The sequence below is a fragment of the Gossypium arboreum genome, chromosome 4, assembly GCF_025698485.1.
Source record: "Gossypium arboreum isolate Shixiya-1 chromosome 4, ASM2569848v2, whole genome shotgun sequence".
NCBI lineage: Eukaryota > Viridiplantae > Streptophyta > Magnoliopsida > Malvales > Malvaceae > Gossypium > Gossypium arboreum.
This window is the reverse complement of record NC_069073.1, coordinates 100,552,782-100,624,870: the sequence shown is the minus strand read 5'-3', so window position 1 is coordinate 100,624,870 and position 72,089 is coordinate 100,552,782. Positions and strand designations below refer to the sequence as shown.

At 32.8% G+C, this 72,089-nt stretch overlaps 4 protein-coding genes, 1 long non-coding RNA gene and 2 other non-coding genes across 9 annotated transcripts; 2 read left to right on the top strand and 5 right to left on the bottom strand.

Moving 5' to 3' along the window:
* Window positions 1-85: 85 nt before the first annotated feature.
* LOC128292366 (small nucleolar RNA R71) lies at window positions 86-191 on the bottom strand. The gene has a single exon (XR_008282350.1). It is a non-coding gene; the product is annotated as a small nucleolar RNA R71 (small nucleolar RNA).
* A 25,405-nt stretch (window positions 192-25,596) lies between these two features.
* Window positions 25,597-27,900, bottom strand: LOC108459930 (peroxidase 21-like). Of its 2 annotated transcripts, none has more exons than XM_017759328.2 (5): window positions 27,753-27,900; window positions 27,404-27,552; window positions 27,101-27,289; window positions 26,843-27,008; window positions 25,597-26,078 (listed from the first exon to the last, which is right to left on the bottom strand). In XM_017759328.2, exons 1-5 carry the CDS (start codon window positions 27,826-27,828, stop codon window positions 25,672-25,674), a joined length of 987 nt encoding a protein of 328 aa, XP_017614817.1. In that variant the 5' UTR covers window positions 27,829-27,900; the 3' UTR covers window positions 25,597-25,671. The 2 variants fall into 2 exon arrangements, with proteins under 2 accessions (XP_017614817.1, XP_052883175.1); XM_053027215.1 differs by having other exon boundaries at window positions 27,404-27,519.
* Window positions 27,901-31,279: 3,379 nt separating this feature from the next.
* Window positions 31,280-33,145, bottom strand: LOC128291663 (uncharacterized). 2 transcript variants are annotated; one of them, XR_008281480.1, is made up of 2 exons: window positions 33,054-33,145; window positions 31,280-32,787 (listed from the first exon to the last, which is right to left on the bottom strand). XR_008281480.1 is itself a non-coding variant. In XM_053026866.1 (2 exons), exons 1-2 carry the CDS (start codon window positions 33,089-33,091, stop codon window positions 32,113-32,115), a joined length of 303 nt encoding a protein of 100 aa, XP_052882826.1. In that variant the 5' UTR covers window positions 33,092-33,139; the 3' UTR covers window positions 31,280-32,112. The 2 variants fall into 2 exon arrangements, 1 of the variants encoding a protein (XP_052882826.1); XM_053026866.1 differs by having other exon boundaries at window positions 31,280-32,377; window positions 33,054-33,139.
* LOC128291664 (uncharacterized) lies at window positions 32,103-32,674 on the top strand. The gene is made up of 2 exons (XR_008281481.1): window positions 32,103-32,237; window positions 32,489-32,674. It is a non-coding gene; the product is annotated as an uncharacterized LOC128291664 (long non-coding RNA).
* Window positions 33,146-53,059: 19,914 nt separating the features above from the next.
* On the bottom strand, window positions 53,060-54,320 carry LOC108460424 (uncharacterized). The gene is made up of 2 exons (XM_017759916.2): window positions 53,913-54,320; window positions 53,060-53,780 (listed from the first exon to the last, which is right to left on the bottom strand). The coding sequence occupies exons 1-2, from the start codon at window positions 54,282-54,284 to the stop codon at window positions 53,265-53,267; spliced, it is 888 nt and encodes a 295-aa protein (XP_017615405.1). The 5' UTR covers window positions 54,285-54,320; the 3' UTR covers window positions 53,060-53,264.
* A 615-nt stretch (window positions 54,321-54,935) lies between these two features.
* Window positions 54,936-55,007, top strand: TRNAP-AGG (transfer RNA proline (anticodon AGG)). The gene has a single exon. It is a non-coding gene; the product is annotated as a tRNA-Pro (tRNA).
* Window positions 55,008-55,954: 947 nt separating this feature from the next.
* On the bottom strand, window positions 55,955-57,797 carry LOC108460423 (polyubiquitin-like). Its single transcript, XM_017759915.2, has one exon. It carries the CDS (start codon window positions 57,495-57,497, stop codon window positions 56,124-56,126), a length of 1,374 nt encoding a protein of 457 aa, XP_017615404.1. The 5' UTR covers window positions 57,498-57,797; the 3' UTR covers window positions 55,955-56,123.
* Window positions 57,798-72,089: the final 14,292 nt, after the last annotated feature.

Sequence of the window (72,089 nt, the reverse complement as noted above, 5' to 3'; positions counted from 1 at the left end):
TCGTTACCATGAGGGTCAATCAGTACTTGGGAACAAATGATCGAAAAGATTTTATTAAAATATTTTCTATCGGCTAAAACAACCAAATTACATAATGATATCTCTTCTTTTGTGCACATGGATTTAGAAACACTCTACGATGCATGGGAGAGATACAAGGACCTTTTGCGAAGATGCCCTCACCATGGGTTACCACTCTGGCTACAGGTTCGAACATTTCACAACGGCCTGAATCCTTCGACTTGGCAGATGATTGACACAGCCACTGGTGGAACTATCAATAATAAGACACCTGAGGTGACTGACAAATTTATTGAGGAGATGTCACTAGATAACTATCAGTGGCAAGTTATGAGGACAAAGCTGACGAAGGAAGCCGGTGTTTTCAATCTCGATGGAGTTACTATGCTATCTAACCAAGTAGAACTCTTAAATAAAAAGATTGACAATTTGTGTGGTTCTACTCAGCTACCTCCAGTGATGAGGTCCGATTCAAATGGAGGAGGAGTATGCACAGAATATCAACTCTTCAACCCTAGTATCAAGGAGGAACAAGTCCAATATATGGGTAACAATAACTCTAGACCCCAAAATAACCCGTATAATAACACTTATAATACAGGTTGGAGGAACCATCCCAATTTCCCATGAGGTGGTCAAGGAAATCAAAGGCCACAACATCCTCCGGGTTTTCAACAACCACCTTACCAGCAAGAAAAGAAGCCGAAACTTGAGGAGATGTTAACAAAATTCATCTCAGTGTCAGAAACTCGTTTCCAGAATACCGAGATAGCCTTTAAGAATCAATAAGCGTCAATCCAAGGGCTCGAAACTTAGATAGGCCAACTCACCAAACTGATTTCTGAACGACCATAAGGTAGTTTGTCGAGTAACACTGAATCTAACACAAGGGAGCAAATCAATGCAATTACCATTCAATATGCGAAAGGATTAGTTGCACCAAAACCAGAATCGAAGCAAGAAACTGTGGTAAGTAAAGGTAAGGGTGAGGTAGACCACAATGACCAGAAACTAGTAAGTAAAGAATACAAACCTCGTGTGCCATACTCCAATACGACAAGGAAAGACCGATCAGACGAACAATTTGGTAAATTCCTTAAACTTTTAAAGAAACTACATATTAACTTACCGTTTATTGAAGCCCTTTCGTAGATGCCAAACGTAGTCAAATTCTTAAAGGAGCTTTTAACAAATAAAAGAAAGACGGATGAGGCGTCGCATGTGGAATTGAATACAGTTTGCTCAACCATATTATAGAATAAGCTACCCAACAAATTGAAAGATCTAGAGAGTTTTACGATTCCTTGTTTAATTGGTAGTTTAGATGTTCATAATGCATTGGCTGACTTAGGGGCAAGCATTAATGTTATGCCTTATAAAATGTTTAAACAGCTAGGTCTTGGGAAACCCAAACAAACTAGGATGAGCATTCAATTGGCTAACAAAACCATTAGATTTCCTAGGGGTATCATTGAAGATGTTCTTGTTAAGATCGATAAATTTATATACCCAGTAGACTTTGTTGTTCTAGACATGGAAGAGGATAGTAACGCACCTTTAATTTTAGGACGACCTTTTTTAGCGACTGCTAGAACCGTTATTGATGTTGGCATAGGTGAACTCACACTTCGTTTGAGAGACGAAACAATCGCCCTTCAAGCTCGTAATTGGAGTAATACATCGAAAATTGAATATGGTTGTATAAATCACTCTACTAGTATTGATCATGTGGTGAAACCTTCTGTGCAGGAAACAGTTACGAAGAACGCATATGAGCCATGGACAACAACAAATGACCTATCTATGAAGAACGAAGGCTACAAATTGGGGAGCTAGATGAATGGCGGACACAAAAATCGAGAACACCTAATAAACCTAAACTAAGCCAAGACGAGCTCAATACCTCACCAAATCAACTTAAGGTTGGAGACAAAGTACTACTAGATGCAGCAGATCCTCGCATTGCTACTCCTGAACCTAATGAAGAAATTCTTCTTATGGTACTCAGTATTTTCCCATATGGTACAGTCGAGGTAATTCATCCCAAAGTCGGCACATTTAAGGTAAACAACACCCATATTAAACCTTATGTTGATAAAGTTGATAGCAGGGATGGGGAGTGTAAACTTCTCGCACCACTTTAACCATGCAGAAGAGAGGTAAGTCTAGCTTAGACTATAAATAAGTGCTTCTCGAGAAGCAACCCAAGCACTAACAATGTTAAATTCTTTAAATTTTTGTTTTTAACATCTATCATACTAACCAAATCATGGAACGCATGCTTACTAAAGCCCACACGGCTAGGCACACAGGCGTGCATTAGGCCATGTGAAAATAAGGCAATATTTTACCCTAACACGGGGTGCGATAAGTTGCCATGGTCGTGCGATATGGCCGTGGGCAAAATTTCCAAAACAACACGGGCGTGAGACACTCCCGTGCCTTGAAACCGTGGTTGAAACTGAGGATGTAACATGGGCGTGCGACATGCCCGTGCCATACATCCGTGCCATACACCCATGGACTATACTGTCAAAACCAACACGGCCGTGGACCTATGTACACGGGCGTGGGAGAAGCGAACGAAGCAAGACACGAACGTGCCACACAACTGTGTGCACCTACATGCCCAAAGAACACGGGCGTGGGCCAAATGTCAGACGTGCCCAAATTCAAAATTCGCGAAACATACGGGCAAAAATTAAGCCAGACGGGCGTGTCCCACGACTGTGTGCCCCAAAATCTATATAAACCCCTCACTATTCATCATCTCCCTCCCCAAAAAAACCCTAACCCTAGCCGCTGCAACTTCACACACCCTACCCCTCACGCCTGTGCGCCGCCTACAACACCGATTCTGACCCCCAAGCTCATTCCTTTTGCGTTTATTTACTCTTTTCTCTCTATTTTCTTTAAATATGTTGCTTATTTCATGATTTCTCTGCTATTGAACTATTTTGAATGAATATTCATAGTTAGAATATCAAAATACTCATGCTTGTTTTATAAAAATTTTGTCATTTTAGTTACTATATTATGCTATACTCTTTCATTTTTCCTTATTTGCATGAAATCAATGCTTATCCACATGCATTCATTCATTATTCCCATAATCCTATAACTAGATATATTTAGTTGTTTTAGTTTGTATCATCTAGTACGTACATCTCATGAAATATTCATATTTAGTCTTGATTTTCCATACTATTGTTGGGGCATATTGGTTGAACTTCAATTTTTCAATGCAGGTACAATGCCATCTTTACGTGGTAAGAAGACCGCTGAAAAAGAGGAAAGGAGCAGCGTCATCCTCGAGTCCTACCACGGGGATTAGGCACCCGTTCTTCCAGGTTCTCTTGGGACCCCAGGAGGAATTATATCAGATTTTACGAGCCCGACCCCTAGGTGTGGGCCGCTGCATTGATTGGGCCGTACTAGAATCTATTCATTTGGCTGACGTGGTCCGAGCCCTCCTGTCGACTGACCCGTGAGGGGCTCTTCTTTGATATCATCGAGCCAACGTATCTCAAGTTTACATTGGAGCTCTGCTCGACGTTCCATCTTCAGACTGTCATGACCAACTTCGACGATCCTGGAACGGTCCAGCTCCGCCTTGGTGGTCTAGTATGCTAGTTGAGCGTACCCGAGTTCAGGATTACATTAGGGCTATACACGGAGGAGTTCATGGAAGACAATGAACTCAACACCCTCCACCGCCACATCCACTACTCCCCCTCGAAATGTTGGAGGGACCTCATCCATGCCTCGGCCACCTATGATCCTAGCCGCTCCAAGGCATCGCCTCTCCCTCCATCTTTGATGTACCTACACGCCATTTTAGCTCACACTCTAACAGGGAGATGAGAGACCACCCGTGTCGTCACCACTCACGATGCTTATTTCTTATGGGGTATGGCGAATGGGCACGTCATCGACCTCACCTACTTTATTGCCCTCGCCAGTCGCCACCAGACGGAGCGGCACAGAAGAGGGGTCATCTCTATCGGGCCCTATGTGACTCGATTGGCTCAGCACTTTGGGCTCCTTAACACGGCAGCACAATCATCCTCCCTCACTCTCATCAGCCAGATGTCCCCACAAGGCATCTCAGACATGCTAAGTATGAGGATGATCGAGAAACGACATGCCACATACCCTCCTCAGTACCACCTCGCCCAGTCCATCGAGGAAGAGGACCCAGAGGACATTACCGATGATGTCCCTCCACGTCACGAGGATCCACCGACTCAGCCACCACCCCCTCTCGTCCAATTCATGCGGCGACTTCATACGCTGACATATCTGAGCACCTTACTCGATTCAAGCAATAGTGTTTTCAGCGCTTTGATAACATTGATGCTACTCTATAGCAGATTTGTCAGCACTTCCATATCTCATCGCCACCCCCACCTCGCGAACCATCTAGTGATGAAGATGTTTAAAAACTTTTATTTATTATTTTATATTTTTACTTTTATTCTATTTTAAGAGTACTTTTTATTTTTCTTTAAGCTTATTTTTATTAGGTTTTATAATTATAATTTTACAATTTTTAATTTCGACTGTTTCATTACGAGTAATTATGCTTCTTTATATTCCCTAAAAAGTTCCTGGTTCTGTCACAGCTATAAAGAGCTCCAAAGCTTATCATCGCATAGGAACTAAAAACTCCACCTGGAAAGGTTCTCCACGAATGCCATGTCCTGCTCGACCACGACCATAGCTACCACCAGATATAATATTCTTTTGGCGTAGGATTTATGGATTAATGAACCTCTACCACTACCGGAGTATCCTCCTCCACTCTCATCATTGCTTTGGCCTTTTACTCTCCATCACTCCAATTCAAGGAGTTCATTCATCATTCAGGAAGTTTCACTTCTCTCCATATCTTATGATTATATATCTATACTTTTCAATATATCTATCTTTGTACATTGAGGGCAATGTACATCTTAAGTGTGGGGGGTCTTTCATATCATCATTAGAAATCCCTGAATTTTATCTTATTCTCACGTGAATCACTCATATCACTATTAGAATGGATTTTAATTAATTTATGATTTTTATTAATATGTCTTGAATTAAAACATAGGCAATTATGCATTGATTGTTTAAACTTTAAGACATTAGGGAATCAAGCATGATGAGTTGATTTTTGAAGAATTAAAAACTTTTAAGTTGTTTCCCCAAGTTTAGGTATTATCTTGAGTTGAAATTCACAAGTTTGAACATAAAAAAACCATAATTTTTGTGAGATTTTGAGCCTTTAGAGCATATTTTACTCCTTTCATGCTCACTTATATTATGAGTGCGTCAGCATTGAATTGTTATTCTAGAACTTGCTTGATTATGCATGTCAAGACCACACCATTTGATTTGATATGTCAAGATGATAAAGGCACTTAGGTTTAACCCACTCACTCCACAAAAGCCTACCTTCATAATTAACCCTTAGTGAAACCCTTTGAGCCTAACAAACCATTAATTGATTTACCCTCAATATTAACCCATAACCCATTATTGTAGAAATCCCCTAATTTGATCCCTATTTTTGTCGAGATTTGATTTGAACTAATTGCTTAGCTATGTTTTGATGTATTTGACTTGTTCTTAAAAAAAAAAACGAATTTACTTCAATACATTTTAGTTGTAATTCATCATTTTTGAGCTTGAATGTTAATTCCATATTCTAAGAAGAAGCTCACTTGTATTCAATTGATGACTAGTTATTTTATTAGCTAAGTGATTTTTTAATTTAATCTCGATTCTAACCTTTTCTTTCAGCTTGTGACCACACCCTCTAACCAATGCCACGTTACAACCTCTAAAAGGCCTGTTTGATTGATGTATCAACTCAATATATAGTGGTGGCGATTTGATTTTCAAGCGAGCCTATGGTAATAACTTTTCATATTGACTAATGAGTGCTTTTATTGATATCCTTAAACACCTTGAGTGATTTGAGTGAATCTTTAGTGAGGATGTTAAACTTTGCGATATTTTGATCAAAGGTAATCACTTAGATAAAGGGAGATACCTATGTTTTCGTGATAAAATGCTCAACTTGGAATGTTTGAAACTTTGATGAACTTTTAGTTGAATTTTCAAAGTATGAATACTTATGGATTATTTTGAGTTATTATTGATAGGGATTATAAATTGAGAAAAATTTATTTTGATTGTGAGTTGAGGATTTTGCTTGAGGACAAGCAAATGCTTAAGTGTGGGGGTATTTGATAAGCCATAATTTATACATATTTTTATCCCATGCTTAGTGCAATTATGGATGGTTTCTCCTTATAATTGGTGAATTCAATGCTTCTAATCTTTTAATTTCATGTTTTATACTTAGGTGAGCATAGGAGAGTAAAAAGGGCGAGAAACAGGCTGAAAACGGAGAAAATGGACCCACATGGGAAATCAACATGGCCTGGACTTCCTCACACGGGCGTGTCACATGGCCGTGTCCCTTTGGTAAGATCGAACCATGACTTACACAAGTAGATCACACGCTCGTACCCATTTAACAGCCTTGATGACGACCTTGAGTAATCGTACACGGGCGTGTCACACGGTCGTGTCCCTGCTGAGCCCAAGTTTAGTCTAATTCAGAAAAGGCCAATTTTGGAGGCTCTTAGGCATTCTAAAGCCTATTTAAACACCTGAGGAGGCACTTAGAAGGAGAAGGCAGAGTAGGAAGCAACGATTTACTCAAGAAAAGCCGATTGATCCATCTCAGAAGCCGGATTCATTATCAAGACTAAAAATCTCCCTTCAAGTTCCTTCAAGAGTTTTGGGTTTTCTTATGTTTTGTTATCTTTATGCTTTTGAGATGTTTTCTTTCATAAGTATGAACTAAACCCCCTAAATACCTAAGGGGAATGAAACCTAAGACGGATCTTGTTATTATTATCTGAATTGTATGATAAATATTTGACTTGTTCTTAATCATGTGTTCTTAATTCTTGCTTTGATATTCCAGGATAATGATTCAAGTTAAGCTCTTATTCAGAGGAGGAATAGACCCTGCCTAAGAGTAAATTTATCACAATTAAGTGGAGTTGATTGCACGCCTAGAGATAGGGTGACAAGATTTTTCCAGATTAGGGTGAAACCTAATAAGGGAATCCATAGAACTAGTTAATGCAATTCTAGTGTGTTAATTAGAAAGAGATTTCAATTATTCAACCTAGGGTTAGACGTTATTAGTCTCGAAAGAGATAATAATATAACTTAGGGATTTCTACGGATCAAGTCAAATGAATAAATCGTCTGATTTAGAGTCAAATAAAAAGTGAAGTCTAGGTGGATTTTTCCTTAGGTATTGTCTCAATTAATCGAATTTTCCCAAAAGTATTTTACCAAGTTTTCTTTCTGTGCATTCTTAGTTAGTAATTAGTTTAGATAACCAAACCTTTTAATTTTTAGGCTAGATAATAAAAAGGAAGTAAATACTAGTACTCGTAGTTCCTTTGGGTTCGACAATCTGGTCTTGCTGAACTATACTACTGTTCGATAGGTGCATTTGCCTTAATCGTGATAATAAGTTAGTCTCAAGAACGATTCATTTATAAATCTTTAAAACCTGTTACGAATATCACGCATCAATTTACTATATATAAAATACTATTTATCTCATCAGGAGTTGTCACACTATCAATATACAAATATGGCATGTGTAGCTAGACTCGTACTCACTTTAAGTTAGTCCTAGAATCGACTAAACTATAGCTTTGATACCACTAAATTTAACACCCCTTACCCGAGTCCAAGGCCGGGACTGAGCACAAGGTATTACCTGACTTAACCATATGCATATAATCATTTTCGAGTTATGAAAACTAGGTCAAACTTAAAACTTTTCTCTTTTACTCTAAAAGCTTTTAATATGGACCTATGAGGCCCAAATCATGTTTTGAAAATAACCTGAGATTAATCCAAATAACTTTGAAAACTTTGAAAAATGCCACTTGAAGCAGGGCACACGCTCGCGTGAAAGAGCAACATGCTCATGTGGCTATTATGATATGGTCATGCTAAAGGCCCGTGTGGTTCACACAACCTAAGCACAAAAGGACACGCCTGAGCCCCGAGTCCATGTGAATTAAACTCCAAATTCAAACCTACAGGGATTTTTACAAGGCCTAACCCACGCCCGTGACCATGACCTGTGTCCTTCACACAACTATGACACGCCCATGTCCTAGCCTGTGTCTAAAAACCTTGACATTTTGTTTCTGATGTCAAAAATAATTTAGGGGCACACGGCCAAGGCACACACCCATGGCCAGAAGCAGTGTCCTTCACACAGCTGAGACAAACGGTCATGTCCCTACCCGTGTCTTCACTACCATGCATACTAGCTTGCAATTTCAAGTTGCAAGGGACACATGGTCGAACAACACGCTCATGGGACTGACCGTGTGTCACACACGGCTTAGACTCACGCCCATGTGTCTACCCATGTGGACGATATAGGGTTATCTACCAAGCCCCTTGTCACCCTGAAAACACAATCTATCATACCCAAGTCTATCACAACATGATTTCTCAACCAAGTAACCATAACTAAGGCCTATATACATTTCATACATATACAACCATGCCAACAATTTTCATATTCATGAAAGACTTTCTTGCATTCATAAAACAACTTTCAATATTAGCCATTATCCATGGCCTTATACAAAATGAGTCAAGTACTAAATTAAGCCAACACATTTGGCCGCAAAACAATGTGACACTTTAACAAAATCAAAGGATCTTATACATGCCATAATCAAAATAAAGGAACTAACTATACCAAGTGCTTCAAAATGATAGTGTGACTAGCTTCTCCGACGTAGGCGATGATCCACGACTACTTTCGCGACACTATAAGAAAATGGAAAGGAAATGGGGTAAGCATAAAGCTTAGTAAGTTCCATGAAAATAAACGTCAACTAATTATCATAGAAGAATATGCTCATAACCTTTCATAGCTTGTTCATGAATACCATAAGTAGATATAAGTACAATTTACTCATCACCATCCAATACAATTCATATGGCATATATCGAGCCCATATGTCATACATTTCAAATAGGTACATGTACCACTCACCACATGGTCATAACTTTTCTCATTTTGATATAAATCATAAATCTTTTGTTGAACCATTTAGAATACTACCGGATAATCAATAGCCCCAAACATGGGATAAAATGCCGACGCCATGTCCCAGACATGGTCTTACATTGGCTAGCACATTAAAGTTGATACCGTGTCCCAGACAGGTCTTACACTGACTTTCATATATTGAGGCTGATGCCATGTCCTAGACAGGTCTTATACTGACTCTCATCTATCGATGTCGATGCCATGTCCCAGATAGGTCTTACACTGACATACAACAAGCTGACGCCATGTCCCAAACAGGTCTTACACTAGCTTGTATATCCCAAGGCCGATGCTTGTCCCAGACATGTCTTACACTAGCTCTCGTCTCAATACCGATACATGTCTCAGACATGTCTTACCCTAGCACTCATGATGTGGCCGATACATGTCCCAGACATGTCATACACTGGCTCATATACCACCCAATGTCATGGTATAAATATCTAAGTTTATTCTAAATGTTCAACCGGAAATCTTTACTACATTAATTTCTCAACATGCATTCTCATATTCACAACCATAACAGTTTTTGCAATATTAATTCAATCATACATTATAACATTATAGGTGCATTACTGACATACAACTTACCTCGGATTACAAAATGTAGAGGACGGTCTAGGTTCATATTTTGTATTTCTTAATCTAAAATAATAAAAATTCACAAATTTAATCATTTTATCGATCTAGGTACTCAACAATTTATAATTTGGCAAAATAACCATTTTGCCCCTAGCCCCGAAAATTGATTTTTATCATATTTTCTCATTAATCAAGCCTAGCTAAATACTTTTTATACTAGGATCAGCCCACAATTCTCATTATTTCACACATTTATTACCTATTTTACAACTTATGCAAAATGGTTCTCAGTTAGGGTTTCCATAAAAACTACTTCACAAAAGTTATTTATTTCACAACTATAATTCATTTTCTTCCATAAAATTTTGGAAAACAACATGGACACTCTCATGGTAAAACCCTAGAATTTTAACCATTTTACAAAATAATCCCTTCATTTGAAAGCTCATGCTACAAGGGTTCTAAAAGTACAAAAATCATCAAGAAAGACCATCAAAATCACTTACTTGTGAGGGTTACAAGTTGTTCAAATTTCATGCTTTCAAACCTCTATTTTGCTGGTGTTTTTCGGTGGAGAAGAAGATGAAAAATGGATGATATCATCTTTTATTTTATTTTATTTTCTTATTGGCCAAATAAGTCACCAAACTTCACCTAGCATTTGACTATTCTAATTTCCTTGTCTCATGGTCGGCCAAGCACCATCCTATGGTCTATTTGCACTTAAATACCCCTAATTTATAATCCATGGCCATTTAACATTATTTTCTAGCAAATCACAACTTTTTCCTTTATGTGATTTAGTCTTTTTTCGCAATTAAGCTCACAAATGCTAAAATTACTTCACCAATTTTTTCATGCACTGACATAATCATGGTATAACACCAAAATAATAATTAAATAATTTCTCAAAATTTAAATTTATGGTCTCAAAACTACTGTTCGGACTAAGCCCAAAATCGAACTGTTACAGTATTAATCGTGCAGTTTATATAGTTGACATATCGTAGACTAGAAATTGCGGCTATTATACCATCGTCTACCTACGTTGATTCTCAATTGTGGTGCACTAGTGCACCAATTATCAATTTCAATATAGTCGAGTGGTACCACAGGGATCGAATACTAGGACAGTTTGGTTGCATCTAGTATATCCCGAATCCGCCAATATAGGTGGGGAAGGTTCATGGCATCAACAAGAGAGGAAAACATGGAAGTCATTGGGGAGTTGTGCACCAAAAACATATCGCGGTGTGGGATAATTGGATGGCTCGAAGACCTCAGACGGATATGTCTTCCGATTTGCAACCATCGTTAGAGTAAATACAATGGTACTCTAGTATGGGGACGCCATATTTACTTGGTAGGTAGTCGACTGCAGTCCTCCCACACGTGCAGCTACCTGGGGCATACGATCCAGTGGCCGATATAGAGCCCGAGCCACGGCCAGATCCCGAGCCTAAGCCCGAGCATAGCTAGAGCCTGAGTTTGAGTGATCGCATTCACATTCGGCTGATACTTCTTATCATCTAGATTTGCCGGGTAATGAGTATTTCCCGAGCTCGTTAGGGGGCCGATACCATTACGGGTTTGACATCTTTGGGTTGTATCCACCACAGCACAAAACTTCTCCCGGCCTGTATCCACCACAGTACTCCACTACCCCCAGCCCGTATCCACCACAGCATGACACTCCTCCCGGCTCAAGTTCATCGGTGCCATTTGAGCCATATGATTTTTCTTCCATGTATTAGACACCCTCACCTGCGACTGAAGAGGATGTTGGTAGTCGCAATCACCCACAACATAAACGTCGACCTCCGTAGAAATATATCCCTAGAACCACACTATTGAACCATCAATTTTAGGGTTTTCTTAGGTTTTGATATTAAAAGGTTTATATTTTTTTGTATATATTTAATTAGATTAATTGGAACTTTGAAAAAAGTGGAATAAAATTTGACCATAACGTAAATTACATTAAAAAACCCTAAAACTTGTAACAAACTTAGTCTTGTAATATAAATTGGAACAAACTTTAAATACATTACAACATTAATCTAATTAAATACATTAATCTAATTGGAACATTAAATATATACAAAAAAAATACAAACTTTGCAATATAATTTTTTTTATAAATTAAATACATTACAACATAAGCTCAATTCCTACCCGATCATGACGATTGTCCAACATGATAGTTTCGCTGTGGGCATTTACTCCAATTATGACCAGCTAACTTGTATAATCCACAACACTTACCATCAGATTTCTCCCTAATGTCCATTTCATTCCGAATTTTAGATGATTGCAGACGGCCTCTCGGATTCCTGCGTAGCCCTCTGTCTGGGACAAGCTCAAAAGTCATCTGAGGCACCTTCCAAGTAGATAGGTCAGACAGAACGGGGAACTCATTTTCCCAGACACGTAACGTATGCTCGAGTGTGTACACATCATCGACAAATTGTTCAACATTAAAGTTCACTTTAGCACACGCTGGCACGTCATGAGCACATGGATAATGAAGTGTTTGGAACCTCCTGCAATCGCATCATTTGTTCCGGAGATCAACTCCATAGGACCTAGGTGGTATACCGGGTCGACGACCAATGGTCTCTGTAACTTGAAAAGTTTCAAGGCGTCGTGAATGTATTTCAACATTCATCGACCTCGCCATCCGACGATTTGCAACTTTTGCATCTCTAACATCTTCGACAAACACGTGTTCCGCCTCTATCTGGTTGACTTGTTGCTGACCCATTCTTGGCATCAAGGTAGCCAACCTGCAGAATGTATCCGAAAAGATAGATGAAATCGGAAGATGTCGTGTTTTTAACAACACAGCGTTGACCCTTCCACTAAGTTTGTGGTTATTTGACCATAACAAAAGCCATCTTCAAAACTTTGAGCCCATTACCACAGCTCCATAGTACCCAACCACTATCAGAAAGATATGTTCGTTTGACCCTCCATGTCACTCTAAAGTCGAGTCATTCTTTGGTAGAAAATGTGTGGCTCTAGCTCGTGCACTGTATATGTATTAAGAAAATATAAGTTACAGTATTGCCCTAAAATATTAAAATATTATATTGAAAAGATAAGGTAATCATTTACCTATTTTCACAACTTGTCTCTTCCAGTCTGCATTTTTATAATCTCGATGGAAGTTAACCGCGATGTGTCGGATGCAGTAAACGGATCTCCATAGTACACCGGAACGCCTAATGGCGACTATTAATCCTTTCCCTCTATTGGAGATAATGCAAATATTATCGTTGCTAATAACATATCTCTGTAGGTTGGTAAGGAAGAATTCCCACGATTCCATGTTCTTCTTATCTACGATGGCAAATTCTATCGAGAGCACGTTCTTGTTGCCGTCTTGAGCAACTGTAAGAAGTAAGATCTGTATATATTTTCCATATAGCCAGGTCTCATCCACTTGTAAAAACGGCTTGCAGTAGGGAAATGGGCGCACACATGGATCAAACGTCTAAAACATCCGATGAAAAATTCATTTTCCAGACTGTAGTTGGTCATCCGGGCCGTAATAAGGTCGTGTCTATAACTCAAGGGCAGTCCCCAGTACGTACTCCCGCATAGCGGCTATCCATCCTCGTAGCTCGTTATACGATGCATCGAAATCCCCATACAATTGCTCTATTTCCATCTATTTAGCTATTCATGCCTTTTGATATGATACTCAATACTGAAATTGTGTCTGTATTTCGGCAATCAGTACCTAAACTTTATTGGTCGGCATGTCCTTCACCATTGGCATGATACACATATAGATAGTTTTAGAATCAAGTTTTTGATATTTTCTGTCATACGTGTTGATGTGCATGTGTGAGGTCCAACAAATTTGCGTATCTCCCCATCTGCGAATTTTGAATAAATGCAACTCGTACCCGCCAATTGTATCCTTCCGCCGACTTCCAACACTCCACAATATATAATGTCGATTTAGACACTACAACTTTATAATCCACTGATATATTCATGCTATACCGCTTAATAGCAAATACGCACTCTTCTTAACTTTCGAATCTTTGGCCTACGAACAACTCTTTAGGATCAAAATTTACGGCCAGCCGGTGAGCAGGAAGTATTTCAGGGTACTCTAGGAACTCAGCTACATGTGCCGCGTCGGGGTCTATGAGTGATATGTGTGGCCTAGGATTATTGTATATCACAATACGTCGCATCTGGTTCCTGACCGAAGACTCGTTAATGTTTCCATCGTCATTCACGTCTTCATCGTCAATATCATCGGGGACATCATCCACATCGGGATCACTATCACTATCGACCTCTTGATCATAAGGATCATTACTATCGTATCCATCATCACCAACCACATCAATATTGGGTGTAACATTAAAATCGATATCGATCCCACCTATAGTCGATTCACTATCAACAAAAGATATTGGAGCCACCATGCACGGTTCTTGAGCTCCATATTCTTCACCATATACAGTGAGATCTTCATTTTGCTCCATACCGGCTAACTCAACAAATAAGTGAGAATCGGTGCATTTTTGTCACTCTCATTCCTACAGTAAAGAGCGATTATTGTCTCCACGTCTTCGTCGCCTACAAGTTCCATTTCAGTGAATTTGATGGGATCTGTCGAAACTAGAAACTTATAGAAAAGTTTCAAGATCCTTCTCCCATAATGTCTAATAATTTTTGCGTTAATCCTTCCCTTCATATCATCCAATGGGACATTTCTATTAAATCTCATTGCTATTTGTTTCTGACATTCAAATATGCATCCAACGGTTGTTATCAAGATGAGTCCATCAAAATAAACGCATACGAAAAATTTATTATTCATCTTCAATGCTCAATCTATTAAAAAATAAACAAAATTTCTCAAAACAATTTCGAACAGCAAATAAATTACTTAAATAAAAAATTTAATTAATCAATATGCAATTTTTTTCATTCATAAGCTCATACTTTTCCAGTTCTCATTTTGTACATGAACAACATTTATCTTTACATTTAACCATTTAAATTCAGGTCTACGTTTTCTTCCATCTCCGACCTGTGTCTCCCTCTGGGAAATACTGTACAATCCAATTTAGATATTCTTGATTATCTTCATATTCATCTTCTACAATCCAATTTGGAAATTCCTCGTGATCTTCTTCCTCTTCAATCTTTATAATGGGTATTGAAATTAGAAATTCTCTGGGTAATTTCCTAACATCTAATTTATTCATACATGGTAAGTCAATCATATTTTGCTTCCCAGCCAACTTTCTTGAACCTATACTTTGTCTCGCTATTTTTCTTGCTCCATAAGAGATTATAAATTTTACAAAGCATATAACTAGATTCCAATAGGTTCGTGGTACCAATGTCTTCCAAAGTTGGTCTAAAATGATTTGATGATCCCGTTCTATTAATGTCCCTCTAAGGGTTAAGTATTGCACTTTATTCTTTCTAATCATTTCATGACCCTTCCACAACATTTCTTGCATCTTTTTATTTACTGTGATAACGTGTTGAACAATCTCTTCTTCTGGTTTCATTTTGTAATCTTGCACTTCTCTCATCATCTTATCAACTTTCTCCCTTTGTGCTGAAGTTATTATCTCATCAGGCAATATCAAATATGTTGTCTTTTCTAACAATATCTATAACATGCCAAACAAATTTCATAAATATTATCTAATCAACCTAAAACACATATAACAAATAAATTACATAAAAAAATCAAACATTCTTTACATAACATAAATAGGCTTTTTAGGTTTTTTACAAAATTAATATAAATCAACAATAATAATAACTAACAATAATTAGGGTTTTTACTAACAATAATAACCAACAATCCTAATAATAGTTTTTACTAACAATAATAATAAGAGTTTTTACAAACAATAATAATAACTAACAATAATAACTAGCAACAAAAATCAATAAAATCAACAATAATAATAACAGCAAAAACACAAAAACAATATAAAAATCCATTATTTAAAAAAAATTATACCTTCTCTTTTCTATTTTTTTCCTTCTCCTTCTTCCCTTCTCCCCCTTTTTGTTCTTTTTCTCTTTTTCTCATTGCTGTTGCTTCTTGCTTTCGGAGTTGCTGCTTCAGCTCTTATACTGGTTGGGTGCCCCCTCTGGCACCTCCTCCATTCCTTTTTTTTTTCAAATTTTTATTTTTTTTCGTTTTTAAATTTTTTTAATAGAAAAGTCAGAATTTTTGTCAGAGCCAGGGTGGTGCCTCCTATAGCAGTGGTGTGATCACCCTGGATGTACCATTTTAGTACATAATTTTTTTCTTATATTATTTTGGTATTTTATTATTATTATTGTCCTATTTTGGTAAAAAAAACACATATTTTTCAGGTGCAAAAGAGTTTAGACAGGCTAATCCCTTGTCACCATATCTTTTCATCATTGGGATGAATGTTTTCTCTCAGTTGCTCAACAAATTTGGTATGTACAAGATCTTTTTAATATCATCCAAAATGTCAGAAATTGCAGCTTACACATCTCTATTTTGTGGATGATCGACTTGTTTTTGTCAAGGGGTCGGTAGAGATAATATGTGTCATTGTAAATGTGTTGGAATTTTTTTTTATAGTGTCTCTCTAGTCTTCAAAATGAGGAAATCCAAGATTGAGATTTTTAGTTCTGGAGTTAGTCATGCTTAGTTACAAAGAATTGTGGATCATACATGAGTCAAGTTGGGCACACAACCAATCAGATACCTTGGACTTCCTTTGGTTCTGAGAAATCTAATGGAAAGTGATTGTAGTTATTTGGTTGATTAAGTAACTGTTATATCTTGTGTAATGGGTTTTGCGGAGATTACATTGTACCTCACAAACTTGACTGTGTATTTATAGAGTTGAACACATGTCCCCTAATGGAACCAACTATGCTCACGTTCCTATTTTGGTCACTTAACTATAAAATTTTTCAATTTAAGTACTAAAGATTGAATTCATTCCTATTTTGGTCACAACAGAAAGCCTTCTTTTTTCTAACTGTTATAATAATGCATTTAATCCTCAATACTTACTTATTTTATCAATTTGATCATAATTCTAAAAAATTCAATAAATTTAACCTTTCACATTTACAAATTTTATCAATTTGATCCTCAAACTTCCTAACTAAAATTTTCAGCTTTTAAAATAGAGACATTCTATGTCTCTTAATTGTTTTAATTATGGTTGAAATTATTCAATTCAATACATAATCCTTTTACTTTATATTTTTAAGAAGTTAGTGTTAAAATTAACTAAATACCATTAAAAATAATAGAGTATACAAAATTTAAAAATATAATAAGTAGTAGAATTATATAAATAATTTAATATTTGTAAAAATAAATTTCTACTTTGACTATCATAATTTTAGTATTTAATTAATTTGGTAAATAATTTGACATTAAAACAGATTATTACTTATGTTTATTGCTTATTGTGGATTTAAAACTTAAAAATAAATAGAACGCATATTAATCTCTTAATCGTTTTATAAATTTGAAAAATCATTATCAATGCAACAAAAGGAAATTCAATTAATTCTTTTACATTTTTTCTTATGAAAATTAAATGTTCATATTTTTCTTATATAATTAATGATTGAACAATTGGTGTTTTTTTAAAAGTCATATTTTTTAAATCTATATTTAATTTCCAATTTCAAGGAATATTTTTATGTACTTTGAAGGAAACATCATGTTGTTAACAATAAGAGTAAATCTAAAGTGTTTTTTTTAAAGCTTTTCCCATTTTCTTTAGCCAAAATTTATCAATGAAAGGGTTATAAATTATTAGATTTAGAAGAAAACTAATGAAAGAAAAAAAAGAAAAGAAAAGATTATATTTACAAGCAATTGGCTTGGAAAACAGATCCTTAGTTGGGAGAATTTTTTTTCATTTTTGGTTTTACAAATTTATAGATGTGGAATGCTTTTATTTTAAAAATTGAAAGTTTTGATCGGAAGTTTAGGACAAAATTGATAGAATTTATAAATGTGATGGGTTAAATTTATTAAATTATTTAGAATTAGGTTAAATTGATAGAATATATAAGTATTGAGAACTAAATGTGTTATTATGTAATACCCCTAACTTGTATCCGTTGCCGAAATAGGGTTATAAGGCATTATCAATCATATCACAACTCAAACAGCATTCATCATATTCCATACTTTGAAATTCATCCACATTTAAAACTCTTATCTCATTCAAAAAAATTAGAAACTTTAATACCATTACAAATTTTATAATTTGATACTTAAAATAATCAAACATGTGTAGTTAATTAACATATGCTGGGCATGTGACAAGATATTTATTTCAATAGCTAAATATCAGACATACCACTTCGAAATCAATACACATGCGCATTTTAAAATCAAATGAGTCATATTACACAACTTAATATCCACTCACATATGCAGCATTAGCAATAGTCAATATGAACAAATATACCCATTTTCTCATTACAAAATTTTTGCACATATGTACTTATCAATTGAGCCATATTCGAACTCCTAAATCAAACACATCACTTTACAAGTACATTATAGTTCTATTAGCCGAACTTATTATCTAAATATTATGGCATTAAAACTACTATAATAAATATCATTCATGTAATCAAACCAAATAATCTTATTCCATAACTGAATATATACCTATACACGTACATTATAATAGTTCAAATAATCAACCAATCATTCATGACACATATTTTCCTTGTCATTACAAACCGAATCATATGCAAACATGTCATATGCATCATTTATAAATATATTCAATTACTTATCTTTAGCTGAATATAAACATCATTTTTTACACTTTTAAATATTTCATTATAAGCTAACCAAAACATACCTAAATCATAATCCTCAATTACCATTTGAAATTATACTGAAACAATTAACCAAAACAGTCAAGTAGCATATTCATTTCTTATTTCACTAATTGAACCTAATAGCCAAATACCAACAATGACATATACATTACTTAACCAATTTAATACTTACCAAATACCAAACATACATTCATCCGTTATCTCATTACCAAGCCGAATTATAAGTCCAAACATCACACCAAACACATCAAAGAAAAACACATCTTCTAAATTAAGCTAATTTTATGGCCTAATATGCATCATGCCTTGCATTACTCATTACCGAATCACCAAAAACCAAACACATCAAACATATTAACCATGAACATATATAACCGAACTTAAGCATAATGATTAAGCCATTTTCACATGGCCTAATATATACAACTCAAAATCAGACATAATATAACAAGCCTATACATGCCATATGTTCAAAGTTCAAACTTATAAAATACTGAAATAACGATTGATAGCGTGAAGGACTTCCTTGACAATCCCCAAACTCGTAACTAGCTTTCCAAAATCTATAAAACAATGAACGAACCAACACACAGTAAGCTTAAATAGCTTAGCAAGTCATAAGCAATTAAATCATTTCAATGACATACATTGTAATAACCCGAATTTTACCGTTACCGAAACAGTGTATTTTTGGGTCTCCGTTTCTGAAAAACGGATTCGTAAATATTTATTAAAAATATTTACGAAGTAAAATGAGTGGTTAATTAGAGTTTAATTAAGTAAATTTAGCTTAATTAAGAGTAATTAGGAAAAATGACTAAATTGAATAAAGGATGAAAGTTGAATTGTAGATTAAAAGAAAATGAAGAGGACCAAAATGGCAATTATGCCATTTGTCCTAAGTGAGTAGATATAAACATAAAAATCTGAGATTTTTATGTGTTAAAATATATATTAAATTATTATTATTATTTATTATAGTTTTATATTTAATTATTATTGTTATTGTTATTATTATTTAAATTGATATTATATTATAAAATGAATAAAAGTAAGACAAGTGTGTGGTAAAAAAATTTATATGTGTACCAATGATATACATACACTTGTAATACACATATATGTTTGCTTATTATATAAGTATATTATATATTATTAAAAGTAAAGTAAATAAAAGGAAATAAAGGAAAGAAACAGAATGAAAAGAAACAGAATGTGGAAACGAAACAGAGAAGAAACAGGGGAGAAAGAAAGAAAGAAAAAGAAAAAGGGAAAATTTGGGGTTTCAAGGTTCAAAGTTAATTTGGTAAGTCAATTTAGCCCATTTTCTTGTAAATTTTGAGTTTATGTAATCCTAGAGATGAATACTACTTGATTTAAGTGAAAATTTTGAAAGTTGTTAGCTGTTTAGATATTGTTCTTTTTGAATAAAAAGATGAATTGATGGCTAAATTGATAGAAATTCAAGTTAGAAATGAAATAAGGATTAAATTGTAAAGTGATTCATAAGTTTTATGCTTTAAGGACTAAATTGAAAGAATTTTGAAATTATGGTTTTATGATGAAAAATAGATAATTATGTCTAAGTTTGGTTAAAATTGAATAGAAATGAAGTATGAATTGAGATAGAAAAGTAAGTGAATCTAGTTAAGATTAAATTGAAATTAAAGTAGAAATTGAATAAAATTATATTAATTAGATATAAATTAGTAGTGAATTAACGAATATGAATTGTTTTAATTCCGTAGCTAATGTTGTCTCGAGAAGTTTCGCTAAGTAAGAAAATAGCAAAGTCGACGAGGAAAAGCTTGGAAAAGCTCGAAAAATACGGTTTGTATTTCTATAATCCGAACCTAGTTATTATTTGTTATATTTATATACATATGACAATTGTTAGTGTTAGAATTATGATGTTTTACTATTGAAATGGATTGATTTTGGTATGTGATGAATTTATCAAATTTATATTGACTGAAATCATTTTGATTGAATTTATATTGATTGAAATTATAATATATATATATATATAATCTATGTAAAAATTTGAATATTGAATGAATGTTTTATTGAAAATTATATTGATTGGAAATATGAGGGAATTGATATGAATATATGAGATTTGTGATAATTGAATATTTGATATTGAAAAGTGAATTGAGTTGTATTGGATTATGAGTTAATGTGAATAATTGAAATATATTTGTTGAATTGAATGAAAATGTATGAAATTGTGAAAATGTGTGAAAATATGTGATTATTAGAATGGTATATTGATGAAAAATTTATTAAATTGAGAAAGTGAATCAAATAATTGAGAAAGTGAATCAAATACCCTATTAACAGTATCGGACCAGATTGGATACAAATAGCATGCCATTGGATTTGTGATGTGATGAGGAGATTATAGTTCGGCCGAGAAGATGTTTCTGTTATTATATACTTCGATTTATCCGAAGAGGCATTTAATGCCTTATTGGTGTGTTTCGGAGGATATGATATACTGGTGTGTTATGGAGGATTTATAATATTTCGGGTGTGTTTAGGTTGGATATTCTGGTGTGTTTGGGAGGAATCCGCGTATCTATCAGAGTCCGAGTCTTGTTAATAGGGGTAAATAAGTGAAAAGATAAATCGAGTGAATTTGATTGATTGAGCTATTGGAATGAAATGAGAAATTCAATTGAGAATTGAAATTGAGATATGAGATTGAAAATATGAACCAAAAGGTTCATGAAATGAGTGAAGTTCAAATAGATGATAATTGATGCCACTTGATGAATTGAAATGTGAATTGAGATATATGAATTGTATGTATTTAGTGAAAGCTATCTAGAATAGCACGTTGATATGTTATAAATGATAATGATTGATGTTAGAATGAATTAAAATGGTATATTTTAAGAAGTAAAGTGTGAATATAAGTAAATTGTGAATATATTGAAAGAATTTATACAGAAAGCAAATGAAAAGAATTGAGCAAATATGTTGTTGTGTTTGTTATATGGCTTGTATAGAATTTTTATGGTAAGTAAATGAAACTTATCTTTAAAATAAATAAATGAATGGTTATATTTATCATTGTGATTTTAAGTTTAATTGTTATATTATCAAGTGTTCGGATTATAGAAATACCACTGAGTATACCATACTCAACGTGCGGTTTGTTTCGTCATGCAGTTTAGTAAAGATAGAACGTTGAATCAAGATCCCATCGATCCCGAATTCATTAAGGTAAAGTGTGTTAATTATTGGTAATGGCATGTACCTAGGATGTCTTATGTGTATGTCATTTTGAAATTGTAAATGTAAGGATGAAATAAATAAATTTAGATTTGGCTATGGTATAAAATAGGATTTGACTAATTTGGCATGAATTTGAATTTTGTGAGACAATGTCGATTGATTTTGGAATTCCCTATTCTGAATTGGGAAAATCATTAAAATTGTATAAAAATAATTACAGGCTATAATTTATATGCTTAGAATCTTTAATGAGTCTATTTTCAAGAGAAATAAACGGAACATCATCCAAGTCCTGTGCTATGAGATAATTAAATTTTAGTAAAGAAAGGTCGAAACTGTCAAACAGCAGATCAGGGGTAACTTTGAGGAATAAACTGTACTAATTGGCTAAACAAAAAATTCTAAAAATTTTATGGTAGAAAGGTATATGAGTCTAGTTTTAAGAAAAATTAACAGAACTTAATTTGGAGTTTCGTAGCTCTAGATATAAATATTTTAGTGACTGTTACTCAAGAAGACAGTTTTGACATGAACATAAGAAAGTAAATGAAATTGTGTGTAATTATTCTGTAAACTCCGGTAATGCTCCATAACCCTCTTCTAGGATGGTTTGGGGTTAGGGGGTGTTACATACATAATTCAATTAAACTAGGCCGAATCATGCAAACCTTAACCACATATACATTTATCATACTTGTTAATTCATATATCAACACATGAACATTATTATTTTATCATTTGGTCGAATATGAACAATCACATGTACATATAAGTCACTTTTTATATCATGCATAGTTTATTTCATCATTTCAATTACCAAACTTACCTTACTTTCATATTTATTTAACTTCACACGTACTTGAACCATTAGCTTGTTTTCACATTCGATCTTAACTCGATATTGCCCATTGAACCATTCAGAATCGATAAGGATACTCGGATAATTCGAAAAGCTCATACAATGCCAACGTCCCAAACGTGGTCTTACATGTAATCAACTATCGATGCCACTATCCCAGACAGGGTCTTACACGTAAATCACAAATCGATGCCAACGTCCCAAACGTGGTCTTACATGAAATCACATATCAAAATCCTATGTCATGACATATGTATCCCAACTATTCCTAAGGTTCGTTCAGGGCTTTTGGACATCGTAATTCGATCAATTCAAGCTCGTATGTAATGCTCCCATGCTTAATTCAATTCAGCATATAGACATACATTTGTAATAATTCAATTCGGCACTTATAAAATATATATATTCAAATTTAACGACATTTATTTACTTATGAACTTACCTCGGACAGAGACGAACGAACCGGAGCGACTATTCAACAAATTTTGATTTCCCCCGATCCAAATCCGTTTTCCTCTTTTCTTGATATAAATTAGTATAAATTAGACTTATTTAATCATATATGTACTCAAATTCACAACACATAAAAGGGTAATTTGCACATTAACCCCTAACATTTTACATTTTTTACAATTTAGTCCCTATTTCACAAAACACAAAATACACATAATTGCATTAAACTCTAGTATAGCCGAATTTTACTAAGGTTCATAGCAGCCCATTTCTTTCATTTATTTCATATTTTGACCCCTCAATTTACAAAATTTACAATTTAATCCTAAATAGACGTTTTTACCAAAAATCACTTAATTAAACATATTAATCTAACAACATATTTTTATTTTTCATAATCAAACAACAAAAACCACAAGCTATCATCAATGGCAATTCATGAATACATCATCAAATTCAAAAATTCAAGCATGGGCTAACTAGTATTCGAAGCAACGATTTCAAAAACATAAAAATTATCAAAAACCGAGCTAAACACATACCTAAATTGAAGAACACAAGGGCCAAACTAACTTTCTCTTGTCTTTCTTTTTCCTTTGAACTTTCGGCCAAAGATGAATGAAAATGCATGGCCATTTGTTTTGTTTATTTTTTTCTTACATAATATTAAACATTTACAAATTTAACCTTATTAATATAATGATAAAACCTATTAATATAAGCCCATTACCGTCCATGCATATTTCCAATGGTTAATTATCAACCTAAGGACCCCACATTATAAAGAACATACAAACTTAACACTTTAACAAATAGCTAGCCAATTTTACATTTTACGCGATTAAGTACTTTTATTAAATCGAACACTCAAACAATAAAATTAAATCACAAAAATTTAACACATATAAATTAACATGTTGTAGACACTAAAAAAAATATTAAAATATTTTTCTGACTAGGATTTGTGGTCTCGAAACTACTATTTAGAATAGGGTCTAAACCAGGTTGTTATATATTATACTGGTTAAGCTTTTCGTTATCAATTTAACAACGAGTGAACAAGACATGAATGAATTCAAACATAACTGCCTAAATTGAAAAATTTTAAAGTTAGGTGATCAAAATAGGAACACAGGCATAGTTGTGAGACTATTTGTATAGTTTATCCTTAATAATTATATATATATATTCATTTATTACAATTTTATATATAGATAACCTAACATTTTTAGTGTTTACATTATAGTATTATATATAACTATAGATTTAATTTTTAGGTAATTATTTGATACACTGCCAATAGAGTTTTTTAGATTCCACAAGCATGTTGAGGGTGTGACAAGTGTCACTCATATAATTAATTTTTATAATTTTTTATTACACCCTATAATACATTTGCCAAACCTTTAACTAGACCTATGGCCCAACCCGAACGCCCGCTCGAAAAGTGGGAGAGTTCGGGTAAAAATATAGGTCCGAAAAATAGGTTTGGACAAAAAAATAAGGCTTGTTTAAAAGATGGACCAGGCCTCGAGTAAGCTTTTTTTGCTTGAGTCCAGCCCGGCCCGACCGAATATGCAAAAAAAAACTGTTGTATTTTGTTACTGTTTTGTTGTTATTTTTGTTGTTGTTTTTTTTCACTATTTTGCTACCATTTCACTGTCATGTTGATACTATTTTGTTTTTTTGATATTGTATAACTATTGTTTTATTGTTAATTTTGTTACTATTTTAGTTGCATTTGCTTGTTAAGTTGCACTTATCTTAATGTTATTTAAGCATACATATATATTTTTAATTTATTTTCAATATTTTTGATGTATTATATATTTTTTAAAAAATTATATAAAAAGTTAATATAAAAAGTTTAATACGAGCAGACCGGATTCTAGTTTTAACATTTTTATCCAGGCTGGAATTGGTAAAATTTTAGGCCCATTTTTCAAGTCAGGCCTAGCAAACAAGCTTAAAATTTTGGTTGGGCCCAACTTGAAGCTAGCCCAACCCAGCCCATAGACACCTCTACCCTTAACCTATTTGTGGAGTCTAAAAAACTCCACTGACAATATATCAAATAATTTTCCTTAATTTTTTATGTGCTATAAATTTCATAATATATAAAAATAACATAATATAATATATTAAAAGATTAGAAAACAACATTGAATATTCAAGTTCAATCTCGGCCCATAATTTAAACTTACCCAATTTTTTTATCGAAGTTCATTTTTCGAGTCTAATATATTTGCACGAATCCTTCCAAATTTTGAGCAGATCTTGGAGTTTGGATGAATAACTCAACTTTAAACAAGTCTAATTATAACTACGGATAATTAATATGAAACTCCCAAATTATAATTCAATTTTAATTTTTTTTCTAACTTTAAAATGATTTAGTTAAAATTTCAAAATATTAATATTGCAATAATAAGTTTTATTAAAGGAAGTGAATCGAAATTACAGGTTTAATTTAAGATTGTTGTAATAATCAAACAAGGTTGACATAGCGACAATCTTTTCGAATCTCGCCTTGATCTTCATTAAGTGGGTTGTTCTCTGATAACAACAGCACAGCTTTCGCAAATTGGTCGTGGAAATATCCATTATCGGCAGCCATTTTCTCAACCAAAGGTGAAGTAAGTGGATGAGAAGTCAATTGCTGATCCACCATGAGTAACCCCTTGTGTTTCAACAAGTTCTTGTAGTACATATTGTCCAGTATCATTGGCGTTTCCAGGTCATTTCTAGAGTACAACACCGCTTTCGGATCCGGGTCGGGTGTCGGGCACCTCCTTTTGAGGTACTCAGCATGCTCAGGGTCCAGTGTTGGATCAACTGTGGGGTAAAGTCTGTGTACCAAGTTTACACAATGAACTCGCCCTACCGAGTGAGCTCCTACATAACAGTCATACGGATCACTAAAACTAAGACTCTAATATTTTATTAACGTAACACCTGAGCTTTTATAGGTCACTTTTAAACTTTGGGTTTGTTAATTCAGTGCAAATTAAGGTGGAACATTTGATACATCTTCACTGAAAATGTCTCGTACTTCATTTTTTAGGTCAAATTTTGCAATTAGTACTTGTACTATGCATGAGTTACAAATTTAGTCTATCTACTCTAATTTGGTTATTTATATTTTTAAATTTTAAAATGTTAGTTTTAATCTTAACCGTAACTATTAGATATGTTAATCTAAATTATGGTCTTTCCAAAATAGCATATTAATGTGTTATTTTCATATAATATTTATAAGAGTCGTGCTATTTTAGTTACTAGATTTAACAAGTAGTTTGAAATTCAAAAGTATCAAAATTAAAGCTAATCAAATCAAGAATATTGATTAAATCTATAACTTATGCATAGTATGAGATTGATGGTAGAATCTGACTAAATGAATTTAATTGCTATTGTTTGTATCAAGGATCGAAATTTCAAAATTTTCAAATTAGAGTAAAGAGAGAAATATATAATTTAATCAGGGACCAATAGTAGAATTTAATTTTGTTATATATATTTTTAAAATAAGAGGTTGTCACTATTTAAACCCAATTCGTTTTTGCCCATTATATATCAAATAATTTTTCGCATAATGAATAATTTGTTTGTGGTTAAATTGAGAAAAAATAGGAGAAGAGAAAGGCATGTATTAATACCTAATAAAGCAACAGTTCCTGGGGTGTCTATGCCAATGGATTGAAAGCGAGCAAGCACCAAATCAATGGTGTCGTTGTGGTTGGGGATGGTATTTTGCACCTCTGTCGGGTAACTTTGCTTGCTATCTTTCCTACCGCTTCTCATTTCAATGCGTGGTCCTCCAAGCTGTAAACCATATGCAGGCACAAACTAGGGTAAACATTTTACAATATTCTTCTGTTAAATGAAAAGCAAAAGAGAAGAATTTGAATAAGAACCATGACAATGCCATCTCTAGCAGAAAGAGAGACGATATCAGCACAAGAAACTGTCATCGGACATTCTTTCTCCACAGCCTCTTTGATTGTGTTAATGTACTTGAAATTTCTCATCCCAAAACTCCTATCCGATTCTTGCTCCGATTCCATTCCCTTCACCCTCCGTAACAGCAGCGATGCATCACATGACTGCATTCCACAAAGCAGCTCATCAATTAATAATATCATTATAATAGGGTTAATTATATATAGCAAGCTATTTGATCAATAAAACAATGAATTTGTATACATATATATATTTACCTTGACCATGCAGTCATGGAAGAGATTTCTAACCCAAGAAACTGCTGTATTTCCATGTTTGTTGTACAGCTTAATAACTTGTTGTTTGATAATCTCTGCCGCACTTGGGCAACTTTCTGCGTAGTAGTTCAATTGAAGTTCACTTTTCACTGCAACCAAAGTTCATATTATCTTAATATTGTCTTCTTTGGATACCATTGCATTGAAAAGCAACCATTAAATTCAATAAAATAATGCATTGCTGTTCAAGATAATGATACGCAAAGAAGACAATACTTTCACCTTACTAACACGATGCTCTAACGTAATAAATACCAAATAAAGGGATCAAAATAAATAGTTAAATTACCAGAATAAAACTGTGAGAGCAGTATTAATAGCAGAAAGATGAAGGTGGAGCAGCAATGGTGCTTGTTAAGAGTCATGTCCTTGGATTTAATATATTTTTGGTTGAAATGTTAGGTTGATCCAAACTCAAAGACTGTGCCAATGCCTTATATAGCAAGGTTTAAGAAGAGAACAGAAAATTTTAACTAATAAAATGAGTTGCCTTTTAACTGTCGCTCGCTCCACTACGCCACTTTCGTTGACCTTCAGTCCACTTGGGTAAGTGCTCTATAATTTCATTATTGTGCCATAATTCTATTCAAAACACAATGATTAAGCAATTTAGTGTTCTCTGCATTTTATTTTTATTTTTATTTTTTAAAAGTTTTTTATCATTTAAAATATATCATATATATTAAAAATTTATCTGTTGTAATCTTATTATCTTGTATTTTGGTTAACATCATAGTTCTTTAATTCCTTGTTGCCTGGATAAAGCTTAAAAGATAGAATTAAATTTGATTATTTCCTGCAATCATAATCTTTTATTATATTTGTTTATTTTTTAATTATTTAACTCATTTTATATAATTATCAGATTTCCTTTTGTAATTGAATAGGGATAGGGTTAATTGAAATAGAACTCAACCTTTCATAAACATATAACACAATTTTTGTTATTAAATAAATTGTTGAAAAATTCAATCAACTTAATTTTTTAACCATATTTGATAACCCACAATAAAAACTACTAGATATAATTTTTTACTAGCTAGGGACTTACTTATCACTTAATAGATAATAAATTCAATTTGCTAAACATAATCTAAAACTTGAAAATTATAAAAATTGGATAAATAAATAATATAATTCTTTTATAAAAATAAAGATAAAATTAAGAAATTCCTTTCCACAGCATATATAATCTAATTGATTCAACATGTTTCCTTATCTTGAAATTTCTAATTAATTTCCTTATAGTAATTGAATCATATACATATGATGTAAAATAGCACGAAAGTAATGGTTCAAACCGTTGGAATCATAGAGTGCCATTGATGTGGGGTGGTTCACATTGTAGGTGATGCAAAAATTCACCAGAATGAGGGTGGTTCACATTGCAAATGGTGCAAAGATCTATTGAAATGAGGTTTAGAGGTATTGGAGTAATATTCAGGTGAAGTGTTAGCTTACTGGGTGATCTCATATCATCTTATTAGTCATTGCCTTGATGCTGAAAGGAAGGTTTTTATAGAGTCAGGTTAGCTCTAAGGCATCATGTACTATACCTCTTAAGGATAGAGGGTAAAGTGATAGATGTCAGCTTAAAGGCATTGTTGGAGTTCATTTAATTGGATTGAACAAAACGTTCGTAAAATTAACGAGTAATGTTAGAAATTATTCCCCGTATATATTTTGAGTATCGCATGGGTTTGTTTAATATGATGTGGTCTTTTGACAATGCTATTCTCTTAGTGAGGATACAAAATAACTAAACTTTACCGAGCATCTTTTAACCATAAGATTTAGTAATTCAGTTAAAGGTGGTATGTTGAAAAGTATAACAAACACATTCACCACAAGCTCCAACTTCCATTATATAAAATGTGAATTCTTGTCAGGGATAGTGGTTGGGGCTCCACTTCAAAATTCATGGTTGAAATTTTGGTGTTATATTCCTTCCATCGGTTTGTAATCATACCAGGAAAAAGAAAGAATGCGGAATAACATTAAATTAAAAGCTTAATGAGCAATGAATAATGAGTGTAGCCTTCGGAAGTTGGTAGCATAAGAGCAATGCTGACAGTGTTTATCTTTATAATTATGTTGAAACTGATTCATAGTCAATTGGAAAAATATTAACCTCTCAATATGGAAGCCAACGTCACCTCTCGTTTGCCAAATCTTAGTGGAAATGGTGCTCTTATTTTATTGAACGTAAAAAACCCACTATTTCTATTTTGTTTGGAAGGTAAAATTCCACTAATTTTTCTACAAGAAGAAGAAGTAGAAGAAAGGGATCAGCTTTAAACTTGATAGTGGTACAAACCCTTGGTTTCAAAGTGATTAGTGGGAGATCCAAAAGGAGTGGTGAGGCAGATTTCAAAGCAAGTAATCGATGATGACAAATTGACAATCTTGTTCTTGATTTTCCTTTTAATTTTAGTATAGTATTTGACTGAAGTCCATTTACAAATTGGGTTCCAACTTGCGGCATGACCTCGGCCTGTTTCTTGAGTATTCAATTCAGACGTATAGGTTGCCCAATTGCCCCTTTTCTCTGGGCTCTCCTTCAATTCATATGTTCTTTAAGACTAGGTCTTGTGGCCGAAGCAATGAATAACAACACAAAGGCCAATCAAGGCAGTATAATGATAAAACTTGTGTGCGTCTAATTTTGTTTAAAGGGTTTGAGATTGGATTATAAAAATTGACGGATCAAAGTTAAAAGTTTTATATTAAAAATGTTTAAATTAAATTATTAAATTTTTAAAGATTAAAATTATAATTTTTAATTAATTAAAATTTAAAAACTTCTAAATTAATTTTTAATTTTGAGAAGGCTTAAAATATAATTTAAGCCCCAAGTCCTTGCCAATCCCTTTCACCACACTTTGTTGAAATATATATCATGTATTGATAATATATTATTGTATATATTATCAGTGAATTAGATGATTACACATCATTAAATTAAAAAATCACGTAATGATATATTAAAATATAATCCGTATACTATCATTATATTAAATATAAATTATATTGATGTTCTCTACTTGAAAATAACTTAGATTAAGATAATCTTAAAAATAAGATTGTAGGCACCAATAAATTAATGGAAAATCAATTTTTTTAAGCATGTAAATGATATTATACACATGAAACTTGAATTGTGATTCATATATATACATGAAATTTTAATTTTAATTCAATTGTACACATTTAAAGAAATGAATACATATATTTATTTTCATATTGTATTAATATAGTTGTTTGTGTATGCAATATATCAATGTAAAATGGTAATAATTCGATAATATTATTAGTGTTTTGCGAAAATTAAATCAAATTAAAATTTCATGTATAAAATTAAACAAAATCAAAGTTCATGTACAACATTACACATTAGATCAAAGTTCATGTATAGTTTTGATATTTATCCCTTAAAATAACTCAATATAATTTGTAATCTATTATTTAATTGAATACTTTATAAATTAATTTAACTCTAACTAATTTATTTTTAAAATTAAAAAAATACTTGGGAATTGAAATCTATCTAGAGTTAATTTTCAAAACTACAAAATTTGTTTTTTTCTTTTTAAAACTAATTTTATTTTTTATTATTTTAGATTTTCTTCAAATTAAGTTATTAATTATTTAAATAAAAATATTTATATAATATTAAGGGTAGTGATGAGAGTAATATGGTTTAAACCTATGCTAAAAGTATATTTAAAAAAGATTTAACTATAGCTAGATAAAAGTCAAGATTATTAAAAATATTTTTAAAATAATAAAATAATTATTTCATTGTTACCTCAACTGTTTTTAAGGAATCTGAGTTATTTTATTAATAATAATAAACTAGACTAAACAAAAATATATAATCAAAAGAAATCAAAACCCAATAGAAAAATCTGAACTAAACAAATTAAATAAATAATAACCAAACTTTTCCACTTAGCAAAGCATTCGAGAAATCTATCGTTTCCAAAGCCATACCCACTCTCCCTTTCCATGGAAAACCAAACAGCAACCTCTAATTCTAAGCAAAAAATCATACCGTCACCTCCTCCCTGATCTCAAATCGAGCCCCCCTAAGATCATCGATCTTCAAGGAAATCCAGCAACCTATCACCACGGCCAGTAAAAGCCACCAGCCTTCATACCCTCACCCCACGGCCTTCAATATCCTCCTCTCGTCAGAGCCCCCTTCAAATTCCTTGCGATACTATCAGAGAAGCATTTCCACCATTTCTTTCAACTTCCCCCAACTATTGCTCGCACCGATCGTTGTCCACCGCATCTCTCGCAAAATCCGACACACACCCCTCCAGATAAGTACTCCCCCTCTCTGGCTAGTATATGTGCAACTCTATTCGCGTCTTTATGAACATGTCTAAATGAGCATCTTGTGAAACCTTCTGCTTTTTTTTTTTTTTTTTTGCATCTTGTATATAAGCCCCTATAACCGAACCATTTTCATTGCAGGACCACATCCTTTTTGTCATCGACAAGGCGTCCCCTTCCACCAGCACTTCTCGAATCCCTAAATATATCCCCCAAACCACTGCCTGGAGATATTCAAGGGCCTCTACTACAAAACTCGTAGGTATATGACGATTCACTATTGTCTTTGAACCCACCACTTGATCCTCCTAGTTTCTGGTTACAATCTCCGTGCAAGATCTCCTGTCATTTCCTTTAAACGCTGCATCAAAATTTACTTTAAGGAAAGAAGCCTCTAGAAGCCTCCATCGTTCACTCTTCACCCTTTTAACAGGTAATTTCCTTTGTACCCCATTAACCTCTCTAATATAAGCCTCGACTATATGAATTATGTCTTGAGATAATATGATCCTTCTGTCATGTATTAGCCTGTTTCTTGTTGACCAAATATACCATAGAGTACAAATCACTGCTCTGCATGTAGTAGTAGAGAAAGAGGAAACAATATAATTAAGCCAATCCTGTAAAGAACTATTTGCAATATTATCAGGCCATTCAACATCTTTCTCCATATTTCTGCTACAGACGGATAGTCGCTAAAGATATGCTCAGAAGTTTCGACATCTCTTGTACATTTTGGGCACATTGCTGAACTTCATATCCTCCTATTGTACAAATTGTAATAGCTAGGGATGTAATTTTTAAAAATTATCTATGTTGTAATTTTTATTTTCTCTGGTAAATTGATCTACCAGAGTTTTTTTATAAAAAGTTTTATAAGTATCACTCCTATCAGCAGCCACAACACTTTGAATTAAGATCTTATAGCCACTTCTTTCTGAAAAATCATTTGACGGCTCCTCCCCCCACCCCATCATGTCCTCCTGCGGATTCCCAACAATAAGAATACATCGGACCCTTTCAGCAATTTCCTCACCCAAATGCACTGTGAGTTTATGCAGGTTTTTTACAAAAATAGTACCCAAAAAAATAAAAAAACCAAAATAATATATTCAAGAAACTATATACCAAAATGGTACATCTAGGGAGGTCACGCCTCTGTCATGGGCGGCACCACTCTAGTTCTTCTGACAAAAAAAAAAACACAAATCACACAAATCTGTTAAAAAAACAGGATTTGACAACTCACCTGAGAGCACCAGTCACGCTTAGGGTGGAGGCAGCCATGGAAGAAGAAGAAGAAGAAGAGGGCGGCGGGAAAAAGAAAGAAGAGAGAGGGATGAAAGAGAAAAATAAGGGAAAAAATAAATAAATAAGAAAGTTTAGGGTTTAGAGAAGAATACTTAAACCCGCGTTTTAATTGCTGTAGTTATTATTTCTTTTCCTTTTCTGTTTTTTACAAGAATAATTAAAGTGTTAAAATATAATTTTTTGTTATATAATTTAATTTAATTTATTATTATTATTATTATTATTATTATTATTATTATGTTGATTTCATTGGAATTTAATTTTTAATTTTATTTTTATAAGGTATTATTTGGTTAAAAAAGTTATTAAGGTATGTTTGTATTTATTTTATATTTTTATTGATTTATAATTTATTTTTAATGTTTATTGAAGTAAAAAAATCTATTTATGTTATGTACAAAGAATGTTTTATTTTATATAATTTATTTGTTATGTGTGTTTTAGGTTGATTAGATATATTTTTATGTAATTTAAATTATTTGGCATGTTATAATTATTTGTTGTAATTAATCATTACAAATTGGTTACTTATCTTGTACAATTAACTCGCAAAATATTACACTGTACTAAATTATGAGTTAAAATTTATATCAACTTTTAAAATAACATAAAAAATTTATACCGACTTTTAAAATAACAATACATACAATTATACATATAATATTTCTATTGAATAAACAAAGAGAAAATAAAATAAATAGTACAAATTTATAAATTTAAATATTTACATATACAAATAATATAGAAATATAAAAAAAAGAGAGGAAGGAAAGAGAAAATAAACTTAAATGTTACAAAATAAGGAAAATAAATAAATAGAAAGGAAAGTTTAGGGTTTAATATTACAAATTTATAAACTTAAATATTTACGATAATAATATTTCTATATTATTTGTATATGTAAATATTTAAGTTTATAAATTTGTAATATTTGTATAATAATATTTCTTTATTATTTGTATATACAAATTAAATTTTATAACAAAAAAGGTTACCTTTTAAAAATTTTAATTATTCTTCCTAAACCTTAAACTTTCATTTCTATTTATTTATTTTCCTTAATTTTCTTTCCTTCCCTCTCTCTTCTTTCTTTCCTTTCTTGCCGCCCTCTTCTTCTTCTTTTTCTTCTTCTTCTTCTTCTTCCATGGCAACAACACTGGTGCCGCCTATGGGGAAGGCGTGACCGGTGCTAGGTGAGTTGTCAAATCTTTTTTTTTAACAGATTTGTGTGATTTGTGTTTTTTTTTTTTTGTCAAAAGACTTAGGGTGGTGCCGCCCATGACAGAGGCGTGACCACCCCAGATGTACCATTTTGGTACATAGTTTCTTGAATATATTATTTTGGTATTTTTTATTTTTTTGGGTACTATTTCTGTAAAAAAACCCGAGTTTACGCTCATCCTACTGTCTTTCCTGAGGATTAATCAACTCAGACACTAACCAAATTGATAAGTTCCCTCCACATGGTTGTATTTTTCTTTCAGGCAACCTCAGAATCTAAATTCTCCCAAATTCTGGTATTGTTCCCAGAACCCACTCGCCATCACCCAATCTCGTTTGAAGCATTCCCTTAGCAGCACAAATGCTCTTCTAGGTATATGATGGCTAAGTGCCTAGATTTGCACTCATAAAACCAGTAGTTGAATAATACTTTCCTTTAAGCGATTGCGCTAAAAGTGAATTTAAACATTTAATCAAACGCCACCCTTTTTTTGCAGGTAACACAGTATTATATTTTGCCAAATTTTTGAAACCCAAGCCCCCTATCCTCCCTTAGCTTACACAACTTCAACTACTCACACCAATGAATGCCCTTTCTTCCCCCATGCTTTTGCCACCAAAATTTGCTTATAATTCATTTTAGGTCCAAGCAAAACGATGTTGGTAACAAAAAGCATGACATTGCAAAGGTAGGAATGGTTTGCAAAACACTTTTAATAAAGATCTCATTATCCCCTGTGACAAAGGTTTAACACACCAACTCACAATATAGCTTCTTAATAGATCCTTCAAAACTTAGAAAGCCCATCTTTTATTCCGACTCATCATGTTTGGTAAACCCAAATACTGCTTTGAATTAGTAGAGGAACGAACACCAAGACATCCATCAATATCTCCACTATTATGCTCTTTAACATTTGCACTAAAATAAAAAACAAATTTCTCAAAATTAACACATTGGTCCGACGCATTCTCATATTCAACCAAGATTTACTTCAAAATTATAGCTCCATTTTCTGTTGCCTTTCCAGAAAGGAAACATTCAACCAAGATTTACTTCAAAATTATAGCTTCATTTTCTGTTGCCTTTCCAAAAAGGAAACAATCATTTGCAAACAATAAATGTGAAAATTTCGAGTCCCTTCTACTAATTTTTGCTCCCCTAACCAACTTCTTCCAAATTGTCATTCGTAAAAGGGAAGACAATCCCTTACTACAAATCAAAAACAAGTAAGGGCTAAGGGGACCCCTCTACCTAAGCTCCATTCCAAGAGAAAATTCCCTTTTTAACTCGCAATTCAAAACCACAGAGTAAAACACTGTACTAATACAATGTACAATAAAATCCACCCATCTCCTTGAGAAACCCATTTTCAACATCACACTCTCTAGAAAATTCCACTCCACTCTATTATAAGCTTTACTCATATCCAATTTAAGAATGAAATGGCCTCCTTTACCCAGCCTTTTCCGTTTATATATATTGAGAATTTCATAAGAAAGAAGAATATTATCCGTAATTAGCCTTCCCGAAACAAAGGCACTCTACGTTTCATTTATATACACATTCAATACTTTTTGGAATCTATTCACCACTGTTTTTGAAATGATCTTATACCAGACGAAACATAAACTAATGAGACGAAATTGTTGCATACATGATGGATTAGCAGTTTGGGGAATAAGAACTATATTTGCTTTATTAATGTCAACAAATAATTTACCTTTATTTAGAACCTTAAGGCAATGATCTCCAACATATTATCCCATAATGTGTCGGTAATTATGATAAAACAGATCTAGTAAGCCATCCGGTCTCGACACTTTTGTTCGCGCCATAGTTCACAAAGCAATAAAGACTTCCATTCTCTCATATCTAGCATGTAAGCAAACATTTTTCTCATTAATAATGCATTTTTCCACCCCCACTAAAATATGATCTGAATTCCCTTTTCATTGCGAGGAAAACAACTACATGAAATATTCATTTGCAACGGCAAACAAATCATCTCTATCCGAAATAGTTTGCCCATCAACCCCTATTAAGCCCTTAATTTTATTAGTTATCCTTTTCTGCGACACAAATCTGTGAAAAAAAACCCCGTATTCCTGTCCCCCAGCTTCAACCAATTCACTCGTGCTCGCTACTTTCAATATAGTTCTTCCTTATCTATTTTCAGGTTTATTTCCAATTTAGTGCCTAAAAGATCAAAGATATTCTTCTCATCTCTATCACCTTTATTAGGATCCACCAGTCGATTTCACAACCCCCATCATCCGTCCCATTTCTTAATTTCAATTGAACTGCCCACTTATTTAGACACTTACACAGGGACGCTAATTGCTGGGAAATATTCCTTACATTATTTTTCCATAAGCGATTAATCTTCGCTTTGAACGGGTCCTCCAACAACCAACAGCCACCTTTTACCTTTCTATCCTCTGTATCATATCTATCAATAACTGGCAATAATCAAATAACAAGTGAGGTAAATGTTTCAAAGAAAAAGTAGAGAATTGCTTCTACCAACATGCATTCGCAACCCCCAATCCAACCATTTTCTAATATTATTCTATACAAAATTCCCACGTTCCTAATTAAACCAAGGTCTTTCGTACCCTAAATCCTCTAATTAGAATTCATGTAACATATTTCAGAAATCTTTTATACAACCCTCATCCCGAAGAGCTCCCTCTTTCTTTTTAAAAGAATAAAAGATCTTATTAAAATCTCCGCACACTAACCAATGTAAAGTATTATCCCGACCTAAACTTCGTAGAAGATCCCACGTCTCTAAAAAGAACCACATATTAGGACAACCATAAAACCCTGTCATCCTTTATTTATCCCCATCAACATCCCCCTTGAATTTCCACATTAATATGATTTTTCGAAAAACTTCTCAATTCTATATCAACCTCAGATTTCCAACCCAAACTAAGCCCTACCCTAGTACTTTCTGCAGCAACCTCAATATCATGAACAAATCCACCATTCATGTACACCCTTTTCCATTCTATTTGAATCTAATTAAATCTCCATAAAGAATACAATTTGGGGATTGTAAATTCTAAGCATATACTAAATTCTCCTCATATTCTGTGAGCTCCCAACCCACGAATATTCTAACACATGATCTTCATTACTACCGACCGACCTACCCCTTGGCGGTCGTTGACAACTTATTCTGATAAACCAATAATCGCTTATCACATTTCTCTGCAAAATTCGAAACTTCAGAAACCCCCTAGAGAAACTCCTAATTCTTTGCATTTTCTTCCTCTCAAAATCCTCAATCGGGCCATCCTACAAATTGTGAATCATTGGATCCTGCTTCATACTAGTAAAAAAAACCCAATTGATCCCCTTTTCCTCTCGTTCCAAGCTTTTTCAGATTTATTCCCAACACTGGATTAACCCGCCTTATAGGTCTCGCTAGTAAGAAGTCTTTGATGTTCCTTTTCCCCCCGCCAATTGTTAGAAGATTCTGTCTAGAAATTCCCTCGTTCCCCTTATGCAACTAAATACTTTCCATTACGACAACTCTTCTCCCCAATGCGTATAACGAGATATCCAATCCTGTTTTCGATTCATCTACTTCTCTTCGTAGCTTGATTGGGCAAAAGCTATCACTATGACCTAGACAACCACATAGAAAGCAAAATAGTGTAAGCTTCTAATATTGAAACTGAACATATATGTTATTCTAAGATGATACTTTGATTTTCTTTCTATGTTTCAACGGAGATCTTATATCCACTTTCATCTTAATTCGCATAAATTGAAAAAAACCCCAACTAGCCTGTTTGGAGTCTATTCTTAAAAAAAAAAACCAATAAAATTCCCCATTGTTTCGTAACAATTTCAAAGAAAAACCCTGGTGGCAATCCATGAATCTGAACCCAAAAGTACGTATAAATCAATGGCACATTTAAATGATCCTCATTGTCCCATTACCGATGAAACACTAAGAAATAATTGTTAAAAGTCCAAGATGCTCCCTTAATAACTCTTTCAATGTCAACTCGGTGAAAAAATTCTAAATAGGAACCGGTTTTCACCTAGATCTGAGATCTTAATGCCTTCTAATAGGTGTCATAAATTCTCTAGGGTGTTGCGCATAGCAGGAAAATGCACAACACTTGTAGTAACAAAACAACCAACCAGATATAGATTATACACTGACTTTTGATCCTTTAAAATCCCCTCAACCTGCAGCACTTCATGTTCCTTTTCCCCAATACGTAATCCAGCCATTTCATTCTCCATTTGAAAAATACCCAAGCAAACAAAATGAACCCAAAATAGCAGAACTAGTTTAGAAATCGACAAAAAATTAAAAGAAAGCCCTAAAAAAACGTATTCAAGACTAATAGTCCTAAAAGAGCCATGTTAAACAAGCAGACATAAGCGTGTCATACAGTAGACCTACCTAAACAATTTTAATCTCAAATAAATATAAATTTTATAAAATATTTTAAGAGATTATTTGAAAAACATATTAAAATAATTGATGAAAATAAAAAGGAATAACCAAAAAAAGGTAAGAGAAATCAAGTTTTACTACTTCTAATTTTTATGAGAGATTTTGGTTTTCATCAACTTATTATTGAGAGCTACTATTGTGCTTTTATTTTTAGGCTTAATAGTCGAATTTTGGACTCATCTTTATATGGTCAAATCCATGGGCAAAGTCAGGGGGTTGGCATTGGCCCCAAGCCTCCTAAAATGTAAAATTGCATTTTAGGCCCTTAAATTTTTTTTAAAAATTTTAAATTAGTAAAGGTAAAATTACACTTTGACCTCCCGTAAAATTATAAAAATTTGATTTAATCATTTACAAATTATAAAGATATAAACTATAAAAAATTAAAATTTCATTCGCCCCTAAAAAATTTTTCTGGCTTCGCCCCTGGTCAAATCTTTGAGGAGGCTCGTGGATTTTGTGTTAGTTTTGATGTTTGTTATTTTTTGTTATGACAATGAAGTTGCTCACAATCCTACCCATTGATTTTTAGATAGTGTTTGCTCTTTTGATGTTGGTTTAAGCTACATGAATGTTATTCATTGGTTGGTGTTGGGAGAACGTTATTCTTCGCCATTATGGAATTTTAATAATACTTAAGTTAACTTAAAAAAAATTATAATTTGGGGTGCCTTTGATAAATTATTGAAACTTTTTAATAAAATTACTGAAAATTTTAATTTCTTAAGAAATTGCTACTTACAATATTTTAAATGTGTTTCATAATCTTTTAATTTTTTATTTAATATAAAATTAAAATAAATGTTAGAATAAAATAGGCATTTTGATTGAGACCATACATATGTTGTTGATTAAGAACACGCAAAGAAAGTTTGCAATAAAAATCTAAATTGCTTTCATATCATATCACGTACTACATAACAAACCCTAAATCATCTAATTTAGAAAATAAATTTAATATAATTAAAATTTTTAAAAATAAAAATAAAAAGAGTTAATATTTAATTCACTAACGACGTATAAACCTTATGCATCATTATTGAACCACCTCACAATGAATAAAATAATAAAATATTTGAGGACTTATAAGTAAATATTGATTTAATTATAATTTTATTTTCTCAATTTCTTTCTACTGTATGGCAAAATTTTTCCAAATTGAGTTATAATTTTTGAGAGTTTTTCTCAATTTAGAATTATTTCATTGATTTTAATCACCAAATTTAGTGATTGAAAATCAATGAAATAATTTTAAATTCAACAAAAATATCCCAAATCCCAAAACCATGTTTAGAGAAGTTTGGCTATGTCAAGATACAGGGAAGACTTGAGGAAATAAAAATATAATTAATTAATCTTATCAGCATTTATTTATAAACTGTCAAATATTTTATTATTTTACTCATCGATGAGGTGATTTAATGTGATTTATTGAAGATGTACGAGATTTACACATCGACGATGCATTAAATATTATCCCAAATTTATGTTACGTAAAAATAACAAAAGAACAATAATACTTATTTATTAAAAATAATTTTGATAAAAGAAAAAAGAAAGAATCCAAAACTAAAGGGATGAAACACGAGAGTCCTGACCTCCTAAAATGAAATTTCATAAGCTACCAATATGATTTAGTTTGAAAATACATAAAAAATTCAAAGAAAAGAAAGGCCTAAAACAAACCTTAAAAACATCAATATTTATTTTAATAAATAATATAATTATATTAAGTGTCTAATTTTACTAATTTATCAAATAATTTTATAACATAAATTTAATATCTATAAAATGCACCGTTATCCAATCTCTCTCCATACCCAATAATTTTTTTTGCAAAAATGCAAAAGATAGAGACAAAATCATGTGATTTTGAACATGAAACCAATATTATACCAAAAACTTGAATCAAATTGATGATGATAATACTATGATATCATAGGAAAAAAACGTAATATGTTTATGAGACACAAACAAGAAGTCCCAAGTCCATAAATGCAAGTAGTCGACCAAACTGACCGAAAACAAAAACATCCCCATACCATGATTTGTAGTCAATAGAGTGCTCAAATTGTTTTCTTAGGTAGCATGGGATGGGATGGGCACTACAGCAAAATAGATTTTTAGCGGCGTTTTTAGCAGTGTTTGAATGAAAAACGCCACTAAAGGTTGAGTATTAGCAGCGCTTTTTAAAAAAGCCGCTAATGCTCGATCTTTAGCGGCGCTTTTCAAAAAACGCCACAAAAAATTAACACAACGCCATCGTTTTGTATTGAGCCTTTAGTGGCTTTAACGGCGCTTTTAAAAACACAACTAAAGATCAAGTATTTTAAAAGCGCCGCTAAAGAATTTTGCAAAAGTATTGAGCTTTTAGTGGCTTTAGCGGCGCTTTTTGAAAAACGCCGCTAATGCTCGATCTTTAGCGGCGTGTTTTAAAAAACGCCACAAAAAATAAAAAAATAAAAATACTATTATTTAAAATAATTTTAAAGATTTTTGGTATATGACTAATTGCTTTTTAATTTATATGTTAAATATTTTCTTATATAATTGTAAAAGAGATAGTATTAATTTTAAAATATTCAATTAATGATAGTATTAATTTTAAAATATTCAATTAATTATCATTATAGTTTAGGGTTTATGGTATATGGTTAAGGGTTTAATGTTTATGAGTTACTATTTTAAGGTTTATGGATTATGGTTTAAGGGTTGAGGTTTAAGGTCATTTAGGTGTTAGGGGTTAAGGGTTAAGGGTTAAGGGTTAGTGGTTCATGGTTTAGGGTTTATGTTTTAGGATTCATGGTTTAGGGTTTAAGGATTAGGAGTTTAGGGTTTAGATTAATTAGTGTTTTTAATTTATATGATAAATATTTTCTTATATAATTATAAAAGAGATAGTATTAGGTTTAAAATATTGAATTAATTATCATTATAGTTTATGGTTTATGGTTTAAGGTATATGGTTTAGGGTTTAAAGTGTATGAGTTACTATTTTAAGGTTTACGGATTATGGGTTTAAGGATTATGGATTACGGTTTAAGGGTTGGGGTTTAAGGGGTATGGGTTAGGGGTTAAGTGTTAGGTTTTTAGGGTTTAGAGATTATATTTATGATTTAAGGTTCAGGGGGTAAGGGTTTAAGGCTTAGATTGATTAATGTTTTGTAATTTATATATTAAATAATGTATTATATTGATGTATTTATTTTTTAAAATGTGTATAAACAACTAATGCGGACCATTCTTAAAAGAATAATGCTTGTATTGTTGTGTCATTTTTATTTTTTTAATTCATCGATTCCATTTTATATCTCTTAAAGTTTCCTTTTGTATTTTATATGTTAATTTAAAAATTATAAAATCTTCAAAAAAATTAAAATTTAAAAAATAAAAACTTAACATATAATAATTAATAATTTAGTCCATATTTCAATTAAAAAGTTCAATATTCAAAATTAAAAATTCAAAAATAATAAGTTCAACACAAAAATTTTAAAAGAAAAATAGAAAAAAATATATTAAAAATGAAAAAAATTTAAAATTAAACAACGGTGGCGATTTTAAGTAAAACGTCACAAAAAATTGATCTATAATGGCGTTTTTAGTGGAAACGCCGCAAAAGAGAAAATTAAAATCCCCAATTTTTGGTTACCCGCTCGTTACTCCCTCTTATTCTCATTTCAGTTGCGCCCCTAAATCCCCCAAATAGCTCTCAAAATTTGCCCCCAAATTTCCCATTTCCAGCAACACCAAGTCAATACACCTAAACCAATCACACTTCTTTTTCCTTTCCTTTTCATTTCACTGCACTGAATTCACCCACCATAGCTACTCATTTTCTCTCGATCTGTTAGGGTTTCTTTTAATTCTAGGCTTTACAAATGGAAGTTGAAGAGAAGGAGAACGAGGAAGAAGAAGAGGAGGAAGAGAAGAGGGGGAGGAGGAAGAAGAAGAGAGAAAAGCCGATCATTTCGTTTTCTTATGGAACCAGTTAATCATTTTCTGTTGATTGATAGTTGTACATTATATGGTCTTATTCCCCTGTTAAATTGTATAAATAGATTGCTAGTTGCACCCAGATACGTGCTTATTCCCATTAAATTGTGAATAGGTACAATTTATTTAATTTGGTCGACCATTTTCACAGTCGAAGCCTTTATCGTTCCATCTTTTTAAGGTATAGTCCCTATAATATTTTTCTGGTAACTATTCTTTCTATGCTTATTATTTTCCTTTTACCACCCCATGTACCATTTATTGGCCAGCTAAAGCTCTGTTTCAATGTTACAAGATCATAGAAGGGAAGAATCCTTTGAACAATTTTCTCCTGGGTTAGAATAAAAATCCACGCAATAGAGAAGTTGCCTCTTTCTTCCTCCTATTAAACTTTTTCATGGAACTTGATTATTCAATACTATCGATGCCGAGTTAGAATGCTCATTGACATAGTGGTAACTAAGTTCTATCGGATATAGCACCTAGATGTTAACCATTTAATACCTTCGTTTACTTCTATTTAATTCCATTACTATATTTTTATTCGGAATTATAAGATGTATTAAGTAATAACGATTGCAATTGGAATGATTCTCGCAGATTGTGCTCAGAGTGAATGTATTTTCATGAATGACATCATCTCACAGCAATGGGTTTACTACTATTTTCACGAAATAGGCGTATTGTTTCTTGACATTGATGTTTATCAGTGCAAGATAAACCTTGTAGAAGCTCTTAAGGGGTAGGAGCTGAGGCAAAAGTAATTTTATATGAAGGAAAATCCCATACTGATCTGTTTTTACAGGTTAGTGATTATTGTTAGCTTTTTAATATCAATATAGGTTTTAATAGTCTTGTTTTACTGCAGTCTAGTCTTCCACCTCTAATATTTTGTTATGTGAATAAACTAATATAAAAAATTCGCATTTCACATTCATTATCATACTTGACTCATGGTCCTTTTAAATCTACATATAAACTGGGATGACAATGTCGAACTTCGGTTTAGTTTAACTTAACAGGGAAATGAATCAATTTCCCGAGATCTTTGTGAACTTAGCTCAAACTACTTGAAGATTTACTTTAAAACAAATGTGATGGGGTTGCTTTTCGGAGTTTCGATCATCTCGTTGAACTCGCCAGATGCTGATGGTGCCGGTTTGACACCCGAAGAAAAGCTGAAACTATGCGATAATGCCTGCGCAAAGGAGCTTGAAAAGGTATGGTGAGATTGCATAGCTCCTTTATCTTTGATTTTTCCTCCATCCATAGGCTGCTAGTGCTAGTTTACTTATTCAATAGCATTTCGTATATCCTATTGTGTTTGGGTTCTTTACCATATCATATCATGTTCAAGTTATTTTATATAAAATTTGAGACATTTATGTATTCGTGTCGTGTAATCTGCCAAGTAGGCATTGGATCTGTAAAACATTAGTAATGTACTAATTAAGAAACCTAACCTTTCTAAATATCCAATGAAGTTTACCTTATCTAGGCATTGCAGTTGATGCTTTGAAACTTCTTGTTGGCATGCTTGATCGTCTTATACGTTAAAGTATAATACTATGTTACACTGATTTGATGTGAGTTTTGAATACCAGTATGTGTTCAGCATGTATATATACTTAGTATGATTGATTGTTGATGTAACAATGTTTGATTGCTAATCACATGATTTTCACTTTTGTTTTCTCTTCAATAATGATTGATTGCTAATGTAACAATGTTTTTTTTTTACCAGGATGCTGTCTAACAATTGCATAACTGAGCCATGTTTTTAAGATTGATTGCAAATGACTGATATTGTGAAATAACACTTACATAAGATAAAGTAGTAACTCTGGCTTTGATATGCAAGATGAACTGCTTTGGTTGGAATTGTTTGATAATTAATGTTGTGGTATTTTTTTATCCGAGAGTAATTTGGATGTGAATGTAACATTAAATGTAATAACCCTCTGTATTGCATTAACAAAAACCACTGCCTTCATCTAGCAAATGATTTCATTTCGTGTGATATTGGTGATTTTGGATTTTATTTATGTTTTATGGCATATTCAAAGTCTGCAGTTAAGTTTACAAAGAGCCGCTTGATCGCATTTCTTTTTCCATTTTTACAACTTTTTCGACCAACAATTTATTTGTTACATATATGTTTTATTTTATTTTAATCGTTAGTTGTATGTCAGTAATGCTTAATTGTTATAATCTTTTACATAAATGTTTTTTTTTACTCGGGGCTAAGAAGTTAGCATCACAATATCAAAAGGAAACGAATAAATGCAATTTAGGTATGGAGACTACTGAAGGACTTTTATTTGCTGAATAACTATTGAAGCTATAATAGATATACAAATCAAAACTTATGGATTTTATTCCTCATTGCTGTTTTCTGCTTTCCTTTTGTTACATTTTGGTCTCAATAGTGTCAAAGACACAGTTAATAAGTTAAGAAGTGATGCCAGGCAAGAGTTTAAGACAAAATTAAATATGGAGGATTGTATGGTTCCTGGCAGAGGTAATTTATCTGTTGCATTTATTATCTATTTTCCTTTTTTTTTTCTCCTTTGCAACTCTTGTCTGTTCTTTACATGTGTCGGTCATTAAAGGGCTTTTGTGATATTTTAAATTTATAGAAACGCTATTTAATTTTATGATCCGAGAAGAAAAAGAAAGAGAGATCAAAAATTCATCATCGATGATCGAAGTTATGAATATAGATGAAGATGTTGTAAGTGCCTCATTTATACATTTTCTTCCATTCTCTTTCTAATATAGGAAATCTTGAAAGACAATTTCTTAGTATTTTCATTCCAAGGAAATATTACCTTATTTTCTAAAATATTGGTCGCTCAGTTCATCGCACACAACATTTATTGTCAAATAAAAGACTGGGCTTTGTTTGGAAGTGTTCTAGGTTGCAAGAAGAACACGGAGTAGGAAGGTATAAAGTGGAATCGGAAGGTATAGTTATTGAGGAAAGAGCAGCTGAAATGGCAAGTGATTTTACTAACTCTTGCCTGTAATCCCTTGCTACCTATTGGTTTTTATATAATATATATATATAGCATTGTTTTATATATTAGCTGTAAAAATGGATCATAGTGTCACCATCTGTAATTATCCTTTTAATTTTTATGGTATACATGTTTTTTTAAGGTTCTATTAAAAGAATTCGGTTGTGGTATACTTGATTAATTAAAATACAAGAAGATGAAGGCCAGTGGAAACTTGAGCGTCAGAAAACATCCAGCTTTTGATCTTGTAATTTTCATAAATTGAAAATGATACGAAAGTTTATATTTCAAAATTAGTTAAGACATGTGAACTTTGGCTTTTTTCAAAATTAAGACATCTGTCTCCAATCTTGAACAATGTTGTTTTATTAAATATAATAAAATTTAAAGTGCAGAAAGTAGTATTTGTACTGACTTGGTTTTTTTTGTTCCGAGGATTGAGTGCCGCTAGTGTTAGAATTAAGTGACCCAAATTCTTATTTAAATAAAATACGATGGAAAATAAAATAAAAGTAAAATCCATATAGAACTAGACTTCTTTTATTTTATTTTAGAATAAGGTTTTTAAACCTTATTAAACTCCATCTATTTTATATTGATTAGGATAAGGTGTTTCAATCCTACTAGAATATGGCTTTGCAAGCCTATAAATAGACATAGTCTATTCCTCTTGTATTTGAGTAAAATTTTTCGACATAGTGAATTTTCTTCTCCTCTTGCGTGGTTTTTTCCGAAAGGGTTTCCACGTAAAATTTATGTGTTCTTTATTTTATTTATTTTATTCTATTTTATTTTTTCACAAATTGGTATCGAGCTTAGGGTTATTCATCTCGATCACGGTAATGACGTCTTTGAAGTATGAAATTCATTGTTGGATCGCAACACCGATTTGCGTTGTGGCAAATTAAGATGCAAGCGTTCTTGCAGATGGATCTAGAGGATGCCCCGCTAGGATAGATAAGATGCCTTCGACATTAACAGATGAAGAGAAGAAGCGTAAGGATCGAAAGGCATTAACACAATTACATCTCGCATTTGTCCAACGAAATTTTGCGGGATGTGATGAAAGAGAAAACTGCCATTGCATTATGGAAGAGGCTAGAACAAATATGTATGTCGAAAACTCTAACAAACAAGTTGCATATAAAGCGTCGTCTTTATGCTCATCGTTTGGAGGAAGGTGCGTCTGTACGAACACTTAATGTTGTTTAAAGAAATTCTCTCAAACTTGGAGGCCATGGAGGTTCAAGATGATAAAGAAGATCTAGGGTTGATTCTACTTTGTTCGTTGCCCGTCTTATTCAATCTTTAGAGACACGATTTTATATAGCCGCGAGTCTCTCACAGTTGATGAGGTTTATGATTCTTTAACCTCGTATGATAAGATGAAGCATCTTGTGGTTAAACCCAACTCTCGGGAGAGGGTCTCATTGTTCGTGGGAGACAAGACCGAATGTTGATGATGATCGTGGTAGAACACAGAACGGAATCCTCGTGGTAAATCTAAGGGTAGATCGAAATCTTCAAACAGAGGTAAAACTTGCAACTTCGCAAGAAGAAAGGGCACATTAAATCTGAGTGCTATAAGCTACAAAATAAGATTAAAAGGGAGGTGCGAATCAAAAGGAAAACAAATGAAAAATTCGGTGAAGTGATGTTGTAGAAGACTACGCGATGGTGAACTTCTAGTTGCTTCATCAATGATTCTAAAGTAAGCGAGGAGTGGATACTTGATTCAGCTGCACCTTCCACATGAGTCCCAATCGGGATTGGTTTACAACTTATGAAACAAAGATTCAAGGTGTTGTTTTGATGGGAAATAATGCTTCATGTAAAATCGCAGTATTGGAACAATTAAAGTTAAGATGTTTGATGGAGTTGTCGAACACTTAGTGACGTGCGGCATGTTCCAGCATTGAAAAGAAATTTAATTTCGTTGAGTACTCTTGATTCAAAAGTGCAGATACACACTGAAAGTGGGGTTTTAAAGATTTCAAAGGGTCCCTTGTTGTGATGAAAGGGCAAAGAAAGATTGCCAAGTTATATGTTTTGTGGTTCTATCATATCGGTGATGCAATTGCCGCTTCTCTTCCTTGTCGATGATGATATTACTAAACTTTGGCATATCGCCTAGGGCATATGAGTGAGAATGGCATGGCGAAATTAAGCAAAAGAGGACTTCTTAATGGGCAAGGAATTTGCAAACCGAATTTCGTGAGCACCGTGTTTTGGGAAGCAAAGAGAGATCGATTCACTAGAGGAATCCATAACACGAAGGAAACATTGGAGTATATCCATTCGATCTGTGGGGGCCGTCCGAGTGCCTTCGAGAGGTGGAGCTAATTATATGCTAACCTTTATTGATGATTTTTCCGAAAAGTTTGGGCGTTCTTCCAAGCGAAAAGCGATGTGTTTTCCACATTTAAGTCTTGGAAAATTATGATTGAAAACAGACGGAAAAGCAGATAAAATACCTCGTCATGCACAATGGCTTAGAGTTCGCTCGATGAGTTTAATAGATTGTGCAAGTCGAAGGATCATGAGACACTTGACGATTCGTCATACTCCACAAAGAAACGGCGTTGCGAATCGAATGAACGAACGATCATGGAGAAGGTTCGATGTATGTTGTCAAATGCCAACTTACAAGTCATTTTGGGCGAAGCGACCTCATCGCATGTTTTTGATCAACCGATCTCCATCCGCTGCCATTGAGAAAAGACTCCACAAGAGGTATGGTCCGTAATCCCGCTAATTATTCGATTTAAAGATTTTTGGGTGTCCTGCGTATGCTCATGTTGATAATGGAAAATTGGAACCGAGATCCATTAAATGCGTTTTCTTGGTTATAAAGTCGGTGTAAAAGGCTATAAGTTATGGTGTCCGAAAATAGAAAAGTTGTGATTAGCAGAGATGTTGTTTTTGATGAAACGCTATGCTACCTAACTTATCTCTTAAAGACTCTTCCAATAAAGAAAACCAAAAGCGGTGGAGCATCGATTAATACGAATCAACTCCTCAAGCCAAGACAAAATTGAGAATAGAGTTGCTTCTTCACCGCATTACTCTATCACCAAAAACAGGACAAGAAGAGAAATTAAACCTCCAAAGAAGTATGCCGAGGTTGATCTAGTTGCTTATGCTTTAAATGTGGTGAAGATATAGATGCGAATCAAGAGCCATTTAATTATTCGAGGCGATTAGTGTGAAGACTCGTAAAAGTGGATGTTTGCTATGCAAGAGGAGATGGAATCACTCCACAAAAACAGAACATGGGATCTTGTAAAACTTCCTAAAGGTCAAAAGGTCGTTCGTTGTAAATGGGTGTTTAAAAGAAAGAAGGACTCCGGAGTTGAAGAACCCGGATATAAAGCAAGGCTTGTTGCAAAGGGTTACTGATCAAATTCCGAGTGGACTTCACAGATGTGTTCTCTCCAGTTGTTAAGCATAGCTCGATTCGAGCTTTGCTTGGTATTGTTGCCATGCATGATTTGGAGCTTGAGCGGTTAGATGTAAAACTGCATTTTGCATGGAGAACTTGAGGAAGATATTTACATGCAACAACCGGAGGGTTTTATAGTCTCGAAAAAGAGGACTATGTTTGCTTGTCAAAAAGTCCCTTTACGGTTTGAAACAGATCACCAAGACAAAGGTACAAGAGGTTTGATTCCTTTATGACTTCTCATGATTTCAAAAGAAGTAGTTTTGATAGTTGTGTCTACTTTAAGAAAAATGCGAGTGATGGTTCTTTTGTGTATCTACTTCTTTATGTTGATGACATGTTGATAGCAAAGAAAAGATAAAAGAGAGATAAGAAAGGTTAAAGCCCAACTAAGTGAAGAATTTGAGATGAAAGATTTAGGACCAGCAAAGAAGATACTTGGTATGGAGATTCTCGAGATAGAAAAGCAAGTAAATTGTACCTAAGTCGGAAGGGGTACATTGAGAAAGTTCTTTGCGAGTTCAATATGCAGAGTGCTAAGCTCATTAGTACTCCTTTAGCAGCCCATTTCGGACTTTCATCGGCCTTATCTCCTCAATCGATAATGAGATTGAGTACATGTCACATGTTCCATACTCTAGTGCAGAGGATCTCTCATGTATGCTATGGTTTGTTCACGTCCGATTTATCATATGCACGAAGGTCGCTTAGCGATACATGGCGAATCTCGGTAAAGAACACCGGAAAGCGATTCGATGGATTTTAAGATACTTACGAGGCACTACTAATGTTTGCTTACAGTTTGGAAGAACTAAAGATGGAGTTATAGGGTATGTTGATGCTGATTTTGCTGGAGACCTTGATAGAAGAAGATCTCTCACAAGTTACGTCTTTACAATCGGAGGTTGTGCAATTAGTTGGAAAGCCACTTTGCAAACTACGATCGCTTTGTCTACCATTGAAGCCGAGTACATGGCGATTCATGAGGCTTGTAAAGAAGCTATTTGGTTGAAGGGACTATTTAGTGAACTCAATGAAGACCTTCAAATCAAGACAGATTTTGTGACGTCATCAGTGCCATCTTTCTTACAAAAGATCAAATGTTTCATGAGAGAACAAAACACATTGATATTCGGTATCATTTTGTTCGTGATATTATTGCTCGTGGTGATATTGTTGTGAGCAAAATTAGCACTCATGAAAATCCTGCAGATATGATGACTAAGTCACTTCCTATAACCAAGTTTGAGCATTGTTTAGACTTGGTTAGTGTTCATTGTTGAAGTTAAACCCTTAAGGGGTTTTTTGGAAGAGGTGAAGAACTTGTTTATTGAAAGTTCGCGATGAAGAACTTGTTCATTGAGAATTTGTGTCAAGGTGGAGATTGTTAGAATTAAGTGACCCAAATTCTTATTTAAATAAAATACGATGGAAAATAAAATAAAAGTAAAATCCATATAGAACTAGACTTCTTTTATTTTATTTTAGAATAAGGTTTTTAAACCTTATTAAACTCCATCTATTTTATATTGATTAGGATAAGGTGTTTCAATCCTACTAGAATATGGCTTTGCAAGCCTATAAATAGACATAGTCTATTCCTCTTGTATTTGAGTAAAAATTTTTCGACATAGTGAATTTTCTTCTCCTCTGCCCGTGGTTTTTTTCCCGAAAGGGTTTCCACGTAAAATTTATGTGTTCTTTATTTTTATTTATTTTATTCTATTTTATTTTTTCACAGCTAGCATTTAGAACTATTGCTTGAAAACATCCCAACAATGTTTCAGAGTAGTACAACTGCTGAGTCATGTTTTGGTGCTGCAATCAAGGTAAGTCATTACAAGGTTATACCTTCATAATCTGTTTGAGGTGTTGAGTATATGTAACTTGGTTACTTGAAGAAAACTGAGGTTAAGATACTGATACATCAATCCTTATCTTAAACAATTTGTATGTAGTTTACATATGTAGTTTATTTGAGTGTTGGAGTTTTTGGACTGCTTTCTTAAAATTTTTATTGACTAGAAGTTTTCTAGGAAAATTTGACATGGTCTGATTCAATTTATAATTTTTGCTAATATTCTTTTATTTTTAGTGAATTAATCGACCAAATTCGGTTTGTTGGTTAACCATAAAAATTCAGTTTGGTTAATGTAAGAGATTTTAAGAAAATTTGATATTTGAATGTTATTTTGGTTATTAGTTAGGATTAGTCCTGTTAAGTTTTTATACCTTCATTTTATTTGTTTTGAACTTTTACTATGTGTTAATTTAACATCTGATGGTGATTAATATCTTCATTGTATTGTGCTTGTAGATTTTGATTTGTTCTGATATTTTGGTTGGATATGTAGAATTATCCATTAAAAAAATATTGAGGGTTAATTTTGTTTCGTTAACGAAAACCAACCAAATTAACTGAAATATTAAGTTGTTCTCTCTTTTCCTGCAATTTTGTAGTTAACGGATTTGGGTTTCACGTTACATTATTTTGTATGTTGTAGGTACATATTATGCATGCCTTTTCAATGACTTCGCATTAATGATTGGAGTAGTGTACAAAAATCCTTTAGGCACTTGCAGACTATTCAAATCTATAATATTTTTTCCCCTCTGTTTGTAGGTTCATTGGCATCTTGTCCTGATGAGAATGTAGTTTATGAAGCTTTAAACTTTGCATTGTCCTCTGAGGTATTAGAATTCCTAGTTCAAAACTTAGCAATTTGTCTTTTTATAAAAGACCAAATTTCCAATTTTCAATGTTGTTTAGGTTCGCAAACAAGATGATGTATTTGGACTTGTTGTATTTTATTTATATCTTTATATTTAATCTAATTTTTATTATTTATTTTAGTTTTGATTCTATTTTTTTTATTTTAATATTTAAGATAACTTGAGTTCTAACTTTTAGATTCTAATTGTGTTATTAATTTATTATTTTAAATTCTAAATTTAAATTTATCAATTTTATATTTAGTTTTAAAGTTAAAATTTTCATAGAAAATTTAATTTAAACAATAATTTTTTATTTATACTTAAAAATATATAGTTTGAAGTTCAAATTTCAAAAATAAAACATAATATAATATTTATCCTAAATAAATGTTTATTTAATTAAAATAATTTTTTAAAGGTCATTTTTTAGCGGCGTTTTGATAAAAGTGCCGCTAAAGGTTATACTTTTAGTGGCGTTTTAGGTAAAAGCGCCGCAAAAGATCATGACCTTTAGCGGCGTTTGTGGGAAAGCGTCGCGAAAGGTCATGACCTTTAGCGACGTTTGTGGGAAAGCGGCGCTAAAGGTCATGACCTTTAGCGGCGTTTTTTTCACATAAACGTCGCAAATTTTAGTGGCGTAATCTATAACGGCATTTTTTGCAGCGCTTATAAAAACACCGCAAATTGTTTTAGCGGCGCTTATAGACCTAAAAAAATGCCGCTAAAAGTCTGTTAAATAAGATTTAAGAATGCCGGACAAATAATCATTATGAAAGAAAAAACCATTCCCCCCATGATTTGATATGTTAAACCTCACAGGAATACCATGGCCATATATGCATGGGCATGGACATTCTCAACATCAAATGCAGACAAAACTTGGGATAGAACAGTAGAAATGGACCTAGCTCTTGGCGGATGTTAAAAGCCATGTTTCCTATTATTACTGTTTTTGATTCTTTCTCAATCCGGAACATGGTAGGACCATCATGATCATCTTCCTTTTTTGGTTTGCCTTATCTTTTCAGCAATTTGGATGACTCAATATAACAAAAGAAAAAGATCCTTTTTAAAGTTTTTTCCATTTATCCTAACCACTACTAGTAGTTAAAAATGGTGACAAAAAGAGCTTTTGGCTCATCTTTTATTTAGAGTACACTATCTTTTATGACTTTTTTATTACAAACTCCTCTTTTTACAGTTGCAGCTAGCTATAGACCTAGTTGTGTGGTAGATTTAGGTTCGAAGTTGGGATCTGCTCTCTTGTTTTATGAATCTTGTTGAACTACATATGCAACAGTTCTAGCCCAAAACTTGAGATGTTTCTTCATATCAGCAGCAGCAGAGACCCTTGGTACTCTTAGATTCAGCAAAGGAGAATCGGGTCTTTTAATCAGCCAAGCTTCTGATAAATATGGTCTTATAACACCTCTCTTCTCTTCTTGTTCAATATCATCGTCTTTAGATAGTTGGTCAGCATCAACATTGACTTCATTATGGATCCGTTTAGTTCTGGAAAATCCAAGTCTGAGCAAGCCGGGGATAACACCAATCATCCTGGCGTTCAAGTGCTCTTTTGTGAATACAAATCCAAGATCCATGAACCCTTTTACTTCTTCCAGTTCCAAGTCTTTCAAGCTCCTACAACTCGTGGATTTTTGCAGTTTGCATTGATGGTTAATCCTCTGATGTTTATGAGTCGATTGTGATGGAGAATGTGAACGACTAAGATTCCCTCTTCTTGATCTTTTCTTCAATTGTTTTTCCTCTTTTTTAGGATCATCCTAAGAATTTGATCACCATGAAAAACAACAGCAAAAATGAAACAAAAAATAAGAAACATATTTCAAGAGTGTTGAACTTGATGAGCATAGTTCTTTTTCATTCATTTTATTATTATTATTATTACTGTTTACCAGCGCTGGTATTTCTTGGTCTGCAACAGATGATAAAGAGAGGCTTGAAGATGATGAGCTTGTAGTGGTAGATTCTGAGAGGGGCTGCTTTGGTTCAAGGGGGAAATATGGTGAAAAGGGGTCTGGGAAAAGAATAATCTGTTGAAACCAGAGACGATCCATGGCTCCTACGAGACAGAAAGAGAGGTTATTAGCCATTGAGAAAAAAGGGGGAGGGGGGAATACATGGAGGGAGAGAGGGTTATTTATCAGCATCAGTGTGGGGGTTGTATGGTGTTGAAAGAATAAGGAAAAGCATTGGAATATAGAAGTGGTGGAACCTTTGGGCAGTGGAAGATGTGGTGATGGCCATGGATTCATCCAACTCCACATCTTTTCGTAAGAGACCCATATACATGATATGGATACTATTTGTTGCAGTCATGTTGATTCTGTATGTCATAATAGTGGACCACCAAGGGGGACTCTAAACCAACCCGGGACAAGCAGGTGGTATCAACTCTCGTAATCGCCCATTGTCAAATATAATCTGCTTTCTAATTGAAGCTCCAATCAGGACAAATCATGGATAGTGAACCGAAATAATCCAGCAACTCATAACTCATGACTCACAAACGTCTCTTTAAACATTGCAATTAATATCCGCTTTATGTTAGCTTGAAGATTATATCTTCTGTACACACACAAATAATTAACGCAAATTATTTGAATATTAATTTAATATGTAATTTTATACATAAATTTTAATTTTGTATAATTTTATAAATAAAATTTTGATTTGGTTCAATTCTTATAAATTATTAATATAATTATTGATATAACATTATTTTATGTTTATATATTACATGCACAAATAATTATATTTATTCAATATAAAAATAAATTTATGTGTTTATTTTTTAAATGTGTTTTACTTAAATCAAAATTAAAATTTTATGTATATATTTAAATTATAATTAAAATATCATTTATAATTTTAGAATCTTTCTTTAATATTTTGATATCATGAGCAAAAATTAATTAGGGCATTTGGTCTAATGGTATGATTCTCGCTTAGGGTGCGAGAGGTCCCGAGTTCAATTCTCGGAATGCCCCTTTTCTTTACGTTTTCCCAAGATTTTGGAATTTATGGCGGTTTAGATTAAGCAATTTCTACTGTAACTTGGAAGTTAGCCCAAAATGATGGTGAGCTTTAGACCTATGGCTTTTCATGGACTTATTAACTTTCCAAACTACTCTAAAAGTTAGTAGCTTTTTCTTTTTGCTTTCCATTTAATTTTCCTTGAAAATATAAAATGATAATTATTTATCAATATTTTTCATGATACCCATAAGTCAAGAAATTGGATTTTAAATCAATATGTTGGATAGGACTTACGATTTGAAATTAAGAAGAAGGGTTAATGGGTAGTCTCAGAAAAGAAAAACATGTATGTTCTTTGTGTCTAGAGTAGGAGTAGGCATTTCCAATGAAACAAAGTTGATATGGGTAGAAATATTAGCCTAAAATAGACACCACAAAAGTACTTTAGTCTTTCCATATTGAAACTTAATCAGCTGCATTGGCAACACAATAGAACTTCTCATTTCTCCAACTCCATCTGTACACATTATAAAAATTGTGTTTTGATTTTTCAGGGAACCTGCCTCTGTCTTTGTTGCAGAGCTTATGTACTATATATGAAAATTTCATAACACACGTCTTGTTTTCCACAAAATAAAATCCAAGTCCTGAGTGTTCGAAGAACAAGAATAGTACTTGTTTTCAAGATCGAAGTTGATAAAACAAGTAGCAAATATGCTTAAGAGCTGCTTAAATATGAGATGATAAGTTCTACCTTTGTTTCTAAATCTTCATTGCTTTGATCCCTTTTTATGTCTTGCTTTGCAAGACATAAAAAACTATCAAGTAACATTTCATCTAATGCTGGCAGCCCAATCATGTGGTTCTTTGCTGTGTCAACACTGATTTTTTTTCTAATTTACAATACATTAAGCATCACAAATTACCCATTTCAACAGTGATCATTGCATTGGAAAGATTTGATTCAGCAATAAATTAGCAGATACGAAATCACCAAACTTTTATTCCAAACAGAAGGTTTACTTAGCTTAACATGTTACATTAAGAGATAAGAAAATAGGCACTTTCCTAAAGGCTTATTTGCGACCATCTTAAGCTAGAACAAAGACAAAAGAAGAATTAACTTCTCACTGCCCACCACGGAGACGAAGAACAAGGTGAAGGGTGGACTCTTTCTGAATGTTATAATCAGCTAAAGTCCTCCCATCCTCCAATTGCTTTCCAGCAAAGATGAGCCTTTGCTGATCTGGAGGGATACCTTCCTTGTCCTGAATCTTCGCCTTCACATTATCAATTGTATCCGAACTTTCCACCTCCAATGTGATTGTTTTCCCAGTCAATGTCTTAACGAAAATCTGCATGCCTCCACGAAGCCTCAAAACAAGGTGAAGGGTCGATTCCTTCTGGATGTTATAATCAGCCAAGGTCCTCCCATCCTCAAGCTGCTTCCCTGCAAAGATCAAACGTTGTTGGTCTGGTGGGATCCCTTCCTTGTCTTGAATCTTCGCCTTTACATTGTCGATGGTGTCCGAACTCTCCACCTCTAAGGTGATGGTCTTGCCAGTCAAGGTTTTCACGAAGATCTGCATGCCCCCGCGAAGACGGAGGACGAGGTGGAGGGTGGATTCCTTCTGGATATTATAATCGGCCAAGGTACGGCCATCTTCGAGCTGTTTGCCGGCGAAGATGAGACGCTGCTGGTCTGGTGGGATGCCTTCCTTGTCTTGGATTTTAGACTTGACATTGTCGATGGTGTCGGAGCTCTCGACTTCGAGGGTGATGGTCTTACCGGTTAAGGTTTTGACGAAGATCTGCATACCCCCACGAAGACGGAGGACAAGGTGGAGGGTGGATTCCTTCTGGATGTTGTAATCGGCCAAGGTACGGCCGTCTTCGAGCTGTTTGCCGGCGAAGATGAGACGCTGCTGGTCTGGTGGGATGCCTTCCTTGTCTTGAATTTTAGACTTTACATTATCGATGGTGTCAGAGCTCTCGACTTCGAGGGTGATGGTCTTGCCGGTTAAGGTTTTGACGAAGATCTGCATACCCCCACGAAGACGTAGGACAAGGTGGAGGGTGGATTCCTTCTGGATGTTGTAATCGGCCAAGGTACGGCCATCTTCGAGCTGTTTTCCGGCGAAGATGAGACGCTGCTGGTCTGGTGGGATGCCTTCCTTGTCTTGGATTTTAGACTTCACATTATCGATGGTGTCGGAGCTCTCGACTTCGAGGGTGATGGTCTTGCCGGTTAAGGTTTTGACGAAGATCTGCATACCCCCACGAAGACGGAGGACAAGGTGGAGGGTGGATTCCTTCTGAATGTTGTAATCGGCCAAGGTACGGCCGTCCTCGAGCTGTTTGCCGGCGAAGATGAGACGCTGCTGGTCTGGTGGGATGCCTTCCTTGTCTTGAATTTTAGACTTTACATTATCGATGGTGTCAGAACTCTCAACCTCGAGGGTGATGGTCTTGCCGGTAAGGGTTTTGACGAAGATCTGCATCTTTTGAGAGAGTTGATTGAAAAAAGATTTGAGAAGAGCTTAAATCGGTTTGCGTTGGATGGAGAGAGAGAGGCGGTGAGGCGATGCTTATATAGAAGAGAGGGTGTGGATTTTCTTAGGTTGGAAGGTCTGGAGGAAACGAGAAAATTGCGGTCAGATGAGTCGGCGTGCAGTTTCGTTAGCCACACGGTGCTGTTTCTAAGATTGGCCTAAACAACTTGCTAATTAATTCACGAATCTTCTCGTTTCCTTATCCCCACCTCCTCATCCAACTCCACTAACCAATTTTTTAATTCCAATTATACCTATTTTATTATTATTTACTTGAATAAATATTTTTCACTTAATTATTATAATGGATACTTTGTTTTTTAAAGAATAATATTTGAATCACTTAAACATAATTAAATATTAACTTTAATTATTATAAATAGATATTAATAACTTTCGAGAATATTAGGTTTAGAAATTTAGAGTATAAAATTTTAACATTTATTTATAAATTTATTATTTTTATTTTATTTAATGATGATGTGATATATTATTATTTACCTAACATTGCATTAAAGCTTTTTTTAATATTTTAATTATATGATATTATTTTGAAAGTAAATAAAATACATACAGATATTTTATTACATAATAATTAATTATAATGGTACCCATTTTTAAAAGAATATAAATATTCTAATATAAAATAAATAAAATGATTAAGATAAAATATGTAGTGTAACAAAAAAAATTATATCATATTTAATATTAAAAAATTTAAAAGAATTCAAATAAGTTTAGAGATAGCTTATATTAGGATAATTTTAAAATATATAGTTTTAGACATAAATAAATTAATGCCACATTATCAATTTTTGAATATTTACAAATATCATTCTATACTCAATCATATATATAATATATCTCTAATTTAATTAAAATAATTACAATTTTAGGGAAAACATTGAAACTATATGACGGGAAAAATATAACAAAAAGTAAATAAAGTTTTAAAATTCTTAAATCGATAATTAAAAATAAAAAAACTGATAAAAATCATAAAAACAAATTGAAAAAAACTAAAATCAACCATTAAAAATTTAGAAAAAAAGAAAAATAAAAATTAGAAAAATTATAACCACCATGGTTAGTATTATCAAATTCTGAAATTTGATTAAAAATTTAAAAATAGGAATTAAAAATTAAAATTAAAAAAGAAAAATATACCTGCCTAAAAATTAAAAGAATTAATTGGTTAAATATAAAACACGATTTGAAAGCAAATAAAAAACCATTAAATATAAAAAGAACTAAAATGATTTAAAAATTATAAAAGAAGGAAATTTGTTTATTTATTAAATTTATTAATTTTTTATGTAATTTAATTAAAGTTAAATTAAGTTAGAGAAGATATTAAATATAGATAAATATATAATAAAATTTTTACATTTTAAAAGTTAATAATATGATATTATATTATTGGTGTTTAAAAACTATATATTTATTATCCTTATATAATTTATTTCCAATAAATTAATAACAAATTCTAGCAAATAATTGGCGTTGAGCTTTGCTCTGCAATGGTCTTCTACTAACTTGTCGAATGAAGGGGGTTCTGTTTACAGATTCACAGGCTTTATGTTATGCTATCTACTCCTCTGATTGGTCCGAATATGGCACTATTATAGCTGATTGCAAGGAGATTCTTCGGAATAGGAATGACATAAAAGTTCAATGGGTTAGTCGGTCTAGTAATGAAGCAGTACATATGCTTGCGAAAAGTGTCTGTTGCTTTTGGAGCTATATTCCAAGCTGTATTTCAGATTTTATTTAATAAATGTTAGTGATAAGCCCGAATTAAATAATGAACAAAAATGAATAAACGAAATTAGACATAAATATTTTAAGGGAAAAAATTCCTCTAAATAAGATAAAAATTACAGAAAAAAAAAGCTTTCACTAAAAACAACAAATAACCAAAGAGGAGTACAAGATAGAGAAACAAAAAAAAAAAATCTAAACTCAAAATACAAAATTCTTTCGAAATTCCCACAAAACTCTCTCTTAACTATGTTATTAAATCAAGTTCTCTAGTGTTGCTAAAAGCCCAATTTATAGACTGAAATTCGTGGCCTAATCTGATTAAAATATCCCTATAGTTATTAGAGTTTGATTGGAAAAATATAACAAAATTTAATTAGAATAAGAAACTCGATTTAATAAGAAACATGTTGTCACGTCATGACGTCGTTTATCAACTTATCATGACGTCACTTTATCACTTATAAAACTAATTTTAAATAATTAAGTAACTAAAACAAATTAAAACCATTATTATCTTTATAAATTAATTTGAAAAGAATCATTCAAATTATTATTTTATGCAAACATAAAATGTAAATCAAATAGAAATGTCAAACTAAAAAATATAATTGATCATATAATTGTACTATTTTGTATCACTTAATTATAAAAAGTAATAAAATTGTCACTTATCAATATAATAAAATATTTTAAATAGAATTAAAATTAAATAAGTTAATTTAAGACAAAATATGCCAACAAATTAGTGTGGTAACAAAAATTCTTGTGATGGGTCAAGTCCCGAAGTATCGTGTGTCTCAACAGTTAATTGAATTGATGAATTCCCATGTTGGATGAAACTGCAAGGTATAAAGTCATTTTTCAAAATCCTTTATAGAAGGACTATTAACGTGTAAGGAAGGGATACGTTTATTTTCCTCTATCTAAAAGGAATTGCATTTTTTCTTTCAGGTCTCTTAATTTTATTTGACTCTTATCCCTTAAAATTTGATCTTGGTTTTTTTTTTAAAATTAACCTAAATAAATTGATTATTTACGAAAATGATCCAAGTATAAAATTTATGAAAATGACATTTTTTTTTATAGTTCATGTTGGTGCGGCAATCTCACCACTTGCACCACCCTCTATCATCTCGTAATTATTATTCGATGATTGTCCGGTCTTTAAAAAATGGTTGTGGTCAAGCACTTGGATATTGAGTCTTTAGACAAGCCTGTGTTAATGCTCCCAATCCATTCCCCTAGAGCAAGTAGTTCTTAACTGACCAAATCATCCATGTAACAATTCTAAAGCTAGTAGTGTCGGAAACGGTAGTTTCAAAATTTCATTTTTCAATGATCGAGCCCATAAATGTTATTAATTAATATTAATGAGTCAATTATAATATTATATTGAATTTTGATATGACGAATTTGTTAACTGGATAGTTAGTTAAAGTATAAGTGTATCAACCTTAAAGTTAGTGGTGTTGCAAAATGAGGTATCGAGATCTTGTTTTCATCAACTAATCCCGTAAATATTTTTATTAAATATTTGCGGAGTTATTAGATAGGTGAATTAAATTTTGGATAGGTAATTTCATTAAATTGGTGACTAGTTGTAACGCCCTGATGAATTTGTTTCTGTTTCTATATATATCTAACATAATGGTGTATCTGCTTTAGTGGTTAAGTGTTTTGCGTGTGTGTGTGTGAGGTCTTGGGTTCAAGTCTCATCTTTGCCAATTTTGTTATTTTTTTTCAAATCCTAGTCTTACTCTTGTTGAGTGGGCTTTTATAAAATTGTCTGTTGATTTATATTAAAATGAGCCTGTTGGTTCGAGTGGTAAGGGAGTTAGTGTGTTGGAGGTCTTGTATTTGAATCCCTATGTGAGCATGGATATTATTTTTGCTTGGTTTCGTGATAAAGTTTTGGTAGAATTTAAATTCTGAAGTGATTGAGATTGAGGTGTTAGTCGGAGGAAAATAAGGGTTGTGTTTATTACTTTTTATTTTTTCGAAAAAATCCTTTTTTTAAGGAATCTAACGACGTAAAATTTTCTTTGGCTTTTCTCTCTTCTTTATTCCTCACCCTTTTTGTTACTTCATTTATTTTGTTTTAATCCGTCAACGAATCTCGATATTTTGCTGTTATGTTTTCTTTCGATTGTTCGGTAAGTAGGGTCTAACGCTTCTGTAGTTTTGTTTTCCAAGTTGCCATTTAGAGCCTGATTCTTTATATTGGCAGCTGCGAATCGTGAAGTGCGGGGCTCTCCTCTCACAGAATTGTAATCTAAATCGTTCGCAGTGTTAGGGTAAATGTTGGTTGTTTGAATGGAACTGTTGTTGGTTTCATAGTTTCAATTTAATCATGTATTAAGTCTAATTCGGAGCTTTGTTACGTCGATTTTTAGGTTCTAGAGGGTTCATGTTTGTAGTGGCATCAAAATCGAACCAGGTCTGTACTCAAAACGTAAAAAAAAACGAGTTTTGGAAAAAGCTAAAAAACTGTTTTGTCGACACTACACGGGCGTATGGTCACCCATGTGGTTGGCCGTGTGGTCGACGAAGGCATGGCCGTGCGTAAGACACGACCGTGTGGTGGCCAGAGTGTGGCCGTGTGAGCCACACAGACTAGTTAGGCGTGTAGGTTTTTGGGCCAGGCCGTGTGGGCCACACAGGCAAGGCCAATCGGGCATGTGGCCTACACGGGTATATGGGCCCATATTTCCAAAATTTCCCCTAAGGTCGTACAGGTCGTTCCAATTGACTTTACGCCTACAGTAGGGTCGGTAAGGGTTAACCAAACCCTAAAATTGTAGATCTGATAGTCTGATATTCTGTTCTGGGTATGATAATGCTATGCATGTCTGATTATTTTGATACCTGTACATAAGCATGTCTAGTATGTTATTTGGCATCTATTTTTGTACGATGATCATCGCCTATATTCTGGCAACTTGGCTGCACATTATCTAACATGTGTCGTAATGACACGATATGGTATGTAGGGATGGGTGGGTGTTTTTAACCCCACGTGGTGTGATGGGATGGTCTGAGTTGGTGTGTAGAGGATAGGGGTAGGATTCTGTATATCTAATCTGTATATCTGATTATGTGCACTGTATCTAAAAAGTGCATGAGCCTGACTCTGTATCTGTATGTTTGCATGCTGATTTCTGTTGGGTTACACACTGGGTTTACAAAAATTCACATTCGTTTGTCTGTTCTGTTCAGGTAATCCACAGGCTTAGGCAGACCAGTGCGAAGGAGCCTCTTGCCGACCACGAATTCGTAAACTGAATAGGTTTATGGTTTTTATTTTAAGGATTATGTCTGGATTTTTGTAATAATTGGACTCTCTCCAGACTATCTGGCTAATTTTCTTTTGGATTTGGATTTTTGTTTTAAGTAAAAAACTTGCAATTGATATCTAAAAACTATGGTTTTTATTAAAACAAAGGTTTTCTAAAAAAATGAACTGTTTTCTTGATGTACAACGGTTTTCGTAAGCTTCCGCTAATTAATACGTTTTAAGGCAAAGTAATTAATTGAATAAACGTTTGACAATGGTACAAGCATTTAAGAGTTGAAAAATTGAAAGGTTTTATCGTTTAAACTTCGTTAATAAAACCCGTTCTTTGGGACACCTCTGGATTCGGCCACAACGTCTGGGCCGGGTTTGGGGTGTTACATTAATTAAGGTACAAGGACTAAATTGTAAAAGTGATAAAAATTAATTGCTATAAATTTTAATTACTAAAAGACTAAAATAATAATTAATCAAGGTTGTAAATTACATTTAGAACATATGGAATTGTAATGGATGGTTGATTAAAGAAAAAAATAAAATATAGTATGAAATTTATTAAAGTTATAATTAAAACCTTTAATGGTAAAACATAAAATAAAAGAATAAAGTAGTAGGAAAGAGAAAAAAAATTCCGTGTCATCTTCAAGCACCGAAAACTCCATTGATGAGGTAAGTAGAACCGATCATTAAGGGTAAGTTTGGTTCACTGTAATGAAATAGGGCTGTAATTGAATAGAGTTGTAATAGAATAGAGCTGTAATCATTAATTCCATTATTTGGTTGAATGGAATGGAATAGAGCTGTAATAGCATTCTTGTGTTTGGTTGAATGGAATATATGTTGTAATAGTATAAGGAAAAAGGCTTAAATGATCAAAGTACCTTTAATAGAATTTTTTTTAGGTAGATGATTAGTGTTATTGTTATTAAATTTTAGTAAAATTAATATTAAATATATTTAAAAATAAATAATTTAATCATATTTTAACATAATTATTATTAAATATAATTTAATAAAATAATATATAATTTAATAACATCCTTAATATAATTATTATATGAATTAAAAATCATAATATATAATATTATAAAAATAATATATAAGCTACTTTATTATTTTTAAACTGCAATACATATTTAATGTACTAAAATATCATTAGTGAAACAAATTAATTTTCTATAATAAAAACAAAATATTAGAAGTAATAAATAGTTTGAGAATTATATTTCACATCCAAACATAATATTCATATATTAACAAAAATTACATAATTTCATTAGCTTATATGTCATAATCCATATGTTAAATATTACAACATCAAAAAGTTACAACATTGTATTGACATCCTATCATGTCACTATACCATCCAAATATTACAAACACAAAAAGTTACCAAAATATCATAAACACAACCATGATTTTTAATGGTCAGCAAGAAATCTTTTGACCCATTCCAATCGCACTGAAGAATATAAACTAAAAAAGTGAGCATTTGCGTTGGATGGTCTGGAATTTTGCTCAACGCGCGATAGCGCTTATCCTTAGTTAAACCTTCTACTTCACATAAGGTTGGATATAATTTTAGAGTACTTTCTTGAATGGTTATTTCTGACTTTTGTTGAATTAGTACTTCGGAGGCAATACACCTATTGATTTAAAGGCCAACGACCCGTATGTTTTCCGCTAATAAAGTGGCAGCATCAGTAAATGAAGTAGAAGAAATATGATCACTTGCATCAAATTTTTTTTTCTTCTTTGAAAATGTGGAATCACCTTGGTTTTTAGGTGGTTGCGGTTGTGTAACTGAAAGATCTATGTCATCCAAAGAAACATCAGCTTCGCATCCATGAAAATTGTTTCTTTCTTCATGAGTATTTGTAGTAGCTACATCCTGAACATCTATTTCTTCAATAATATCAGCAACTGTTTGAGCATCTTTCTCGTTGGGTCGATCTTTTGTGTAGATGGCAGTAAGTTGGTCATAATAAGGGAAACTATGATGTTTGAATTGACTGACTTCTTTATCAATGTATAAAAAATGAGGAATCCATATTAGATATAAGTTTGGTCAATAAGATAATAAAGACTTGAAATAATTCTTATATTTATATACTAGTTCCACACAGCATCTTCAGCAACAACAAGCTGCTTATGCTCGTCCCAACCAATGCTGCTATTTTTTTTCCACTACGCATGTCATAAATGATTTCCCAATCCCTTTTCAATGTCCTAATCCTCGATTCAAGATTAGGTTTAGCCTTCAACATAGCATGGGGTAAAAATTTTTCTAACATTTTTTCCATCTCATTTAAATAACCGGCTTTGAATCCTGTATCTGCATTAAAGGTTCCAACATTGAGCAAATTGACCATACTAGCAACCAGAGCAGCATCTTCTTCTAGAACCCATTTCCTTTTGGTTGAGAATTTTGGGAAGAAACACTTGATTGTGAAAAACCTGACATAACTATCTTAAGAAAAAACAAAAATTGAAATTAAGTTCAATACTACGAATTTAAAGGTCGACACTTTATAAAATTATAACACATGATGAATCAAAAGAAAATAAATTATAATTCAACAAGTCTAGTACAATAAAAAAACAATTCAAACACCACCAAAGTTTCGTAAACTAGATACATGAAATTTACTATTTTTACCCTAAACCTAACTAATTTCCGGATGCTTGTCATTCATTGAACATTTGATTGGCTAGTTCCATCCTCCAAGTAGCCTATGCATCCGGTGGATAGATATTTACGATGTTCGGTTCATCGTCATTTATCACATTACTAAGTAATCCTTCTCCCAACTCTGCTTCAATAGGATCAAGACTCGTATAGGTTTGAATAAATTATGGAGCAAACAACATGCAATAATGATTCTATTGAGCACCCTCATAGGATAGAATGATGGACTCTTAAGTATTCCCCATCTAAGTTTTAATAGCCCAGATAATCTTTCAATAACATTACACGTTGAAGTATGTTTCATTTTGAAAAATTCTTCCAGACTACTTGGCTGGTAACCTTAACGCCATTCATTCAAATGATATCATTGTCCTTTAAAAGGTGCAATAAATCCCTTACAGTTTGTGTATCCAGCATCAACTAGATAATAACAACCTATAAAAAAACTATTTATTATGGTTAATTTCCTAAAAAAATATGATCTTAAAAATTAATTATAATTCCTCTAATTTTACACTTTACCAAAAGGAACTTTTAGTCCATGTCTCCTACTAGTGGCATCTCGAAGAACCTGTCCATCAGCAACAGAACCTTCCCAATCAAGAAGAACATAAACAAAATGCATATCAAGTGTACAAACACCTAACATATTTGTTGTTATGTCACATTTTCACGTTCGATATCTAGGTTTATCAACTGTTGGAACCCTAATCTTAATGTGGATTCCATCTAAATTACCTAAGCAATTCTATATCACATTTATAAAACTTAAGGTTAGGATACTATATTTAAATCTAAATCAACTAATTATGTACGAGCTATATATGGAACTCACTCTAATACCTTGAACCATTTCCATATTGGGTCTGTAGAATTAGCTGTAATTGGGTCTGCTTTTTTAAATAACACATCTTGTAAGCGTATGACAACATTTAAAACATTGTGAAATGATCTGCTCACGGTTTCCCCGAACCTATTAAAGTGATGCTTGATAACTCAATTTTTAAGGTGATGAGAAATGATATGTAAAAACATTGTCACTTGCTCATTAACACGCATTTTCCTTGATGACTTCAATCTCCCTAAAGTTTGTAACATCTCACGTAGTTTAAAAAAGGTAATTCTATTCATCCTAACTTATTCAATACAGGTGTGACAGCCCTAATTTGACTCTAGTCGAGAAGTGGTTTCGGGACCACAAAATCGAGTCACAAGAATAATTAAATGTTATATTTTATGCCTGCTATAAGTGAAAGTGAATGTGTGAAAATTTCATGCTTTGATTTTGTCTTTTAAATGTGAAATTAATTAGAAAGGACTTATGTGTGAAACTTTGGAAATGTGATAGGTTAAATGGTAGTGGGCAAATAATGCATGGTGGAAAAAAATGTAGACTTGCATGTCAAATTCCCCACTTTAGAGGAAGTGGCTGGCCATGATGGTATGGGATACAAAATATATGCATTTTGTATTAATATTATAATGACTACATGGTTTTATAATAAGAAATAAGTATTAGAAAAAAAAAAGAAAAAGAAAGCCATACATCCTTGCCTTGTTCTTGCCGAATGTTTGGGAAAGAAAGAAGAAATATGCTTTGAGGATTTCGGCAATATAGCAAGCTAAAAATTTAAGGTAAATTTCATGTAGTTTTTGTTAATTTTTAATAGATGTGTGATCCTTGTTTAATTAGTCTTAAAGCCCATATTGAAATTTTGATTTCGGTTGAGGTATGTGCATTCGGTCATAGAGAAAATTGAATCACATTTGGTTGTTTGTCTTAATTAAGGAGAGAAATTTATGAATCTATAATTATAAGTGACTAAGTGGTAAAATATTGGGTTGGAGGGACTTGTATGTGAAGAGATGGCATTCGGTTAAGAGTATCTTTGACAAATTTAGTTCTTGTTATTTTGCATGAACTTAGATTAATTTGTAAGGACTTGAAAATACTAAAGAATATTCGGATGAAGTGAAATAGATAAAATGTTGAGTAATTACATGTTAAGGATGTTAAGGCTTAATTGTTAATGTCCGAATTTTATAAAGGGGGCTGTTATGCGAATTAATTTTAAGTTGTGTTATTTTATATATATATATATATAATCTATAGGGTAATGTTAAGTGGATCAATTGATCGATTAAATAGTTGCTTTACTTTAATTTAAGCTCAAGACCCAAAGAACCGAGATTTGGATCGGGAAAGACGAAGTTAGCCGAGTAGTCGACACTATTGTACGAAGTTGTCGAGGTAAGTTCTTAAGTAATTTAAATTCAATTCGGTATGCTTAGAATTTGAATAAACATAGTAAGGTAAAATGCTTGATTATATAGATGTATAAATATAATGTGATGGATATATGTTTGGAGAAATGATTAGAGTAGAATGTGGCTAAATTATTAATCCGAAATAGACATAGAAATATAATATGCTGCATGTGTGTTTGAATAAATAAATTGAGCCGAATGTAGTTATACTTTTGAATTGAAATAGACATTGAGACAAGGTGCGAAGGTATTTTTAAATGAAAGGATTGATGAAATGGATGTGTATCAAAGTAGTTGTGTTACGACTCATACTATGTGTAATCTTAGCAATGAGCTAAGTAGTGAATGATTGTAACATCGGCTAAAAGCCTAGCAGCATATTGCCGGTGATATGATTCAGTTATAATTCTAGCATGCTACATGCTGGTATGATTTTAGTGACTAAGAATTGATGTGTTATTGAACAAGTTAAAATGAGTGTAAAGCCAAGTATGAGTTAAATTGTTATTAATTCGTAATAAGGTGCGCATGTGAATAGTTATGAGAATTTTGTATGTAATTTATGATTGAATGATGGCTATGATTTAAATGATATTGATTTGGTATATCCAATTGAAGGTAAGTTATATTGAATTGGTGAAACATATAAGCCTATATTGAGTTGATATATTTGTTTATGTGGGGAATTGAATAGAAATTGCATATTCGGTCATATGAAGTGTTTCATTTAATTAAAGGATTGAATTTCATGTAAGGATATATCGTATAAATATATGTGTATATATATGGTGAATTGTATATACTTGGCCACATATGTAAGTAATTATATGATGGTATAATTGACTTTGAGTACTCGGTCAAGTTAACTCAATGGGATTAAAGTACGTCGTTAATGTTTAATTTGGCTACTATGAAATGAAAGTAAGATCGAGATATGTTTGTATGGCCAAATGGTAAGTATAAATTGAAAGTAATATAGTTAACATGTATATAGCTGAATGGCAGGTATGAACCAGTTTGATATTTACTCAATGTAAAGATTATTATGTGAACTAGTTAAGTATATTGGGCCTTGTGAATAGTACTGAATGAGTCTTAATTGTATGCATATGTGATCATGTGTATTTGGTTATGTAGCTAATTTATGTATGTGAAAATATATGGTATTACATGAATTTATATACTTGAATGTATGTGAACTAGATTTAATAACTATTTGGCTTTAGAAGTTAAAATATAATATGTTAATTTTGGCCACATGAACATGCGGTCTTAGTTATATATGTGCAAATTCAGTTAATGGGATGTTATATAAAATTAAACTAAAGATGACATTGAACGTTTACTATTTCTTTGTATTCGCCCTAGGTAAACATTTATGTGATGATATAATGAGATGGTATAAATGATTACATAGGTAAACATTTATGTGATGTAAAGTTGGGGATTGAACATTCGATAATAGTATATGATTGAGTAAAAGTATAACGTCATTGATAAAATCTGCTTATTTTGAAATGTTAAAATTATTAATTCAAACTACGTGCCAAGAGGTCGTGTGTGTTATGAATTGATTGATACTTAACAGGCTTAAAGCCGGTGAGTTATAAGGAATTGACGTTAAAGAGTTTTGATGTTTGAAGTGCTTTATGAATATGAACAATAAGCTAAAGGAACAGGTATGTTTTAGCAAGTTTATGTTTGTGTTATACTGTAAATTAGTTATTGAGATTATAGTGCAAATTTCATGAGATGAAAAGAAAAATGTAACATTTATGGGATTAAGTCTTAAACGTTTATGAGCATGTGATTAATTGAATTATGGTTATATTTTATACAAGTAAATTCGGCGATGGTAGGAATGTAATTAAATAACTTGTGATGCAAGAGTTTATAACTTTGAAATTGAAAGTTTACTGATAATGTACATGAATATATTCGGCCGAAATGAAAGTGTTTAATATAAAGGCATGATGTGTATTATATATATATATACACATTAATGGAAGTTATTAAATTGTATTTGTATAATATTACGAACGCATGGAATTAAGTTGGATATTTGAGTTGATAGATATTCAAAGTTATGTTAATATATAGAGTGTTGTTTTGCTTAAGACTTACTAAGCATTAAATGCTTATTCCGTTTCTTTGATTCTCTGTTTTATAGATTTTGGTTCGTCACCATCGGACTCGGGGTGTCAAAGTCGAAGTCGTCCACACTATCTAAACCACTTTTGGTACTCTTTTAGTTCAGTTTGAAAATGGCATGTATAGGGCTGACCCTTGTTGTTAATTGAGTACCCATTTGTAATGTATATTCGTATAGCCATGCGAAAATGGCTCGTATATTTTGAAGTATAACATCATGGTCTTATGGTATGGTTATTAAGTGACATGGAAACTATGAAATAGGTGAAATTTGCCTTAAAATAGATGCTGACAGCAGCAGTGTAGTATGTTTGAAAAATCACTAAAAATAGTAGAAATGGAATTAAATAGTGAATAAATTATGTAATCTAACCTTGATGAATCTATTTTCATATGAAAGTAACGAAACGATCATATGATCCGTATTTTATGAGATGTTTAAGTTTTCGTGAAATAGGGCCAGAGCGATTTCTGAATCCCCTATTCTGACTTTGGAAATTCACTATAAATTAACCAGAGATAATTTGAAGTCATGGCCTATATGTACAGATTCCTTTTCGAGTCTAGTTTCTTTAGAAACAAACGGCATAAGTATTGAAGCCCTGTACAGGGATATATCTAAGTTGTAATGCATGAAGGTCAGAGTAGTCGAACCCTGTAACAGGGGGGACTTTAACTAATAAACTGTACTAATTGGCCTGACCAAAAATTCTAGAAAAAAACTTGTAGATGGATATATGAGTCTAGTTCCAGGGAAAATTTACGGAATCAGTTTTCGAGTTTTAGAACTCGAGATATGATTTTTAAAGTGACTATGATGCAGTTAACCAGCTTGTCTGGAAATTTTAAAATGAACTATGTAAATAAATGAAATAAGTCTGTTAACACCTCGTGTTCGACTCCGGAAATGGTCTCGGGTACGGGGCGTTACAATTTTATTGGTATCAGAGCTACGGTTTAGTCGATTCTAGGACTAACGTAGCACGCGTGAGTCTATTTATACATGCCATAAAGTGATTAAATGATAGTGTGATGATTTTTGACTATTAAAATGTGTTTGTTGTGTTGTAATGAATCTTGATCCCGATCGAGCTGTAGCAAGCTTCTGACTATGAGAATTTGAGATATAACTTCACTTGGACATGCTCGAATTATTAAGTTGATCAGGTACGTATCATGTACTCGTATTTGAATTTTGATTTGGATTGAATTATAAGGGTATAAGTGATGCAATTTTGAAAGAGTGTTATGACTATAAATGTGATCTTTGTATGTGGCTATGGAACTGAAAATTGAATGGTCGATAAGCATGTTGTGTTTGTATTCAAGTAATGTAAATGATATACTAATGTGCATTGTTATATATATGTATATATACATGAGAATTGAGAGTTATTTATATCCGGGCTAAGTTCCGAAGAGCATTTGTGCTAGTGATATATCCGGGCTAAGTTCCAAAGAGCATTCGTGCTAGTGATGTATCCGGGCTAAGTTCTGAAGAGCATTCGTGCTAGTGATGTATCCGGGCTAAGTTCTGAAGAGCATTCGTGCTAGTTATATATCCGGGCTAAGTTCCGAAGAGCATTCGTGCTAGTGATGTATTCGGGCTAAGTTCCGAAGAGCATTCGTGCTAGTGATATATCTGGGCTAAGTTCCGAAGAGCATTCGTGCTAGTGATATATCCGTGCTAAACCTCGAAGGCATTCGTGCTAGAATTATGAGGCACTGTGTATGCAAGCTCTTCAACCGAGCACTATGTGTGCTAGATCAGTAGTTGAGGCGCTATGTGTGCGAGTTCTTCAATCAAGCACTATGTGTGCGAAATCAGTCAGTGGGCACTGTGTATGCGAAGTGTGTTTCATGTATGACCTCGTGTGAGATGATGGCATTGATTTGTAATAGTAAGTAAGACTTAAAGAGAAAATTCGTTAAACGGACTAAACACTGGTGAACTAATTAGAGTCGGAGATTATACAACATTGTCTAAATTGGTAATGAAATAAGTTCGAGACATTAAATTGACAAGGTATGTGATATATATATACATTATAAATATGAGATTCTCGGTATATGCAGTTATATGTGCTACTGTGAATAAACACTATTTTGTTAATCATGTTCAAGAAATTATTTCGATTAAGTTTCGACATTTGAAAGTTGGTAAGAATTTCTGATGAATGGTGATAATTTTGGATATATGAGTTATGTGCTAGAATAAATCTCATGCCAGTATATTGTATTAGGCTTTATGCTTATTCGACTGTATACGGGTAGCGTTAACTATGAAAGAATGTGCTAAATGAAATAAATGTTAAGGTACATGGAAATTGATTTTTCCTTTGGAAAAAAGTTAAGTTAAACATTGATGCAAGATGTT

Bases quoted from the DNA above. Each gene is read 5' to 3' on its own strand.
- LOC108459930 (XM_017759328.2), bottom strand. From the start codon at position 27,828: ATGACTCTTAACAAGCACCATTGCTGCTCCACCTTCATCTTTCTGCTA. The intron at 27,290-27,403 runs GTAAATATATAT...TGTGGAATGCAG, and splicing joins TCCATGACTGCATGGTCAAG to TCATGTGATGCATCGCTGCT. The intron at 26,079-26,842 runs GTATTAATACAT...ACTGTTATGTAG, and splicing joins AGGAACTGTTGCTTTATTAG to GAGCTCACTCGGTAGGGCGA.
- LOC128291663 (XM_053026866.1), bottom strand. From the start codon at position 33,091: ATGGCTGCCTCCACCCTAAGCGTGACTGGTGCTCTCAG. The intron at 32,378-33,053 runs GTGAGTTGTCAA...TACTACATGCAG, and splicing joins AGCGTGACTGGTGCTCTCAG to AGCAGTGATTTGTACTCTAT.
- LOC108460424 (XM_017759916.2), bottom strand. From the start codon at position 54,284: ATGTGGAGTTGGATGAATCCATGGCCATCACCACATCTTCCACTGCCC. The intron at 53,781-53,912 runs GTAAACAGTAAT...TCAAATTCTTAG, and splicing joins ACCAAGAAATACCAGCGCTG to GATGATCCTAAAAAAGAGGA.
- LOC108460423 (XM_017759915.2), bottom strand. From the start codon at position 57,497: ATGCAGATCTTCGTCAAAACCCTTACCGGCAAGACCATCACCCTCGAG.